Source organism: Lemur catta, chromosome 13, assembly GCF_020740605.2.
Source record: "Lemur catta isolate mLemCat1 chromosome 13, mLemCat1.pri, whole genome shotgun sequence".
NCBI lineage: Eukaryota > Metazoa > Chordata > Mammalia > Primates > Lemuridae > Lemur > Lemur catta.
Window position 1 is genome coordinate 75,350,926 of NC_059140.1, and position 72,089 is coordinate 75,423,014.

Here is a 72,089-nt window from a genome sequence, read left to right on the forward strand (position 1 = left end):
AAGTACATTTTTTTAACCTAATAAATCAGCATGCATAGGCAGGGACAACTCCAAATTTTCTAGTTATGAGGAGTTTCCTATGTAGTTGGAATGTGTGTATGTGTGTATGTGTGTGTGTGGGTGTGTGGGTGAGGGGGGTGATTGTTTTGCTGAAGCTGTGCTTGCAGAACAAACAATCATTTTTACTTAGGTTGTATCTTTACTTGGAGTAGAGAAGAATTAATGATATTGCCGAGAGAGGCTAAGGCCTCCCCCAGTCCCTACTCTGCATGGACAGTGCATCAAGGTTATGTGTATATAGTACACACGAAGACACAGGTCCAGACACATGTAAGGGCTGGGGGCAGCAGTGGGCAAGCTGATGTTCCCCTACACAGGTAACATTCTTAGCAGACAAAACCCTTTTGGAAAGGAATTTGGCTGTGCAGTTCAAGAGCAAAGGGAATGCTCACAGACTTTGACCCAGAGATAGTAGTTTCTGGACTCTCACCTAAACAAGTAATTCAAAATGCACATTAATATGCACAAACAGTGAACAACTGCAAGTAATCTTTATGTCCTTCAAATAGAAAATGATTGCATATGACATGTATATGCAATGGAAGAGTATGTAGCACTACAAAAATGAGTAGAAAGATTACATAGTAATTTGTAAAAATAAACATTTTGGTTTAAAAGAAAAAAGAATTTGTTTTTAATATATAAAAGAAAAATTTATGCATACCACAAATATGTGAAATCATGTATACATACACACGCACAAAAGGAAATATACCAAAACCCAAAAATAAGTTCACTTATTGCCAGAATTTCTATGATATTGATATTACTCTTTATTTTAAAAATAAAAGAGTAGATACATTTTTACTGTGATGATTAAAAGTCTTCATTGTTTTTGTATAATTTGTGGGCAGGAGAGGGCAGTGGAAAAAGCTTTGCATTGGGAGATAGCCCTCATAGCCCATTAAACTGTATGTTTTCTGATCTGTAAAAAATGAAGAGGTGGGGTTTGATGATCTCTAATCCCTCTTAAGAGTTTTAAAATTGCATGAATCCAAGAGGTCATGCAACATGGCAACTGACCCAATAAATACAGGCAAAAGGTACTATTGGAGTTCAGAGGTCTTTTTCTATCCTAGTATGGAAACAAATCTTACCACGACACTCTCCAGCTTAAAACCTTACAATGGTTCCCATTTGCTGTCTGAGTGAACCCAAACTGCTCAGCCCAAATGACAAAGCCTTTGGTGATTTGCCCCCAGTTTCTCTCTCCCGCCCTTTTCTGACCCAGTTCTACCTCAGCTCCCAGCAGCAGCTGTCTGAGGTCAGCCACTTCCCCTCCCTGACCCTCCCTGGCCCACATGTTCTCTTCCTGACCACCCCGCCTATTCACCAGGCCTTCTCCTGGTTAGACTCCACACGCCTCAAGGCTGTTTGCTCTGTTCCCTGTGTGAGTCTGAGACCAGCCTGAGCAAGAGTGAGACAAACTGCTGGTGGTGTGTGCCTATAGTCTCAGCTACTCGGGAGGCTGAGGCAGGAGGATGGCTTAAGCCCAGGAGTTGGAGGGTGCAGTGAGCTGTGATGATGCCACTGCACTCTATCTAGAGTGACAGAGGGAGACTCTGTCTCAACAACAACAACAAAAAAGGAAACAAAGTACCTGGTGTTTATGCCTATGGTGGCATTTATCAAATCAACCCACGGGTATTTCAATTTTCACCTTACTTGTCTGTAGGCCTGAGCAGAGGGGAAACGTCTTGAGACAAAGAGACTTGTGCTGCATCAGGGGAGGTCAATGTCTTAGTAACTAAATAAATACGGTAGTATGGGGGAGGAGAGAGCAGTGTGATATGATTGTTCCTCAAGCCACTTGAGACTGTGGCCATAGGTCACCTTTACAAGTCACAGAACCTTCAGGTGAGCACTCAAAGAAGGGAGTTGGGCTGAAGAAATTTGGCTTGCACGTGATCTCACATGTATGTGGAATCCCAGTGATTCTAATGGGAAGCAGGTTAAGAATTTCTGCTTAGGGAAGCATAGGCTTAAACAGCTGGAGGTATCTGCAATGTGTGTGTGGGGGGGGTCCTCAGGAATAAAAATATGTCGCTCAGCATGTCCTATCTATTCCCTTGCCGTACACAATTCTATTCTTCATATCCCAGACTCCTGCAGAGCACAGTTCTCAAATCTACAAGCATACACATTCATTCTGCTCTGGCAAGAGCAAAGACCAAGGGAGGAAAGTCCATTACAAAACCAGTAAGCAAATTATCTCTCGTTTCAGAGAAAACCTCTTGGCCAACTGTGGTAGGGAATTAACATTTCTTAAGACCCCTTCTATGTTAGGGGGCTGCACATAGGTTTTCTCATGAGAACTATAGCATAATTTTACAAAGTAAGTCTTTGAAGTGACTCTTACTTTGGCTGGAACCAAAGTGAAGATTTAGTTTAAGAACTTTAGGTCTGGCTAGAGTTGTGATCATCGTCAGGATGGGCCACTGACCCTGCGCCATGACTGGGACACGTAGCGTCTCAGCTGCTCTTTGATGGGAAAGTCCAGATTGTGCCTGGGGTCCTGGGTACCTGCAGACCAGGCTATTCTTGGCCAAAGCAGAATAGGGCCATCTTTGCTTCTTGTGGTATCTTCCTATTCCCTGATCTTTTGTAAATGATGGCCCAATGAGCTAAGCAACTAAAGAAATATCTGGTAAAATGTTACTGGTTTCAAAGACAGTAATGCTTTCACCTAGATTACATTTATGAGTTCCCTGGAGAAGACCCTTAAGGAATGATCCTAAGATGGCAATCGTTTTGGAATCCTTACATGGCAGATGGGAGACATTTTTTAACAGCTTTATTGAGATATAATTTACATATTATAAAATCCATTCATTTCTCAATAGCCAAAATTTAGAAACCCAACTGCCTATCCCCTGATGAATGGATGAACAATATGTGGTACATACATACAAGGAAGTATTATTCAGCCTTAGAAAGGAAGAAAATTCTGACACATGCTATGATATGGATGAACCTTGAAGATACTATGCTAAGTGGCACAAGCCAGATACTGTAAGACAAATGCTGTGTGATTCCACTCATATGAGGTACCCAGCGCAGTCAAAAATCATAGAAATAGAAAGTGCAATGCTGGTTGTCAGGGGCTGGGGGAGGAGAAAAGAGTAATTAGTGTTTAGTGGGTACAGAGTTCCAGTTTTGCAAGATGAAAAGAGTTCTGTGAATGGATGGTGGTGATGGTTGCACAACAATGTGAATGTACTTAATGCCATTCAACTGTACACCTAAAAAAGGTTAAGATGGCAAACTTTATGTTATGTGTATTTTACCACAATTTAAAAAACAGGAAAAAAATGCCCCATTTTAAAATGTACAACTCAGTGATTTCTAGTATATTTACAGAGTTATACAACTATTGCCATAATCTAATTTTAGAACATTTTCATCATTCTGCCCTCCCTCCACCCCCAAATCCTTCGTATCCATGAGCAGTGTCCTGGGGGAGGCATTTTTAACAGGCTATGGGTGTCATGCCTTGTTTTTACAGGACTTGACTCACACAGACTCTTAGAAGGGACCTCAAGCTCCTCAGATGAAGAAATTGAGGTTCAGAGAGGCAAAGTGTCTTGGCTAAAGGTCACACAACTAATTCGTGGCAGAGCCAGATCTTTTGAGCTCTTGTGAAGTTATTTTTCCCATTACAAAAATGCTGTGTCATTCACTTCCTTCCATTTGATGCTGACAATAGATTCCTGGTATCAAGAAGACATTACCCTTCCCTGCTGGGGACAGCTGGACTCCTTTCTACAGTCTCCTATCTCCTCCTCCTGAGCCAGGAAGCAGAGAGTAAAGAGAGGAGGGTGGAAAAATCTGCCACTCTGTTCAATAATGCTTCCTCATGCCCTAACTGTGTTAGAGAGGAGTTTTACTGAGAATAATGTCTCAGCCTCTCTTAGAAGAGTAATTGGAAACCTAGCTACTTTTGAAAGACGCGGCCTTTTGTAGAGGTGGCAGTGGTATCTGGTAGCAAACAGCAACATCATGTGGCAGAAATGCCAAGGTCTTGGAGTGGCAGTGGGGGCCGTTACATTCCTGGCCATAGGGCTATTGAAAAGCAGCAGAGGAAGCGTGAGTTGGTGCTTTGGTTCCTACTGCCATCTTATGCTTCTTGCTTTACTACTTGCATAGCACTTAGGCCTGGCAGAGCCATGGGCAGGGGAGTCATTAGATAAAAATTGGGGTAAGGGATAGGGTGGGACGACTAAATTTGTGAGTGAGAACCTTCAAAATATAAATGCTGCGATGTTCCTCCTGAACTCATTGGTTAGTTGCAATATTTCAACTGGCCTTATTTCCTGGAGGGCCGGGTGTGGTGACTCACACCTGTAATCCTAGCATTCTGGGAGACCCAGGCAAGGTGGGAGGATCACTTGAGCTCAAGAAGTTCAAGATCAGCCTGAGCAAGAGTGAGACCACATGTGTACTAAAAATAGAAAAATTAGCTGGGTGTGGTGGCACGTGCCTGTAGTCCCAGCTACTCAGGGGGCAGAGGCTGGAGGATCACTTGAGCCCAGAAGTTTGAGGTTGCAGTAAGCTATGATGACGCCACTGCACTCTACCCAGGGTGACAGAGCAAGACTCTGTCTCAACAACAACAACAGCAAAAAACAAACAAACAAACAAAAAACAAAGAAATTTATTTCCTGGAGGGCTAGTGGAGGGGTAGGGGACTCTGTGGCTGCTAAACATGAAGAATGAGCAACCAGATAACAGAGATCATGGAAAATCACCTAACTACAGACTCAAAAAGACCTAGACAAAGTCCTGAGGCCTATCCTGGTGAGATTTGGGGCCCTCTTCTCCTCTGCCCTTTGGTTTCTTTGGGAATTTGATCTGCCCTCCTCAGGGTGATCTAGGCTCCTAGGAGTGTTTGGAATTTCTCTAGGTAGGCTACTCAAGAGACAGGTGCTTTAAACCCCGACCTGTGAGTCTCTAAAGGATGAGACAATCTGGCCTGGAGAGATTGCTATGGGGAATGACAAGGGCTTCCAGACAATGAGCTCCCTGAGGACAGTGACTGGCTTATTCATTTTTAAACTCCTAGCGCCTAGCAGAGTGCCTGGCACATTTGTTTGCTGAATGAGAGAATGAGTAGTAACAGCATTATTATTTACAAAGTGATTTAGTTCCCTTACATGAACTCATCCTCACAACTGCCCCTACTTTAACCCTGGAAAGTAGGCAAGACTGTTTTACAGATGAGGTCACAAAGCGGTAGGTTGGAGAGGTGGCTTTCAGACTCTAAATCTGTGGGCATTTGTATACAGGTGTCATATTGAGAATGCCCTTCCTAAAGTACTTTGCCAAAAGACTAAGAGAAATGTGAATAGGGATTCAGATGTCTACCCCAGATATAGGAACAAAACACAGAAGCCACAAATGTCCATCTGTATCATCTCTCAATAGTGGCATTATTTTCTGCTATCTGCTAACCACTGCAGGTGTATAGGTTTCCAATTACATTATTTGAGTTAAATAGAATTTAGGAGCTAGAAGGGTAAACTAGCAAATCCCCATGTAGTCTGTAGTAGCTAATTCCTGATATGGATTTGATATGATAACACAATTGTATCTAATACAGTGTTTGGTAATTTCAATTAAGTACATTGTAGCTTTATGGCTCTGGGTCTTCAAGAAACCCATGTTCACACATTTTCACTGCTTAATGAGATCCTTGTTCCTGTTGAACTTCTGTGACCTTATTGGAAATCAATAATTGTTTCTGATCCTCAAAATGTAATGTTGAGGAGACCTAGATCAAATCGCTCTACAACATGCTATGAGATTGCAGGATGTGGACAGTGTGCTGTTATTAAAATGAATGATTCTGCTTGGAGGCATACCATATTTTAGTTCCGTGTGCATATTGTGCATGAGGGAATCTACCTGTGCAGAATTATTTCCCCTGAACAATTCTCATGATAGCAGCTACCACCCCTGGTAGCAGGTATCACCTAACTCCTGGACAGCAGCTTGGCTAAAGCCAAGGAAGGGAGCTTTCCTTTCCTAGCAACCGTTGCTACGGGGAGGGCGTGGCTTCGGAGTCAGAAAAGGACACGTTCGGCGGCCCCCTCCCCCCACGCGCGTAGACTACACTTCCCGTGATGCTCGAGGGTGGTCTCCGTAGTGACGCACTTGGTGTCCGCGGAGGGAGGACGGGGGCGGTGGCTGCCGGGGGGGTGCTCTCCCCGTGTCCCCTACTCTCACTCAGGCAGCCGCCGGCGCCGCCGCCGCCGCCATGTTGGTTTGAGAGGCGATGACAGGAGGCGACCGCGGCATGTGGGACTGAAAAAGTGCAGGAGGAGGAGAAACAAAGCTCTAAGAGGAAACTGTTCCCAGGCTGAGGAGAGGGAGGACCCGGCCTCTTCCGGGGACCAGCCGCAGTCGGCGTCGCCCGGAGCTCGCGAGCCCGGGGAGGGGAGGGGAGGCGGAGACGGGGGAGGCGGAGGCAGAGAGCAGCGCCGCGGCGCTGGAGACGATGCGCCCCGACCCTCGCGGCTGCCCGGAGGCGCCCGCGGCCTGAGGCCCGAGCAGCCGTGGAACGTCCTGGCTGGCCCCGAGCCTCCCCGTGCCCGCCGCCCCCGCTCAGTCTCTCCGTCCGGCGCTGTCGCTTCGGTCCCCAACTAGTTAAATGCCCTTGAGCGCGGGGTGCCGCGGCTCGGCTCTCAGCCCCGGCGGCGCGAGCTGAGCCGTTTCCTGGGCCGTCCGCGCGGGCCCCCGGCGCGCGGCTCTCGGCGGGGGCGTCCGGCCGCTGCTCGGCCGCCACTCACGGCTCACGCGTCGATGTGTAGCTACATAGTTATCTGGGTACATGCACGCTGGGGCATTTTCCTCCAGCTTAATGAGGACTTGACTCGGGAGCGAGTGTGAATCACTGCCGGGGCTGGGAAAGAAGGAAGGCGGATTTAACCCCCTCCCACTCCGCTCCATGTCCGTGTGTCACTCGGCTTGGTCCACCTGGCGCGGCCGGTCCTGGGGTTGCTGCTGACGACGACGACGACGACGACAACGACTACGGGAGCTGCCGCTGCCGTCCCGGGAGTTTCCTCGCTCCGGCCATACAGCTTCTGGGGATTGTTCCTCTTCGCACCAGAACCTCGGCCAGGCCGGCACTTTGGCTCCGAAATAACTTATTTTTGGAGGGGCAAAAGCACATCACGAACGAATCAAAGTCGTGAAGGTTTATTTCTGTAGCTTGAAGACTTCTGCTCTTTTTTGTTTGTTGTGTTTGGTTTTTTTTTTTTGGCGTAAACATCTGGGTATATATCAAGCGGCAAGATGTCCAGTAATGTCCCGGCGGATATGGTAAGCGAAGGCTAAGTTGTGACACGCTTTGATTTAATTGTGGTCTCTAATCTTATTTAATCAGAAGGGACGCAGGCATGGGGCGAAGGTTTGCTGGGGACTGTCGAAAGGCCACTGTGCTAGTAGATTTGGAGAAGTTGAACCTTCTGGTTTTTTCCTTTCAGAACTGCTTTTAATATGCGTTTTCTCATTTAGTTGTGTTTTCTAAACCATTGAAGACAGTGGAGAAGTAGGTAAATGTAGCAAGGTAGCTTAAAGTGGAGAAAATATCCCCCTCTTTGCTAGAAGCCTCTGAACACTTGCTTGTATTTTAACGCTTCTGAAAGCGTCAGTGACAGTGGGCAGAGCTGAGGACGGGTGTCCGTAACGAGAGACATAGGTGGACACGGAAACGGGAATCTTGCTCTGTGACACAGACGAGATCATTAATGCAGTAGGGACAAACTTGACATATTTCAAGAACAGGGATGCACATCTCTTCAAGAAAAAGTATACTAGAATTTGCAGTGAGCGTTTTGAAATGTCTGGGTGAATACGTATGGCAACAGAAACGTTAAGATGCTTTGGAATTTTCACAGATCTAGGCTGGCCGTGTATTTGTACTTTTTATGAATATTCCAGGGCTTTTTAGTACCACATATTTAGTAGATATATCTTAGACTTTTCAAAGGTAATGAAACATATTATTGAGCCCTCAGCACTGAGTGTGGAGAACTTGAAACAAAAAGTACTCTTGTTTATTGACGCTTTTTGTTTATAAAGGTTAAGGTTGTGAGTCAGTTGACTAACAGTAACAGTAACCTTACAGTGCTGGAGGGTGGGTTTGTGTGAGTTCGAAATTACATTTTCCAGTCTTAGGGACAAACATAAGGCAACTAAAAAGAGGGTGAATAATCTTGTTTATGGAAGAATTGTGGTTAATGCAGTTATGCTCACTTATATTACCATTTGAGTGTTTCTATATTCCAGTAGAAAAAAATTGAACTTTGCTGATGATTAAATTTTAAAATGTCAGATATTTCTACAGGAGCAAACCTTATTTACAGATTTTAAAACAAGAAAAATTAAATGACTCTAAGCGGCTTATTTTGACCTTGATTTAGAGATATTTTACTTATGTTTAATTTACCATTTAATGCACTATTTAAATGCAAAAGAAGCACTGTGTTCTGTCTCTTGGGTGGCCACACAGCAACCTTACACTCTCCTTCCTGAGACTTAAAACTCAGTGCTTTGTCCTTTTAGTTTTCCTTCCCTCCTGCTGTGTACACATGAGAATAGTCTCCTGCCTGGTTAAGGATGGCTGGACATGGTTTCCACTACGCCACCGCTCTTGAAGTCTCGGGGAGAGGTCTCTAGACAGAGCTGGGAAATGCTATTTCCCTTGTTCAATGAGTGATCTGTGGGCTCAGAGCCTCCAGCAAAGATTTGCTCTCTCCAAAGCCTCCATTTTATATCATCAAGCACAGTGCGAGATATGTTCATCCTAAGTACCATTTATTCTGTAACAGAAGTTGTAATGAAATAGATTTGTGTCGTGAAAGCAGTGCCACTACTTTCTTTAGGTCCAATGAAGAAGAAAAGCTGGAATGTGCGTAGCATCAGTCACAAATTGAGATGAATTGGGGAATACTGTTTCCAAGTCAGAGAGACAGAGAGAGGGTTTGGAAGCTGATATTAGGATCAGGGGACTGGGAAGTAGGGGCAGGGTTTATTAATAGCTGCAATTATAAAATATATCTGTTTTAGACTCTATGTTAAGGCCTTGATGATTCTGTGGTGCTTTGAGATCGCTTAATTAAAGGTGATATGCAAGGGCAAAGCAGTATTATGTAATAAATATATAATGCCCTGATGATGCTATTTCAGAGTGTGTACTAAGGTATAGCACAGGTTAGATTGTTCTGAATATTATATCTTATTTTTTAGCTGTTTAAACTGGTTTGGAGGTTAAGATGTTTTTCTTTGTTAAAGCCTTTTTAAACCTTCATTTGCTATTACTTACCATTGCATTTTTGCTTAAGAAGTGCCTTCATTTGGTATGTGCCTAGAATTTTTTGAAATATAACGTGATAAATATTAGTTAGAAGTTGTTGATTAAATACTTCATATTTATTAAACTCTTCATGCCAATAATTGACAGTTGATTTTAGTTTACATTCATGACTTAAAAGTGAGAACAATTTACCACTCTTTGAATCTTGAAAAGCCCATCTCACCACTCCCACATCTTTCCACAAACTAACATTTCTCTTGCAGCATGATTCTAAATTGATCAGGATATGTACTGTTCCAATCCTCTAAACTTGCAAGTATGAGTACATGCATTTTGCTAGGTGCAGCAAAATGTTCAGCTTTCTAAGTGTTGACAGTAAGTGCCATTTAGAAACAAATGTTACACTCTTTTACATTTTAATGGTGTTTGTCAGTTGTATAGGAAAACCTATTTGGGAAATGGGGTGTGGGGGGGTGAAGTTATAACTCCTGTAATGATTTCATTAGAGATAATTTATTCTTGAGCTGCAGTAATTGCTAAATCAATTGACGTTTTTGGTAAAGTCTATGGCTATGATTATGACTCACTTTAAAATCGATTTTTTAGCATTGGTTTTTGTTTTGTAAATAGAACTCACATTTAAAATTTATTTTTAAACATTCAATAAATTTTTGTGTTTACCATTAAGGAGTCTCTTTATAATCCAAACTTAGTCAATTTTTTGGAGGGGGGAGAGGCACCCCTAGTGATTAGATTAGCTGTTCTCTTTAGAAGAATAATTTGCAGTTGGTTCTTTTATTACATTTTATAATATATATGTCTTGTAAATATAAATGTGTTTACATGAAATATTGTTTTTTCTTTTGCTAAGAGTGATTGAACTAGATTTACTAACATCTCAGTGTAGTCACTTATTTGTGAAAAAAGTCTGAAAATATCTAAGTAGAATATCATTATAAGACATTGTATTTAAATGATTCATTTCCTTTATTTATTTTTCAGCCAAGATCATAGTTCATGATGGAGCAATATTCATTGTTTAATAGCAGCATGATTTGTATTAACAACTGTAGATATTTACTGTCTATGTCAGTTAAAGACTGCATAGTAGTAGTAATTTTGCTTTCTGGATTGAGAAAGTTATACATTCTTGTATATATAAAAGTATTATATATGACATTTGGGCTACTCTTTAGAGCTTTGGACTGAAATTATACTTTATGATATCTATTAAATTGAAAACTCTACCTAAGAGAGAAATTGATAGCGTGAGAATAATGGTAAAGCAATTTTGGTATTGGAAACATTTTCATTGATGAAACAGAAAGCCCTGTGTCTTTAAAAACTGTTAATGTAGAAAGTATAGCAGATGTAACAGTTTTTAGTCAGGAGTTAAATGAGATAATGACAATTCAAGTTTTTTCAGTACATTTTATATGCTTAATATTGTAATTTTTGTTATGTCACTTCCATTCATGGAAGAATTATTTGGAGCCCTCTTGTGGACAGGAAATTACTAAAATAAATTTCCTTTCAAAGTGAACTTTTATCACTTTTCCAACTTAAAGTAAAATGACAGATGTAGAATATACCAGGGAAAAATGCCATGCTAGAAAAAGGTCCAGAGAATAGAAATTTTTAACATTGAGAAAACTATACCGGGATTTAATGCCAAAGGATTTTCTCTCTTATAGCTCCTTTTTAATTTTCTTTTTCTTGCTAGACTCTTATTTCAGGTCTAAGTTGGGAGATTTTATGAAGCTCCCAACTACTGTTTACATATGTGTGTGTGACTTTATGAATAGCTTAATAAATAATATATCTCTCATAGAATGTTTCTCTAAATTGTTTTATTTGTGTCTTATGTGTGGTTTTTGAATTAGACATTTTTATTAAGAAAACAAATGACAAATTATTTCCCTCAGCTTTGAATGCCTTCTCCTTTCTAGCTCTGAATCCTATCACCACCCTTGACTCTCAAACAGTCTGTAGTTCATTTCAGCCCTCAGTGATCTTTCCTTCTTGTGAACCATTTTCCTTAGTGCTTTTGACATTCTTCTTAGATATCTAATTTATATGGATATATGTATCTTATATTTATTCTATCTCCCATGTTCTTAAAACAGAATAGGCATTTAAAAACTATTGAGTGACTTTCTTGACTCATGAGGCTTTACTTTCTGTTATTTATGGAAAAACTAAATATTACATACTAATAGTGGAGTTAAATATGAAGTCTATGATGTCTGCTTATGCTGTCATTTTGAATATGAAAAGTATAGTTGTAATATTAAAGTTTGAATTTATTTTAAATTAGTGAATAAAGTACTGATGGCTCTATTAGTTTTCATAATATGAAACAGTAAATGTGTTTTAGGAGACTGAAACATATATTTCTTAAATATGCCTTTTTGATTTTCAAACTTCTCTCATGGGGAAAAAAATTGAAAGTGAGTGTAGAATTGATGGTAACTTGGAAAGCCTGGGTAATAAGTCATTCTAAATTAGCCAATTTTCTGAATACAATTTTGGATTACTATTGTATTTGCTTAATTGGAATATACTATGTATAATTTAACTTTTTTTTGGTGACTTAGAGCCACAATTTGAATAATACTGATTCCAGTCAATGTTTATTGGATACCTGTCTAATATAGTATTATTATTATTCTATTAGCCACAACTGTAATACCCTCAGCACCTAATATAGATTATGAGGCCTTATGCCCCTTCATTAGATCAGTAATTTTCAAAGTGAGGTGAGGTGAGGTGAGTCAGTTTTGGGATGTGAGAATTAAAATAGGAGAACGTCTCTTTGGTCTCTTTGTTTATTTTGTGTCCCAAAAGGGGGAGGAATTGATCTTTTGTATTAATGTTAATACTATGTGGATTGGCTCTGAGGTTTTCCTAGGTCCACATTCAGGTCGTCACAGTGAATGTGGTTTGCTGAGGGAAGATGTTGGAATTCTGTAATGTACATGCCAACAGCAGCACCATGAGTTTCTCACTGTTTTTAGTTTTTCTGTTACAGTGTATAGTTACTTTTAAAAATACTTTTTAAAAGAAGAATCTGCGATACTTTGTATTGAGATGGGAAACAAATGTTTACTATCAGCATGTTTAAAAGAGTTGTAAAATTCAAAGATGAATTATATATTTTTATTACAAAAGATGAGAATCTATATCCTGATCTTTTCCCATGATGACAGGTGGCTATTAATATTAACAGTATGCTACCTAGCAGATATTTTTGAGGGAAAAGAAACCCACTAAGTTGTCACATCAAGGCAAAATTGACACTTTAAACAGTAAACGTGAAAGTACCTGTTTTTTGGAAGAAACTTATGGAGAGAACATTTTGAAAGCATGTTTAGATATTTCCAATCTGTTGAAAAGTCTTCCTTATAAAGCATTTCAGTGGACTTTGGATCCATGCATTGGAAACACAAAAAGCAAAACGTTTTATTTAGTTTGTAAAAGTATCTGGCTGACATCAGGAAAAATAAAATTTTAACAACATTGGCATTAGGTAGCTAACTTTTTACAAAAACTTTTGCATATTCGATGATAGAATGGAAAAGTAATATCATATTTAGTAAGTTAGTAAGTGATACATTCTTTATTTATAGATCTATACATCTTTGTGAGCTAGGTTTTTCAGTTATGACTTATGACAGCTCTTTAAACCAAGCGTCAAAATACATTGAACTTCACAAACTGGGAAACCAAGATTTTAAAACATAAAGAGGCATATTCAATAACAGTGCTCTCACTTAACATAATGTTAATAGTATTTTTAGTGATTGCAAGATTAAAACAAATTAGTATTTAAAATAGTTAATATTTAATTTAAAGTAAAAAGGAAAATAATTCTATTTTTTTAACTTGTTTTTAGTATATGTTTTAAAATATACATATGTGTAGTATAGATTTATAAATGAACACACATATACTGGAAGTATGTGCTTAAGTATTTTATTGTTGGGATGTTCAATCAAAAAGATTTAGAAGCCACTGCAGTAGGTGACTTTAGATTTCTGAGCGTTTTAACTGCTTGTGTTTGATAATTACAAGTTTTTTCTCTTCTGTCTTATTGAGCAGCTGTTTCTTCCTGTGGTCAATATGCCTACCTATCTCTCTTTAACTATTTACAGTTGCCAATTCTGATTTGTTATTGATGTAGAAAACAGATTTCTAAAGTTTATTAAAACAATATGTGTTAAAAATGAGCAAATGGTGTCTGAATAGGATTATCATGAATTACCGTACAGTAAAGTGCATTATCTTTATTTCATGGAGTTGATCATATCTGTTTTAATTACTTAGAGTTCTGTTCATTTGGGGGAGCTTATTTTCTGGCTCTTAGCTGTGCTTTGCAGAGATGTAGATTCTTGATAGTGGAGAACTAGGTAGATGATTAAAAATATAAAATTATATGTATAGCTTTACTTGGTACCCACAGAGGAGAGAAAACTAATGTTTGTTGTGTATTTGCTATTTATCAGGCAGATGATCGGCATTTTACATTGTAACATTTCATTTAATCCTCACAATGACCCTGGGTAGATACAGTTGGTGTATAGGTAAAGAAACTTCTAATGCTCACCAAGTGAAGACCACCAGGAATACATCTTGTAGTGAAACAAGTTAGGTTGATTGGCTTGCTGTGAGGAAGAGCACATGCCTGAGGAACCTTGCATGCTCAGTAAGAGGGAATGGGAGGAGTTCTCTGTAGGGTTTGGCCTATGCTGAATGATTCTAATGAGAGACTGGGGGGAAGTGGGGACTCCTGGATTGAATGTTATCCTGTGTCTAGTAGTTGTGGGTTAGTAATTGGGTCTCTCCGCAGTCTTTGTTTTGGAGGCAGGAGATATGAAGGAGACTGGGGAAGTCAGTCAATGATGAGAAAGTGGTAATCACAGAATGAGAGATTGTTGGTCATTTTGAAGCTGTAGTGTGGCCTTGAGAAACTTTGTTACCTGTTGTCGGTCTTCTGTTGGCCTTGTCGGTGTCTTTCAGACATCACAGTCTATCAACAGAGCTCATTTTTACTTTCTCACAACCTAGGGCTAGGAGAGGATAAGGAACTTGTTTGAGGCCATGTAGCTGGGAAGAAGTTGAGCCAGGATAGGAATTTGGGTCTCAAGGTACTTAGTGATAAACATCCTGCACCCTTCCCCCTACCATACCTGAGCAAACACTGCTAAATCCCTCAGGCACATTTTCCTGAACAGGGTGCCTCAAATCCCTTCCCAACATTTTGCTCTAGGCAGCCACTGCTGATTGGCCTGAGTCAGCATGGTAGGTAGAAATGAAACCTGTTTTATACATTTTTGTAATATACTGTGTAACTTCTGGATTTGACTGATTTTAATGAAGGTTGTTTTAGTAATTGCTAAAATTAAAGGGAGTGTTCTTTAAACTTGGAGTTTTGAGTCCTCCTGTGTATATATTTGTTATACAATATAATTTCCCTATAAAATAACAATTTGAGTGCTTTTTATGTGTAACAAATAGATATGTAAAGGATTTAGTGCTTTCAGGGCATTTTGTTTTGGTCTTCATACTTTAACTGCTTATATATGATGCAGATGCAGATTCTCTTTTGATTGTTTCAAATCTAGTAGCATTTTTTATGATCTAAGTGAAATATATATGAGGGCAATTTTCTTACTAGATTTTGAGAAGAAAATGTTCTTTGTACTGAAGAAAATTGTTGAAGTTTGGCATTCTGTTTTTTGTTTATATAGTTAAGATGGCAATTCATTGTGTCTAGACAAAATGTTCTCATGATATATGTTTTCCTTTACTTTGATATAAAATTGGCCTAGAAATATTCCTGCTTTTGTATCTTCCTTTTTCATTTAGTCATATTTCATGAACATTTATCTATACAAATAAATTTAGAACCACAGTATAATTTTGAATTTTGAATGTAATAGATATTCCTAAACCTAACTCTGTGCCTTGTCTGATTATTCCCTTAGGATAAAACTCTTAGGAATGTAGTTGCTGTGGCAAAAGATATGTGTTAATTTTGGGGGGTCAGGGGAGGAGAAGGTACATCTTTCCTAATTTTAATAGTATCCTTGAATTTCTGGGTATGCCTTGCTTTTTCATTATGCATTATTCTTTTAATATGATAGATAATACTTAATTTGGAATGTTTGTAATTTTGTTCATGAAAAAGACTGTCAATTTTAATTTCTTATAAAATCTTTGATAGATTTAAGTATCAGTGTTACACTGCCCTTATAAAATGAGCTGGGAAATGTTTTTTAATTCTGTGGAAGAGTTTGTGAAGGTTGAGTTTATTTCATCCATAAATGTTTCAAAGAATTCACTGGTGAAACCATTTGGAGTTTTCTTGTGGAGATTATTGATTGTATTTCTTTAATACATGTAAGACTATTCACATTTTGTATTTATCAATTTTTACAGGTTTTGCTTTTTAAGGGATTTGTCGATTTCATCTAAATTTTCCAGTTTGGGTTAGGGATTTTTGCATAAAGTTGTATTAGTGTTTTGATATTTTTAGTATCTATAATTATATCTGCTTCTTAAATCTGCTTTTTGGTAACTTGTGCCTCTTTATCTCATTCAGTCTTTTTAAAGATCCAATTTTCAGCTTTAAAATATTTGTTACTTTCTATTGATTTCTGCTTTTACCTTTATTTCTTTCCTTCTACTTAAAAAAATGTAACTTGATGTTGTTTTTTTTTTGTTTTTTTTTTTTTTTGAGACAGACTCTTGTCTCCCAGGCTAGAGAAATTGCAGTGGTGTCATCATAGCTCACTGGGCTCAAAGATCTTCCTGCCCCTGTCTCCCAAAGTGCTAGGATTAGAGGTGTGAACCACTGTGCCTGGCCCAATTTGCTGTTCTTTTTTAAGATTCTTGGGATGGGTACTTAAGTCATTAATTATCAGCCTTTCTTATTTACATATGTATGTACTTAGAAATGGGATTTTGCTGTGTTGCCCAGGCTGATCTCAACTCCTGGGCTCAAGCATTCCTCCCTCCTCAGTTTTGGGAATAGCTGGGGCTACAGGAATACCATGCCCAGCTCCCTTTTTCTTTTCTAATTTTTAATTTTTTAATGTATACATTTATATCTATGAAATTTCTCTCTTAATACAACTTTAGCTGAATCTCACAAGTTTGACTTATATTATTTTTGTTATTAAATTGCAAACATTTTAAAATTTCCATTGTGGTTTCTTCTTTGACCCATGGGTTATTTAGAAGTAGTATATTGCTTAGTATCTGAGCATTTGGGGATTTTCTGGCTATATTTTTACTATTGATATCTAGTTTATTACTGTTGTGGTCTGGGACCATTCTTTCTATGATTTCAATTGTGGGTAACTTGTTGACACTTGCTTTGTGGTCAATTTTAGAAAACTGAGCACAGTGTGCCATATATAACAATGAAGTTTATTAATCATGTTCAATCTACTATAACACTATGGACTTTTTTTATCACTCAGTTGACAAAAAATATGTTAAAATCTCCAAGTGTGTGAGGATTATGTCTATGGTTTTAGCTCTCTCAAATTTCACCTTATATATTTTGAGGCTAAGTTATTAGCTGCAAAGAGATCTGTGATTGTTGTATCTTCCTGTTGGATTGATCATTTTATCATCTTTATCTCTATACATCTATGGCTTTTTGAATCTGTTGGAAATCACTGTCTTTATCATTTCCAGAGAAATGGAAGGGCCATACAACACTTTAATTCCATTTACCTCTCTTCCAGTCTTGGTTTTATTTTAAACCCCAAAGACATCATTATTATTTTTGTTGAAGTAATAGTAGTAATAAGAATAATGCTGTTGTGGTTAAAATAATCATTACTCATTTCAGTTTGTCCTCACGTTTACCCTTCTGGAGCCTATTTCTTTCTATTTGAAGTCTTTATTTCTTTATGTATGTCTTTATTTCTTTCTGTTTGATTGTATTTGCATCTGAATAATTTTCCTTTTGTTCAAGGAACTCCCTTTAGTTATTACTTTTTGTACAAGTCTTCTGGTAATGAATTGTTTTTGTTTGCCTGAAAATTTGTTTATTTTACCTTCATTTTTAAAGGGTCTCTACTTTCAGCCTTGAGCACCTTCAACGTGTTATTTTATCATCTGGCTTCCAGTGTTTATGTTAAGTCAGCCTTTGGTTTTATTGTTGTTCCTTTGAAGTTAATGTGTTTTCCTTTGGATATATTTAATATTTTATCTTGTCTTGGTTTTTCAGCAGTTTTACCATGATGTGCTTATATGTAGCTTTTTTTTTTTTTTTTTTTTTAGTTATTCTGCATGGAGTTTGCAGAGTATCTTCAGTCTATCTTTGGCTTGCTGTCTTACTCACTTTGGAATTTTCTTAGCTAATATTGTATTCTATTCAATTTTCCCCTTTCTTTATGGGACTACAGTTATGTGTATGTTAGGTCATTTCACTCTTTGTATTCTTTTTTCCCTTTCTGTCAGTTTGGAGATTTTTTTACTAATCCATCTTCAAGTTCACTTATATCTTCTCTGTCCAGTATCCAATTATACCCAATTATTAAGTTCTTAATTTTGGTTTTTGTATTTTTAGTACTAAAATTTATGTAGATTCAAGTTCTTGTGGTGTTTTCATATGTTTTCTTGAGTGTGTTAATTATTACAAAATTCCTGTCTGACTCTAATACTTACATGTCCTGTGAGGCTATTTTTGTTGTCTGGTTTTTGATCATTTGATCTTTTCTACTTGGATGTCTGGTAATGTTTTATTAACATTGTGATGAAAAATTCTTGAGGATCTGGGGCCGGGTGTGGTGGCTCATGCCTGTAATCCTAGCACTCTGGGAGAATGAGGCGGGCAGATCGTTTGAGCTCAGGAGATTGAGACCAGCCAGAGCAAGAGCTAGACCCGTCTCTACTAAAAAAATACAAAGAAATTAGCTAGACAACTGAAAATATATAGAAAAAATTAGCCAGGCATGGTGGCACATGCCTGTAGTCCTAGCTATTCGGGAGGCTGAGGCAGAAGGATTGCTTGAGCCCAGGAGTTTGAGGTTGCTGTGAGCTAGGCTGATGCCATAGCGCTCTAGCCCAGGCAATAGAGTGAGACTCTGTCTCAAAAAAAGAAAGAAAAAGAAAAGAAAAATTATTGAGGATCTAAAATGATAGTTATCTTTCTCCACATAGGATTTAATATTCTCTGGGAGGCAGTTAGAAAACATTGGTGACTTTGATTCATCAGTGATTAATTGGCATGAGGTTGAATGAAGGGCAGTCAGGAAATTCTAGTAGCCTCACTCTTGGTGCAAAGCCCTACTAAGGTTTCATTTGAAAGTTTGGAGTATTACTAAGATGTCCCTTCCTTGGAAAATCCTGAATTTCAAGTATTGTGAGGCTGATGAAAACTCTGCTTAGCTGTTTAGCTTCTTTGCAGCATCTTTTTGCTGGAGTTTCCTGAATTTCAGTCTATGCTGTTTATGATTTAGCACATTCTAGGAAAAGTTGAGCAGAATGTTGGGTTAGTTTCTTGGAGTTTCCTTTTTTTTCTGGGATTCTTAATTCCTGGCTACCTTTGTAGTACAGAATTCCAATTTTTGTCTTCCCAGTCCTGTGAGCCTGGGATGCTGCTGCTTTCTCTGCTTGGCCTTTTGCCCTGTGCTGGTTATTGGCAAATACCTCAAGAGGGACTAGCAGGAGATCTTCTCAGTGTGTTACCCTTCTCTAAGGGATCTTAATCTTAGCCCCTTATGTCTTGGCTTTTGGTTGCTCTCCCTATGCCTTCAAATAGCTGGGATTTAGGGATATTCTGTATCACTTTTATAGTTGTTTTCAGTGGGAACTTTGGTCTGATATAGCTGTTCCCTCATAGCTAGACCTAATTGCCTTTTCATTTTGTGTCTTGGTTTCATTTTTTACTGCTTTGTGCTATAGGATCACCAATTATCTCTCTCTTCTAGCCTTCTAATAGCTAAGAATAGCTAAAATTAATTAAATACTTAATTATGTTACTTACCATGGCACCATCAGCCAAGCAGTTGCTTAAGTCAGACATCTCTAGGAGCCATCCTTAATTCCTCTCTTTTCCTCATCCTCCATATCCTATCAATTTCAAAGTGTATCTGAAATCCATCCACTTTTCTTCAGATTCTCCATACTACCATCCTAGTTCAAGCACCATCTCTTTCCTGGACTACTGCATTAATCTTGGAACTAATCCTTCTACTTTTCATTCACATTCACCTATAATACTTTGTCCAAAAATAGCTTGAGTGTTTCCATTGAAGAATAAATTTCCATAAAATAAAATCACAAATCCTTACCATGGCCCTTCAGAGCCCTACATGATCTGGCTTCTGCCTAGCTCGATGATCTCATCTCATTTGATTTACTGTGCTTCAATTATACTGGCTTCCTCTCAGTTCCTCACACCTGCTGCAAGCTCTTACCCCTACCTGGGCTGAGTCTTTGGACACACCAATCCCTTTGCTTAGGATGCTTCTCAGTATACTCCTATATCCTGTAGGCATGGGTTGTGTCTCTTAGCTTTTTTCTTTCCTCAGAGATACCTTTCCTGACCACATGGAAAGTTGATAGTCTTCACTCCCTTGGTTTGTGTCTCAGGACTCTATTGAGCATTTAATCACACTTAGTAATTCATTCCTCCCCAGTAGGTGAGAGATTCCAGAAGGGTAGGCATATATTAATATATGTTTTATTTGCTACTATAACCAGTACTTAGTACGGTGCCTTTTGCATAGTAGGTTTTTCATAAATGTTTGTGGATTAAAGGAGTAAATGACTATTATAGGTACTATGCCAAGCTCATTACTTGAAGCAGATTTAATCCATCAAAAAGGTCTCAGAAGAAGCCCATCAGGTAGGTAGCAGAGAGGTAGGTGCTAGTGTTAACTGCATTTTAATGATGAGGAAAGTGAAACTTAGTGATGTTTGATAGTTTTCCTGAAGCCAGCTAGCTAGGTGGACTTTTTTGTGTTCTTGGATTTTTTACTTCTCTAACCTTTTGACCAATTTTCACCTTCTTTAGGTCATATCCTCTTTACTGTATCTTAAAACTAATGGTTATGGATATACCAATATTCTGATATTTCAATTTTAGTTTCTTGCCCTTGCTTAACATTTAATTAATTTTTAACATTTTAATTTTAAGGTTTAATTTAATAATTTCAGTGTTAATTTTAGCATTTGCTGAACATTAAGCCACAATGTCAGAAAAGAAATTTGAAGTTTGTAACGGAAGTTGAGAAAGAGTTAACTGAGGTTTGATGCCTTTGATAGGACTTAAATGCTTGAAGTGGTGGATCTGCTGTGTGGCTATCAAGAATTGTGAGTGATTTTTCAAACTATAAAATCTCATTACTTTGTGACTGTAAGTAGAAAGACTATGCTGTAATTAATGATATATGTGAATATATTTCGTATGTATTTGAAGAAAGCATTTTTGAGCCTTTTATACTTAAAAGACTTCAGTTATACAGATTTTAAATTTTAGCACTCAAAAAGATGAACAAAATTTCCATATTAGGTATTGTTTTTTTATCCTTATTAGTCTACATGCAATAATTATGTTTTTTTTTATTCAGAAAATCAACTATTAATAATAAACAGGACAGGGTGGCTCATGCCTGTAATTCTAGCACTTTGGGAGGCTGAGGCAGGAGGATTGCCTGAACTCAGGAGTTTGGGAACAGCCTAAACAAGAGCGAGAACCAATCTGTATAAAAAAATAGAAAAATTAGCTGGGTGTGGTGGTACACACCTATGGTCCCAGGTACGTGGGAGGCTGAGGCAGGAAGGGGATCACTTGACCCCATGAGTTTGAGATTGTAGTGAGGTATGATAAGGCACTCACTGCAGCCCGGGCGACAGAGTGAGACCCTGTCTCTGAAAAGAAGAGAAAATCAGCACTTAATCACACTACTATTTGTTGAGCACCTCCTATATGGTAGGCACTCTTTTAGGTTTTAATGTACAGTAGTGAATGAAACAGACAAAATCCCTCTCCTAGTAGAGGTTACATTTAAGTAGTAGGGATGCAGACATTCAACAGAATAAATAAGTAAAATATATAATATAATATATTCAATGGTGATAAGTACTACAGAGAAAAATAAAGCAGGCAAAAGGGGTTGGGAAGTGCTAAGAGTATTCGAGTATGTGCGGGTTGTTCAGTTTTAACTAGTGTGATCAGGGAAGGACTCATGGCGATGTTGATATTTGTGCAAGGGTCTGAAGGAGATGTGGAACAAGCTACATAGCTGTCTTGGAGAATTATCTTCTATGCAGAAGGGAATATTGCCTTATTTGATTTCTTTGTTCCTTTTCAATTTTATTATTTCTTCTGCCAGTCCCTTAAATTTTTTAGTTTCTCATGGTTTTTGTTTCCTGTCCTTTTATGTGATCTAAGTGATCTCATTATCTTTCTCACTAATTTGGACAACAAACATTCTTAGATGCCAGTGTACTAGATGGATCCTGTCAACAGTCAGAGCCAATCATTTTTCTTTAATGTCTCAAATAAATTTCCTCTTCATCTCCACTACCTTCAACCAGGTCTCCATCCAGATGTCTTTTTTGTTTAATTATCCACTACTATCTGCCAGATATTTCCCAGATTTGTCTTTTGAAAGCACAGATTTCATTATCCAGCTAGTCTACTTAATAATGGCTGGCTAATCCAGGCCAAGCCCCTTACCGGGGTAGCATTTAGGTTCTTGATAGCTGGGCTGCAATCCAGCCTCATCTCTTGCTGTTGCCTTCTTGTATGTACCCTGTGTTTGAGTTGCAGTGAACCCTTGCTTGTCTTTGTGCTAACTCTTATGCTTCTCTCTTTCATCCTTGCACAGCCTTCCCTTTCTGCTTAGAATACACCTCTCCTCTCTTTCTTGCTCCATTTGAACCTCAGACTTGTCTTCAACTGCAGTGTTAAATTCCTTTGGTAATGTCTTATGACTTTGTCAGGCAGGTAGTCACTGTAAGTATAGCACATGCTGGGAGCTCTAAACCAGAAGTGACAGTTGAGGCAAAACTGTCTCCGGGAAGGGATCAAGTAAGGGATTAAGGAAGGGATCCAGAGTGGCAGGATAGCTTTTTCCATCAGGAGTTGCCAGCAGTGTAAAGTACCAACCCCAGAGGGATAGACCTGACTTAAGTCCCGTTCAGGTGTCAGCATTTCTAGTTCCAGTGTTCCAGGGATTTGTAGGTAGTGGTCAGTCTCAGCATTATTTGCCATACCATCATAATGCCTGATGAACAAGGCCAAGTCTGTAGAGAAGGTAGATTATAGTACCTAGATAAAAGGATTGGAATCCTAACTGGTCTGGCATTCGGAGCTGGGCCACAGAATCAATTGCTTTCTCTTAAGCATTATTACCTCTACTCTAGCACTTGTAAACATTTTTATCTGTTTCCCCCACTGGACAGACTATGGACTCTTTGAGGGCAAAGAGAGGTCTTACCTTTCTGAACCCCTGTACTAGCACACTGCCTAGTACATAGAGAACACTCAGTGAATATTGAATTAGTACCGCAGCTCTGTCCAGTAGAACTTTGTGCAATGATGGAAATTTGTTGTGTTATTCAACAAGGTATCCACTAGCTACATGTGGCTAGTGACCACCTGCAATATGGTTAGTGTGACTGAGGAATTGAATTTTTAATTTTATTTAATTTTAATCAATTTAAATGAAAATAGCTATATGTGGCTAGTGGCTACTATAATGGACAGTAATTATGTAGTTTATATAAACAATTAATTCTCTCAATAGGCTAAATAGATCTCTGCCTTTTTTAGTCTTTTCTTTTTTGGCTTATATTCCAAGTGGTCCCAGATTGCTAAGCTTTTGGTTTTACTTTTTGTGATTTTTCTGTTTTTTTCTCTTAATGTCAGCGTTTTTTTTTTTTTCCTATCATTGTATAAGCTATCATCAGCCATTCTTTTTAACTTTTCTGATTTTAGTCTACTGTGCTATAGAAAGATATAATCAAGCTTGTAGAATTATCTTTTTAAAAAGAGCAAATAGTATAGGAACCTTGGAGTCATCTTTGACCTCTCCTTAACTCCAATAAGAATAGGAAATTAGCCTTCAGGAAAGAAGAGAGGGTTAAAAAATAGAAATTAGTGTGGACAGTCAATTGAAGGAAAAATAATATCAATAAGGGATTAGATGAGTTCACCAAGGGAGGGAGGATAGCCAAAGGTACAATGCTTCTATCTGGGGGCAGGGGAATAAAATAGTGAGGAAAGGAACAGAGTTATAGGAAAATTAATTGGGGAAAAAAATCTGGGTTGTCATGGAAGTCGTACAAGGAGAAACTCAAGAAGGAAGAGTGGTCTGCAATAGCAAGTATCGCAGGGAGAGCTAAGTCCATTTTGTATCATTTGGTAAAGGTTGTATGGGTCTTAACACATTGTTAATTATTTTGATGTGGTCAAAACAGTGTTTTTAATATAATTCTTGTAGTTTTCTTCCATTTTGATGTACCAGGCATAGAAGGACTCGGTATGTACACTTCTTTTGGAAGTCGTAATTTTTCCATTTATGTCTGTATTTACCTTTTCTTAACCTTTTCTAATTGTCAAAACATTTTGCTACATTACTGTATATAATCTGGACAAGCATTCATAGTACTTGCTTTTTGCTCTGAAATTGATCCTTTTTAAACACAGGTGAATTTCTCTGTTACTTAATAGGATTGCTGGTTCAGTAGCAACCATTCAGTTCATGTTTTGATGCAGGGTTTACTAAGAGATGTTGTTTCTTGTTCTCCATAGCCAGAGAAAAACAGTTTTACTAAAAAAATGGGACATCTTGGCTTTCAGAGGTGCTGTCAGATTCCCAGCTGGCATAGGAAGTAAGCAAATGGCTCTTTCATTCCCCAGAATACTGTCTACCTTATCCCTTTGAGACTTAGGACAGGCAGCCAAGAAAAATAAAAAATTGGGAAAACATTTTCCCTAACTATCTTTATTCTGGGTTCATTCTTGAGCTGTGTATACTGCAGAGTGCAGACTAAGCTTATTATATTTTTGTTTTTCAGATTATGCCAACCATGAGTCATTTCTGGAAGAAAGAAATGCTTATGCATCTCATTTTCCAACTAGAACCACTAGATAGACAGCTAAAGTCTTCCTAGAATAGTTACAAGGGGCTATCCCAGGATGGGCAAATGGGATAGCAGTCTACCCTGCAATTGTAAAGTCCTTTTCTTGTTTCCCAGGTGACTTGAATAACTTACATAAGTTATAATTTTACCTAAGAAATACACCAAAGATAACCACAGGTGCAAAAGGGAGGTGTTCCCAAATAGGTGTTTCAGATATTACAAAGACAGGAACAATTGTACCCACTTCCACTCTTTTGAAAATATAGTAGGTATGTGGTCATATATTATTAGTTTTAGCTAGAAGGGTAACTTTCCTAATTTCAGGAGTCCCCAACCTATGATGAGTTGTATAATTATTTCTTCATTTATTACAATGTAATAATAATAGAAATAAAGTGCACAATAAATGTAATGTGCTTGAATCATCCTGCAAACATGCCCCTCCCTCCCCCCTCACCGTCCATGGATAAATTGTCTTCCATGAAAACAGTCCCTGGTGCCAGAAAGGTTGGAGACCACTGTAAAACATCCTTGCCTTAATCTTTAATATTTAAAAAAATAATATAAGTAATTTCTTATAAATTTTTAATTTATATAAGTAAAATAACTTAATAAACTATTTAAAGTAATATTTTTTAAAATCAACTTTTTAGAAGGAAAAGTAATCATAATTATGCAATATCAAATAGGTTAATGTGATCGCCACTCAGCCATAGATGAAATGAACCTATAGATGAACTTATCCTCCATAGTAAAATGAATGACGTTTATCCTTTCTGTGATCTCTCAGTGTACTTGCCAGTGGTTCCTAAAGAGAAGTGTTTATGTGGCTTGTCCCATTTTGCCCTTTCTTGGCCATGCTCTAGTCATTTTATCTGTATGCATTTAAAAATTTAAACTTAATGTTTTGTTTATTATTTTTTTCTAATTTTGTAACTAGAAAAGCAATAGGATTATTGTAAAATTTGTAAAAATAGAAAATATTTTAAAGAAAATAATACTATTTAAAAAGTTCTATTTCTTGGATATAAATACTCTTAATATTTTTGCTTTCTACTCTCTAGACTTTTTCTGTGTGTGATGTATGTAAGAGAGAGAGTGTGTGTGTGTGTGTGTGTATATGTGTGTATATAGCTGATGATTCATTTTGAAATGTTCTAATTTGGGGAGGTCTTTCTTAAAGATCAAATTTAATTGTGCGTCCATTTGTAGGCAGCTTACATTCATTCGTAAGAAAACTTTTAGGCCTTGATATTTTCTAAAGGATAAAATAGGCTTCTTTTTTAAAACATCATACATATCTATATAGTTTCTTTTTTAAAATGCAGTCTTTCTGGGGATTCTAGAGAGTCTAATATGGTTTTGCCAGTAACTAGAAACTTTTTTTTAGAATTTTAATTCAATAATTCTACCAAAATCAAAGCAAAATCAAAACTCACCTGAACCAGACTTTTTCAGTAGAATCGAAAGGAGGAGGGGTTTGAGTTTATTAATATTTGAGATTTGCAGGAATGCTTATTTTAAAATCTTTTTGATCTCACAAAAGGACTCTTGTTTTTAACCTTGCTCCCCTCCAGTCACCACTTTGCATTATCCTATTTCTAGGTTTGAAAGTACGTATATGGTATCTGTATACATCTCTATAGTACACAAGATTTTTAAAAAGAATCTTATAATTTAAATTTTATTTACTTTTTTACCTGTCAAAAGTAAATAAGGTAAAACCAAATCTTTAAATGTACGATTTATAAAATTTATGCATAAAGTTCATTGACTGAGTTCAGTGTCTGCTAATTTATAAACTACTTTGCCTGACAGATAGCCTGCCAACCAGGGCAGCATATTCCAGTGATAGTATTGTTAATTATGTCAGAATTAAGAACCTCAACACCTTTTCAAAGTCCTTAATGAGAGCATGTTTCTCCTTCTTCTAATTTAAGTAATTTAACAAAACGCTTTAAAAGACCAGTTGCAGTCACCTGACAACGACTTATAATGAAATTGTTCTTAATTACATTTAAGTTCCTTGAGAGCCACTGTTGATTGATGATTCTATTTGGGGGATTTATGTGCAATCAGATAATTCAGCTTATGTATTTCTCTCTCTCTTTTTTTTTTTGAAACAGGATCTTACTCTGTTGACTGGGCTAGACTGCAGAGGCCGGCATCATAGTTCACTGCAGCCTCAAACTCATGGGCTTAAGTGCTCCTCCAGTCTCAGCCTCCTAAGTAGCTGGGACTATAGGCACATGCCACCACACACAGCTAATTTTTCCATTTTTTTATAGAGACAGGGTCTTGCTCTTGCTCAGGCTAATCTCAAACTCCTGGCCTCAAGCAGTCCTCCCACCTTGGCCTCCCAGAGTGCTAGGATTACAGGCGTGAGCCACTGTGCCCAGCCTTTGATTATGTATTTCTTACAAAGTCAGTAGAACACTATATACCTAAAGTTAGTTTAAAGAAAGTCAAAATTTTTATATGGCCTTGTACTAGAGAAATAAAAAGCAAGTAAAAGGGTTTTGTTGGCATACTAAACTTTGCTACCTGTGGAATACATACTCGATGAATAAATGATATTCATGGAAAATGTTAGAAAACTCAAGCAAAGAAGTTAGCATGTTCTTTTGGGAAGGACAGTGTCTTCATGTTCCAGGTGAAATTTAGTATCTGCAAAGCAATAGTAGCCCAGTCTTTTCCTTTAGAGGCTTTAAAGTTAGATCTACCAATAAATTTTTGCAAAATGGCTGCAAACATCTGGATTCTTGAGCAATTTGATCAGTTACCCAAAAACCGAGATTACTATGAAATGACATAGTGCAGCTGTAAACAATAAATACAAGTTTAGTCCTGGTATGTGTACAGCTTTGCTATGTCACAAGGAAGGCATTTTATTTTTCTCTGTGGTGAATTTAGTGTAATAAACAGATATATTTAACCTACAAATAATAGGTTAAAAATTGTGAACATATTGAAACACTACTCAGATTTCATAGTGTTTTATAACAAGGTCCTCTTGGTACTTAGTAAGCTTTCTTGTCCTGTTTGTATTATTTTCAATAATTAGATATAATTTAGCTAGCTAGTGCTGAGGTATAGGTACTATTCTAAGTGTTTCACACATGCTAACTCAAGATTTCCCTTCAATGCTATGAGCTAGGTATTATTATTATGCCCATTTTACAGATAAAGAAGCTGAAACATGGAGATTTTTAAGCACTTTGCTGGTTACTAGCAGAGCCAGGATTCAAAGATAGGCATTCTGTGTTCAGACCCTATTATATGACAGTGTAACATCTCTAGAATTCTGGGAAGGTGTATTGTGCTATTAAATACTGTGTGCACTACGTATATTAGAAATGAGGCAATTCATTTTATATATGCACATGGTAAAATTATAGAGCAAAAAGGCAGCATTCATTTAACAAATAATAGCAAGTAAGTGAAAGGGTCAACCAAGGGCATCATGGTCATAACCCCATATGTTGATTTGAGCAATGTGCATAGTTAGTTCTTTAGAATTAAAGAACAAAAGTATACTGGAAGATAACTCAAGGGGAAAAAAAAAGCTTAATATAATATTTTAAAATGTTTAATACCATTTCAAATATAGGAACTATGAGTGAAAAATAAACTCTAGCATCATAAGGAATCTGGGGAGTATCCTAAACCCAGAGTTCATTCTGTGTATGTTACTATAAAATGTCTGAGGACTTCTCAGTGAGATTCTGTTAATCTCTGGTACATCTCTTTCTCAGGGTCACTAACATAGTACTATCACTAGGAACTTCATTAGACAAGCTTTTTTCCAGAAAAGAAATAAAATACCTTGTGCCGCAAGTACTGCAGTAAGTTAAGAGACATTGTTAGGCTTATACAAACACCATAAATTATCTTATAAAGATTTTATATTTCTAAAGTTCTTTACATTTTATCCTTGCAGTTGTCTCTAGAAAGTTTTGAGAGTAGGGAGTGCAGAAAAGGGATTATTGTTCTTGAGTTATCCCCTGTGGTGGAGGTCTCAGGTCTTTTAATCAGCCCTTTGACATTAATGACTGTTGCTCATTAATTCTTGGGGGTGGGGTGGTTCTTGTTTCTCTCCAACTTATTAATATGGTTCTCTTCTAACTTTTCCTATTTTTTAAAAAATTACGTCCTTTCTGGTAGAAAAAAAACACAATTTAATTTTTCAAAAATGTTCATCAAAAGGAAATCTACATAATTTGCAGTGTCTTAGTATTTTAATTCGTTTTTATAAGTAAGCAATAATTATCCAGGATTGATTACAGAAAATATAACTGCTTTATTATATCATGTCTTCTAATCTCATAAATTGGTAGGTTAATTTTTTCCACATTTGTAGAGGTACAACCTCCTTAGTTTATGGACTTGGCCAAATCTTGTATTCACAAGTGGCTATTCTTGTGAACTCTGACCATGTTTCTTTTTTCCAGGACTCCATTATGAATACATGGTGCAACAAAATAACCTTACTTGGCCTTTCCCTTCCATCTTACACTACATACTTCTCATTTTCTGTCCCAAAGCTAAATGATAGTCTTTACATGGGGTTTAACTCAACTTTTTTCAGACTATAACCTTCAGAAAGTTGCTTCAGTGGGATTTTGTAAATATTTTTATTTTAACTTTTATGAAAAATTTCAAACATATACAGAAGTAGAATATTATAATAAAACCCCCATGTATCCATACATATCTCAGTTTCAACAGTTATCAACTCATGGTCAATAATGTTTCATCTGTATTCGTACCTGCATGATTTGCTCTTCCTGGATTATTTTGAAACAAATCCCACATATATCACTCATAAATATTTCCAGATGTGTGTGTATGTATATAACCATAATACTCTTACGACATTTTAAAAATTAATAGCATTTCACTAATATTATTTAACATACAGATATAAAGCATATAAAGGCAAATTATTATTTTATCTTTTAGTAATTTCAAATGAAAGCATTGAAAAGTAAACACTTCAAAAAATGTGTTTAGCATTAAAGTGGTTTTTGTCCTATAAACACTGAGAAGGGGAAAAAGCATGGGAAACTTCTTTTTTAATCCTGTATGAGAGTCTTAAAATTTCTTGGTTTTTCAGTCTTATACTAAAAGGAGTAAAAGAAGTGTCACTTTTCTTTCAGAATATACAAACTATTATACATTGGCCACTCATGCTGAGCACAAGCACACTTGTGAAATGTATATTATGTGAAGTAAGCACTTAAAATAAGGTAACAGTATTTTTTGAAAGCCTAGAAAAACTGCCTTAATGTTTAAAAATAGTTCTTAGAGAAATTTCCTGCAGGTGATTGATTGGCTTTAATTTGAGAAATCGTTAGGTTTCTGTCTTTTTTATTGGAAGGAAAAGGAAGAAAATAGGTATTTGTATATCTCTGGTCAAGTGACCTGAACAGTTTTCTTTTTCCTTTGCTCTGTAAAAGATTAGTAGTTATTTAAATAATTGATGTTAAGTGTCTCTGAGTTCCTGTGGTTTGAAGGCTTTGCAGATATTAACTTTCTCTTCCTGACTGAAAAGGATGTGTGTGATAGTACCTTTTTTTCCTTAGTCAGTCTAAATTTAGACTTCTTGATCATGAATTAGAAAGCCTGTGAGAATATGTGAAGGAGAGGTAGAGTATGACTGTTTTCTTCTTTTTCACTGCTTTTGTTGCTGAACTTCCTTTTTTCACTCCTTGGTGCGGTTAGGGGTAAACGCAGAGCTAAATGCTGGTGTAATGCAGCTTCTAAGCCAGAGCATTTGCACATAGTATGTTCTATACCAGGGACTTGAAACAAGGACTAAAATAAAATTTCTGAATGAACCACCTTAATTTGCTAAACTAGCAGCTGCATCAGATGTTTGCTATCAGTTTAGGCTAGAACAAGTTATTTTCTACAGCTCAACTAAATAAAAGCGAAAGTTTAAAACATTCTCTGGATCAAATTTTGAATCCTTGCTTTTTTTGTTTTGTTGTTTATTTGTTTTGTTTTCTCTTTTCCTTTGTACTGAGTAATGAATCCTTGCTTTCTGTACAGAGAAAGCATTTGTCTGTGTCTGGTTGCCATTTATCCAGCTCCCTGCCCTCCCATATATCAGAATCCTGACCCAGTTTGGGATTGGAGTAGGGATTGGCCACATGCACAAGTTTTTACAAGCAAGCATGCATGTACATGTGAATTTGTTCTTAAATATCTTATTTAACAAACTTGATTTCAACGTTGATCTCCTGCTAATTGGAATTTGTTTTATTATCTATGGATTACTTTTTGCTTCTGAAGTTGGATTACAAATTGCATTTTAAAAAATCAAAAACCTTTGGAAATCTTGTCCTTTCTAATACATTTAAGCTGTTTTACTTATGGTCCCTTTCCTGTTCCTCCCCTGACCCAATTCTCTCATTCTCATCACCTCAACTAGCTTTATCATCATACCCCTACACCCCTTCCCCTGCCAAATGGGGAGGGGACTAAGTGATTAAAACATTAGAGCAAGCCTGGATAGCTTAAATCATATTTTAAAAAATTCAAGGTTTCTGTTGCCTATATATCTGTCAAGCAAGAGGCAAAGAGAGGAACTAAGGTTTAGTTATTACAGTTTGTTTTCATCTTAAACCTGTAGCATACTGAGCTATAATATATTAACTAGTAGCCCTTCTCCATAATGACATTCAAATTCTAAACTAGAAAATGTTTTTGCTCATTCATTCCAGAATAAATAAAATGTAGCAGACAAGAAATTAATATATTTACCTACTACACATGACTTTATTTATTTATTTATTTATTTATTTATTTATTTATTTATTTATTTATTTATAGACAGAGTCTCTTGTTCTATCACCCCAGCTGTGGTGCAGTGGTGTCATCATCATAGCTCACTGCAACCTCAAGCTCCTGGACTCAAGCAATCCTCCCACCTTGGCCTCCCAGAGTGTTAGGATTATAGGTGTGAGCCATCATGTGACTTTAAAGATTGAGATGGTTTAGTATTTAGCACTGGAACTTGGAATTGAACAGTCCTCAGCACAAAATGTCCAGTGATAAAGAGGAAACAGCATAGGAGCACTGACATGGTTTTTGTCTTTGGGGAATTGTTGCATACAAAGAAGATAGCTGGTGTTGCACATCTTGAATCAAGATATGGTAGGTAACCCATAATTTACCCAGCAGTTACCAGTACAGTAGTCTCTGCCCCTTGGTGTTTATCCAAGACCAAGGAAATAACAAAGGTCCCCAAACAGCAAAAATATTACACCAATTCCTGTAACCAAATTTATAAACTTTAATCCTAGAAGATTTCCCAGTTTCATCGAGGGTATATTTATTTTTATTTTAGACACATTTGCTCTAATTTTAGATGGTTTAAAACTGATTATCTCAGCTCATAGTAAGAGAATTTTTTTTAGATAGTCCTAACAGCTTCTATGATAAAAACTCCTTAATATTATTAGGTCATAAAATATGAAATGTCCAATTTCGAATCAAAAGTTTAGTTTATTATATCTCAAACAAGAAGCAGTACAATTAATCAAAGTATGCACCTAAACTGTCGACACAGTTTTGCCATCTTAACATTAGCTCATTTATGCTAGCAGCGAAGAAGCTTGGAGAGCAAGTCTCGATGAAATCACGAAAGATGTTTTCCACAGCTTGTTAAGAATTGAGTATTTTTCCTTGCAAGAAGTGGTCCAAAGTCTGGAAGAACTGGTAGCCAGTTGGTGCAAGATCTGGTGAATACAGTGCATGACAGAGAGTTTCCAAGTTCAGCCTCTATAGTTTGAGCAACGTTGTTTGTGTAGACAACAGTGTTGTCTTGTAAGAGGATCGGCCTGTCTCAGTTGACCAATCTTGGCTGCTCAATTGCAACCATCCTCGTCATCTCATCCAATTGGCTAAAAAGTACAGTGAATTATGAACACTCATATCTTATCATATAGGTTGTAGTAGACATCTTCTGTAATTGATTGACCAGGTTTCATGAAGCTGCAGTGGGTAATACCAATGCTGGACCACTAAACAGACACCATTAGCTTTTTTGGATGAAGATTCGGTTTTGGACTGTGTTTTCGGCACTTCATCTTTATCCAAGCTGAATGCTTGCAATTGCCAAAAAGAATCCATTTTTCATCACATGTAACAGTATGGTGTAGAAATGGTTCGCCTTTATGTTGTGACAGCAAAGAAAGGCAAGCTTCAATGCTATTGTTCTTCTGACGCTCATTTAATTCATGTGGTACCTACCTATCCAGCCTCTTCACCTTGCTGATTTGTTTCAAATGGTCCAATATTATTGGAATAGTAACATCAAACCTTGTTCCTACTTCACACATAGGTTGAGATGGATTTGCTTCCACTACAGCTTTTATTTTAGCTCATCCTTATCCACCTTGGCCTCAGGTCACCCAGGTGACTCATTTTCAAGATTAAAATCACCAGAAGGGAACTTCTCAAACCCTCGATGTTCATTAGCCACATCCTTCCCAAACACTTCATTGATGTTCCAAGCTGTCTTTGCTGCATTGGTTTCATGATGGGACTCATATTTGAAAATAACACACATTTTTGATTTATTCATCATTTCACAAAACTTGCTTTAAAAAAAAAAATTGAAAGATAACCACAAGCCAAAACGTGTGTTTGAAAGGCTGAGGATGTACCTTTACAATAAAAATAAAACAAGAACTGTCAGAGTGAAATATCAGAGATATCAGCTGTCAAACTTAGTACTTAAGGAAGTCATCAGACATTTCATACTTAATAACCTAAATAGTTGGTTCTAAAAGTAAACTCCCTAAACTCCATGATTATATTCCCTAATTTAGTGAATTTCTTCAGTACCACATTGCTTTAATTAAGGAGAAGAAAGAACTGTATACAAGATTACATGATAATATTATTAAATAATACAATTGTAATATATATACGGAGTGTTTTCCAATTAAAATGCTTTCATTCATATTCTTATTAAAACATGGATTATTTCTTCTAAGTTAGAGTCTGCTGACAGTGAAAAAAAAAAATCCTTAAAATCTGGCAGAATTCCTAGCATAGCATCCTGAAAGTTTAGGGAAAAATCCCTGAGCAGCTACCTAATGTGTCCTAAGGGTGCCATTGTGTGATAAATGATATTTATGATGACTCCTTGCAGAAACTGATTATTTGCTAGATATTGAAAGGTGCTAAACTTACCTACATTAGAGAAATGTATATATTATTCAACTGTTCATTCACAAGCTGAGGTAGAACTCCGCCCCCCAAAGCTAATATAGTACTGTATAAATTCAGTTCCTTCATTGCAGTACGGGAGTTCTCCAGACATCTTCTATTGAGTGCTTTTCCATTTGGATTGGAATCTGTTTAATCTCTGTCATTGACATAGCCAGTTGTTTCCCTAGGTATGGAAACTCATCTAGTAACACGGACAGATTTCTAGGCAATTTGGGAAGCACACTGAGAATTTCCATAAAATGTCAGTAGTATTGCCTGAAGTTGGGTTTTGTGTTTTAGTCTGGGATAATACATATCTGAGAATAAAGTGGCATTCAGAAGAGCAAGAATAAAATAAGGGGTTCTTTGTTTGTTGGTTTTTTAGTTTAGTTGTGGGTTATATATTTCGTGGCTTCTAGCCCTCACAAATTTATTTTTTCAGGAAGTTAATTAGTTAGGTGGCTATTTTGATATTTATCTTTTTTTCAAGTCCTGATGCCTGAAATATAGGATTATATGTTACCAAGATGTATAATATATATGTGTGCATGTATATTTGAGGCCAATGCACATGTGTTGTGTATGATCATATTATTATAATGTGGGGTAATTGAAAGCATTATAAGCTCTGTGTTATAATATGTGTTGGTTATAGATATGAAAGTAAATCATGCTCATTGTAGACATTTGGGGAAATGAAGAAAAAGATAAAGTAGAAATTTGAAATCACTCATTATGCTATCACCCAGAAATAACAACTATTAATATTTTACATGTTCCCTTATTTTTCTGTCATGCTATAAATACAGTTTTATATTTTGCTTTTTAAAATTAGTATTGTGAAATGACCATTTTCTCAGGGTATTATTCTTTAAAAACACAATTATTTAGCCTTATTATCATAAGAAAATGTATATAAAATGTCTGGCATAGTGCCTGACACATTAATAAGCATTCAACAAATAAAAATTCCCTTAGAGTTGGAAAGGTTGCTCAGGCTGGTCTCAAACGCCTGAGCTCAAGCGATCTTCCCACCTCGGCCTCCCAGAGTGCTAGGATTATGGGTATGAGCCACCAAGCCCAGCCTGCCACTTACCTTTGAAAAGATATTTAACCTCAGTTAAGCCACAGTTTCCTGATCTGGAAAATAAAGATAATAATGTCTACCTTGTATAACTGTAGTTAGCACAGTTTCTAACTCATGTTAAGCAGTCTATAAATGTTCTTATTGTTATCACCATCGATAATATGAAGGATGTAAAAAATCTCTAGAAAGATAAAGTTTGATGAGTGAGTCCTTATAAGCATTATAGTTTTGGGGTTTCTTTGCTGATTTTTCTCACTCGAGAAAGAATTCACATATCCTTTGTGTAATAGCTGTGCTGTTGCAAGTACAACCACTTAGACATTGTTTTCCTTATAGTTTCTAATTATACATTCTTCAGGCTACCCTATTCATAACTTATTATCATCAAAATAATAGTGGTTTAAATAATGTGAAAAAATTATAGAATGATTGCAGACATTTAGAGGACCTTGAGTCTTTGGAATAAGGACTGTTAGTAAGCACACGGATTGTTGTCTTTTCTTTTTAGGGCTACATCTTCAGTAGTAGCTGTGGCTTGTTAGAGATCTTGTCCGTGCTCATTGTAATTGTGGTATTTTTCTCTTTCTCTCTAATGGCCCCCTGATGATTTTATTGACGCACTTTAGGGAGGATGATCAGCTGGTTTTGTACTTGTACCATGCCTTCCTTAAGGATATTTAGTATGCTATCACAAATACTCACTTTGTGTCAAACTGGCTAAAGGTGGAGAAACATAATAGAAGGAAGCAAAGACACAGAAGGAATAGAAGACATCATGATTCCTGCCTTTGAGGAGTTTACCGTCTAGTTGAGGGGATATAACTTACATACATGTTTAATTAATGCTCAGAGGATTTACAGACCTAAATATATGTTAGATCTCATGTATAAGGTAGGAAGTAATTGAGCAAGGTTAGGAAAAGGACAGATCAAGGAAAGGCAGGCATTTCTCTGATGGAATCTAAGTAGTCTTTCCATATAGATACAAGACTAACAACAGTAACGGTCTACACTGAATGATCATATTTATTTTATTTGATCTTTGCAATGGTCATAAAAGGTAAATTAACAGTTATGTAACATGGGTCCCAAATGCATGTAGGTAATGTATGTAATGTCAATTAAATTATAGATTTGAAAATATTGGGATTGTAAAAATATATTGGGGAATGTCAGGTGGCCCAGCTTTCTAGGATTGATGTCCTCAATTGTCTGTAAATTATGGGATCCACAAATAGTCCACATTTCACCACTATCCTTGAGTTAGAGATACTTCCTTTCCCTCTCGCTTGGAGAACTGTCTCTTCATTTCTTTCTCTCTAGTTTGAGTCACCACTGAGCTTTCTCTCCATCTTCCTGCTCTTCACCCCTGCTCCATTTTTGTCTGCACAGAAAGACTGGTCCCATAAGCACACCAATGGGTCTTTCTGATTTGAACCTAAGTTAATAGTTTCATTGAATCTTTGTTTCTTGGGGCTTAGAAGATGGTACTACCAAGATTGGTATTACCAAGAACAATGGTGGAGGAAAATTTACAGAAAATAAATAAATTAAAATATCAAGCTATAACTCTGCCCCAGTAAATGTAACATACAAGACCATACTAAGAACTGGAGTCAGAGATTAATTCAATATATTTCTGGAGTGATTAGTACAAGTTATAGCATTATTTGCCATTACAGTCACCTTCCAGACAGAGATATTTGTTTTGTTTTCTAAAGCCAGAACAATTCAGGTTTTTTGGGAAGCATAAATTTTGGAGACAAATGGGGCAGTCCGAGTGCTTCAGCTTACCCAGGGGCCCTGAGGTCAATTCTGTATATACATATATGAGTGGTTAATTAAATAATATTTGATTGAGTGTAGTGAAATGATTTTGACTTTAGAAGAACTTTAAAGCATTAGATGAGTCATTTGAAGTAAACCCATGATGTAGTTTTAAAAATGTGGGTGCTCTGTGAGCTAAACAACCTTTTGATGATTATAGGCAATTTAACATAGTAGCTAAAAGCACAGATTCTGGGGCCAGGTTAGAGTCAAAACCCAGCTCTGTGAGCTGCTACTTCTTAGTTATTGGACTTTGGGCAAATTTTTTAGTCTCTGTTTTAGTTTCCTTATCTGTAAACATGGGCATAAATAATAATAACTTCCTCATAGGAATACCATGAAGATCAAAATAGTTAATATACGTAAAATACCTAAAAGAGGATCTGGCACATAGTAAGCCATATGTGTTAGCAATTAATAATGTTACTAACTTGCACTGTGTATTAGGTATATTTTACTCATGTTATTAGATTAGATAGATTCTTAGGAGTTTCCTGGGACACTAACTGCCATATATAACCTTTTTTTCTATAGAAAATATAATTCAGGTTACAAATAATGTATTTACAAATGAAGCTTTTGGGACATAAAAGTTTATACATTAGAATTGGTTAGGCTCCAAATTATTTAGTATAGACTAAAGTCACTGGTAGTAGACTTGTTTCATGAAGGCATTAGGTCCTGTGCACATAAAAGCTTATGTGTGAGTATATGTGATCAAAATCATTAGCTCCATTCAGGAGCAAATAGCCTGAAAGCTTGAATTTGAAATGGACGTTTGCTGTCTTATCATTTGAGTGTCAAGTCAAGAGTAGGCTATTTTGTTGATTAAAAATGAAACACTGATGAGCCTATAGTTCAAGTCAGAGGATTGTCATACTTAGCAGATCTGCACTGATGTATTTGGAATTCTAACTATCTTCTGGTTTCTTTATAACCTTAGACAATGTTTCTTTAACTCCAAACCTGAGTTGTTAAATTTGCAAAAAGTATAATGTGATGTTTTGTAACTTAGTACCAGGGATCCTTTAGTTCTTGAATTGTTTCTCTGGCAACGATGCATTCTGCTCTTTTTATGTCTGTGTCTTTGGATAATTGTCTAATCTTCACATATAACAATGTTTCCTATTTATGTATATTCCTTTTGCTGTCTCTTAGTCATTGACTTTTCCCCAGGAGTTCATTTGTCCTTTTCCTTAGCTATTTCTTTTTAAAATTTTTCCTTTCAGTTTTAATTTGCACTTTTATTTCCTCTCTTTGAAGCCATGTGCTGCCATTTGCTTTGCTTTCTGTATCGTAATACTGTTTTGATGCTGCTGGATTTATATTCTGTAACAATAGTTTGTGAGCCTTAAGGTTTTTAAAAGAACCTGAATAGTATGATGTATTCACCTCTAATAATTAGCACTTAATGATTATGTTAATTAGCATTCTTAGCTTAGAAAGTATGCATAGATGCAGAATTTTGTGCTATATTTTATTAATAATTGTATTTAGTATTACATAGTGACGTTGATACATTTGTCACTTTTGCCTGTCTTTTCCCTACTTGTTATGCAGCACTTTCCTGCTGAATAATTTTTCATACTAATTCTAAGTAAATTGTTAAATTATTTATTAGGATTTTAAAATTTAATAAATAATAATAAAACACCATTGTATTCAAGTAAAAATTAGTGAATATTCCAGAGACATTAATTTATAAATGAGAACCTCAATATTAAGAGCACATGAGGTCATGGCTCTCTGGGGCACCACTAAGTGACAGTATCACTAGTCACAGGTTGATACAAATTGTCTGTGCAAGCTGAATAGGACTGCAAAGCACACACAGTGTAAAACAATCATTTTCTTCATAAACAGAGAGAGTGTATTCTTCTTAAACAGGAGAGCTTGCTATCACTTTTGAATAATGAGTTGACTGACAAACATATTGCAGAGAATAGGATGGTTTTTTAAAACGTTTTTTTTCTTTTTTTCCCCCTCTTCAGAACAACTTTTTTATTATCACTGTGAAATAGATTTCAGAGCTTGTATTCCAAGATAGCTGTGTATGAGAAATAGCAAATCTATTATCACCTAATTATGCATAACAGTAAAAAATATTGGACAACATTTTTTCTTGGTAATTGTTGGTAGAACCACTTTCTGGTTATACCTAAAGGGTACTGAAATATTTTAGGAATGTTGGCTGTAGTCTGGCATACTCTGGTACGTTATTCATTCATCCCTTCAATATACTAAATGCTTTTCTCAGGCACTGTGATTGGGGTTAACTATATTAATTAATTCAAAATGCATTCTTTTTTGATCTAAAAGCAGTTTTTCATTGAGAAACAAAACACAGTCAAAAACACCTCAGGTCCAAAATTGTTCTGTAGCGACACATACATAATAAATTGTGCTTGATGTTGAGAGAAATAAGTTTTAAGATTTATTTTCCACCTTCAAGGACCATGATTTAATTGGAAAGCAACTGTGTCTTGCTACAATAATTGATGTGATATGTGTAGGATGGCCTTATTGTCTAAATTGAGATACTTTTGAGAGTAAAAGGGGGCACTCTTTATAGTAATAGATAATAAACACAAATCAGAATTCTCCTAGGCGAACATGGACCTAGGGTTACCACTGATTGGATACACTAATGATTGGACGGGAACTCTGAGGAAGGAGTGAGTAGTGTAGGCTTGACTGGTCACATAGGCTTCAAAGCTGGCCTTAGAATTGAACAAGAACAGTCAGGAAGTCATTCTGGTGATTCTTGCCCAGATGGGGTTTATAATGAATGTATCGATTTGGCTGAAATAGAAATTTGGGTAGGGAAATAGTAGTAGTTGTACTAAGTAGTACTTTGTATTGTAAACTATGTGTCTTTAAGAGTTACTTAACCTCAGTATCCCAGTTTACCATCTGAAAAATGGAGATAATAGTATCTGTCTCATAGGGTTGTGTGATGCTTAACTGCGTACCTCATGCAAAGTACTGTGCAGCACTTACAAGTGATCATTAAGTGTCAGCTATCCAGAACACACTGACAGAATTTTAAACTGCTGAGAGTATTTGGCCATGTGCAGAATGGATTGGGCTGAGAGATTGGCAGCAGAGAGAATTTGAAAGAATTAGTAATTGGATAAGGGAAGGTGAGAAAAAAGGGTAGGAGTAAATGATTACTGAGCTTTCAAGCCTAAATGACTGGAAGACCAGGAGAATTCAGCAAAAATAAATAGTTTCAGTTATAAACATTACCAATTTTGAAGGGGCGTAGGCTATCCCATTAGAAATGGTCAACTGGCAGCTCCGTGGAGAATTAGTCTGGAATATTCCAAATAGGTGGCAGTTGAAGCCTTGTGAGTGAATGAGAGCTCTCTAGATGGAGTTGGTGGGCTGGTGGGGTGAAGAATTGATGAGGGAACTTTGGAAAAGCCCATTTTGGGATTATAAAAGGAAGAAAAACCAACTAAAAGAGAGGATCAGAGGATCAAATCAACAAGAATAGTCTTCCCCAAAAGTATGTTTTACAAACACTAAACCTGTGGGGTGGTAACAGGTAACATGGGAAAGAAAATCTGTGGTTAAATACTTGTTCACTACAAGAATTCTCTGGGCTTTTCGTATGTTAGCATCCCTGGCATATCTCCAAGAGAGGAATGTATGAAACAGTGTTTCACAGATTTATCTGATCACAGAATTCCAGAACAGACACTTTAGGAATTACAGAAACCTAATGAGGAAATATGTTTAAGAAAGAAGGAGTTAAAGATTGTGTGGAATGTTACAGAGAGACTAAGGGAGATGAGAAACAGGAAGCAGCTTTTTCATGTTCTTATTAGATGGTTATAAGTGACCTTTAAGAGCACAGTTCAGTAGCATGACTTCAGTAGGCATAGATTTATAGGGAATTAAAGATGAAGAGTTAGTGATGGGGAAATGAAGGCATAATTCCATCTGTATTAATTCAGGTATAAAGTATGACTGATAGGAATGACCTGCTCATTACTGAATGTTTATGTGTCCTATGTGTGTTATTTTTATTATACATAATAAAATTGTTGTATTTCTAAATAACATGCCCTTTTTGTGTAATGTTAATCATTTGATATTAGTGCTGGAAGGGACTTTAACAGTCATCTAGAACAATCCCTCTGAGAGCCATTAGTTTCCTTTTTATAAGGTAATGGCACAAATTAAAATTATTTTCTTAGCCACAGCATCAAGCATTAAGCCATTTCCCCCTGTTTTCTTAAAAGTATATCCGAAAGATAAGCCTTATTCAATTGTGTGGTTTTACAATGTCCATCTTACGTGAATTTTAGTCTAATATTAAAGGCTATCTCTGGGTATATTCTGCTCTTTTATACAACAGTGATACAAAGATTTAATTCACACTTGTACTATAAAAGGGGGAAAGTCACTTTAACACCCTCTAACAATAGACATAAATAGGTTAGTTTAATTACAGCTATTTCAATATTTTTAAAGATACAATACTATGCCATGGGACTGATGGCTGACTTACCAGAGCAAGTGAAATTTGTTTCTACATCAATACATTATACCCAACAAATCTAACCATCACCAAACAAACTTGCATTTCCGTGACCTGTTTGTGTTAACCCCATTGTCTCCTGAGGTGATTGAATGACTTGTAACAAACCAAAAGTACCGTAGAGTTAGCGACTGTGTTTTGGTCAACTTTATTATAACCTAGTGCCTTGTTCAGCACACATTCACGTGTTCAGTCTTTCGAAGTATCAGCTGACAGAACAATCTTGAACACTCTGGCATAGGCCTCCTTCCCGCTCAGAGAGTTTGTCATATGAAAGATTCTGAAATTTGTAGTGAAGAAATTTGTTTGAATTAAAATTTTTTTTATTTTTAAATTGTGGTAAAATACACATAAACTTTACCATCCTAACCATTTTGAGACGTAGTTCAGTGGTATTAAGTACATGTATAATGTTTTGCAACCAGTACCACCATCCATCTGCAGAACTCTTCATCTTGTGAAACTGAAACTTTATACCCACTAAATGATAATTCCCCATTATACCCCACCCCTATCTGCTGGCAACTACATTGTTTGAATTTTTTAACCCATTTCCAAACTTACTTCACAGTAAATAAGAACGCTTTTCCTTTAGCATCTACTTCTATTCCCTAGAAGTTCCATGGGTCTGAGAATGCAGGATTCGTTTTCAGTTAGTATATAGCAGATTAATTAAGGAGCATTTTGTCTCAAAAGTTGTGTGAATCCTGAGAGAAAAGCAACCTCTTCTAGAGTGGCCATTTGATTAAGACAGGAATTGAATATTTAGAAAGATCTAGAGGGAGTATTAAGAGGGTGTTTTGGGGTGGCATTGAAGTATGCTGGAACAAGCCTTGACCTAGGAGAGACAGAACTGGGTTCTTTCTTTTGCGTTGCCATTAACTGGCTGGCCTCTCAGGGCCTCTGTTCCCTGTCTATGAACAGGATGAATTCTGAAACTGCTGCTTTAAAGGTTATTCTATGTTGAATGGCTGAGCAATATTGTGAAGGGTATAGAATTGAAAGTAGTACTGAGAATTTGGTGAGAACATCGAATAAGTAGGAGGGAGAGAATATCTATGTAGATACCAAGTAGGCAAATTTACTATTATTGTTCATTCATCTTTATAGCCCAACAGCTTCTTGTTCATGTTAAGTGTTAAAAAATAATTATTTTACTTAATAAGTAATTGAACGGTTTATATAATTCCAGAAGTATTAAATGTTGCTTTGGAATATAGTTCTCTACCTACATTTTAAAGTGAGCTAAAATGTTCTGGAAATTCACATTCCAAGTAAATGAGACAATGTTATAAAAGTTTTACTTGGGAACTTTTAAGCTAGAGAACTCTTTGAACTCTCTTTTATCTGCCTCATAGGGTAGGTAAATGTTTCCACAATTAAAAATAAGGAATCCCACTGAGTTTTCCACCTATAAAGATTTAGTATTTAATATATATTGGAATCTATATCATGCTAAGTACTAAAAAGAATATAGAAAAAGATCTCATAGCTTCAATCCATTTAGCAAATCTCTACCTTAGTTTATAACTCTGTGCCCTAGTCCATTGAATATGAGTAAATTCATAGAGAGGAATTCAGATATACTTTCCTATAGGTTAAAATCTATTTTCATGGATGCTTTATATAACTTCTTCACAAATAGGATTGCTCCCCCATTCCATCGGGGAATAGGAATGCCTTCTTGGCTTCTCTAATTCTAATTTGAAATTCTTTTCCTACTCTTTTTTTAAAAAAGTTTAGTTTTATTATTTCATCCAGGGCTGTTAGATTTGGGAGGGGGAGGCATTATTTTTGCCATTCCCTCTCAAACATAATATAAGCCAGAGTATGAGAACTGAGGTGGAGAGTGTGGGGTGCAGAGCACTCTAGGCAGAAGAAACAACCTGTGTAAAGGCCTGGAGGCAAGTAAGAGCTTGGCAGTTTTGAGGAACTAAGAGAAGATCCCTGTGGTTGGAGCCTGGTGAGGGCAAGAATGGTGGAGATGATGTTAGAAACTAAGCAGGGCCATGGAGACTACAATAGTAAGGAATGGGCTGGGTCGCCCTTTTGCCAAGTGGTGAAGTAGGTCAGTACTGTGTTGCCAATGCACTGGGGTCAAATGTCAATTTTCCCGCTTGCTGAAGTCTCTAACCTCATTCCCACGACTCTAAAATGGGGGTAGTAATACCTTTTTCAGAGATGGGCTGGGTGGAGTAACTAAGTGCAGTACCTTCCACTACTCAATAAATGGCAAGCTTAACTCACTCACCGTTCCATACCTTACTCTAGAATCTTTCCTTCCTCTCATTTTTTCCATCCTGACCAATTCAAAACAAATTATTGTGTAAATTAAGTTCTAGAAGAGATTTCTCCAAATCGATATAATTTAACAAGTAGAAATGGCAGTTTGACTGAAAATTTATTTAAACTTGAAATTATATACATTGAAGAATTCCTGTTGTTTCCATTGGCCTTACAGGAAGTGATCATGGTAGTTCTACCTCACTAATAGTCTTGTTTTGATTTGTTTTTCCTCAAAGGTAATTATAAAATATACATAATTCATTTGGACCATCTAAATGCCACCCCCTGGGAATTTTTTTACATAATAGGAGCTCCATCTCATACCAAGTCATTCAGAGCCATTTTTAACAGTTTTCTTTTAGATAAATATGTACACAAAGTATATCCATTTTAAGCTGTAAATAAGAGTCTTGTTTTTAACCCATTGTTGATGTGTTGAGGATCCTACTGCCCCATAAACAGAGATTTTAAAAGATATTTTATGTTTTATAGGTTGACTTAGCTTGGCTTCAAATATGTAAAAAGTTGTTTTGTTAATAAATATTTAAATAAGTATATAATATTTTAAAGAAATTGTCAAACATTTAGGAAGAGGAGCTGTAATTGACGTTATTTATCTGAATAAGCCCAAGAAGATTCTTACTATAATACAGGAGCAGTTAACTGCTGACCAGCCTGTGTATACAGATGTATCTGGGGGACTGCTAAAGGAAATTATGGGAATTCAGTGTTTTCCTCCACTAGTGTTACAGTCCTAAGATATCCTTGACTGCATGCCTCTAGTCTAGGAGCAAGGTTATCTCATAGATAAAAGCATGGGACCAAGTTAGGACCAATCTGTTAATCTTTCGTATCAGTAACCCCAAACTAGGCCCAATATATGTTAATATGGTAGCTCAGAATTAATTTTACTTTTCAAAATACCTTACTAAATGGTAGCATTTACATTAACTGTGGCATGTTGCTGACAGTTAAGATCCAGAGCCTGACAAATTAAAGATCGAGTTGTTCATGCACTTGAAGTTTCCCCATGTCCACAGCCTTGCCAAGCACTGGTCACTATCCATTCCCATTCTCTGTGCTGCACTGGCCGTTCCATACAGTGCCCAGAATGCTGCAGCCTAGACTGGAATCTTAGCTCTAACCTTTTCCAATCTACACTTTCACTTGCATCTTGAAACTGAAGAATCTAAAATAATAGTCAAAAAATATTGGCTGAGCACCTACTATGTGCCAGGCACTGTTCCAGGAACTGGAAGTGTTTCAGGCAAGTGGTTACTTAATGTTGTGTGTTTATTGATGCTATTTTTAATTTTGGATATAACTTATTTCTTGAAGTAGTCTTTGTTAGTTTTAGATAGTAAAACTTGATAAATTCTTAGATTTATATATTTACAGACTTACTCTTGAAGTTGTTATAGTCTCCCCTGAGGGTAATTAGGTTCCCTGTGAATAGATTATAAAATCTTACCCTGCTTTTTGTTCTCATTTTGTATCCCCAAACCCCATTCAGACTCTACCGTGAGTTACAAACTCAGATGCTTTCTGGAGCTAGGCAGATTTCCTAAGTGTATGAAGCAGGCCAGAGTGATTGGGTCTGAGTCGAACTGAGACTATGCCCGCCTAGAAACATTAAAAAAATTTTTAAACCTGTGTCAAACACATCTGGAGGCCAGAAGGTTCCAATACTCTGAACATGTAGCTAAAGTCTTTAGACCATTAATTTTTGAAATATGAAAGTTATAATATCAGTTTATTGGTGACAGTGATGTATGTCAGTTTTAAAACAAGAAATGCTGAGAACTTTGCAGCACGAACCTAGACAGTTGTATTTATAGAGTGGAGTATGTGTGTGTGTTGTTTTGTTTTGTTTTTGTTTTGTAGCTTGTGAGAGGGAAAAAAAGAGAGAAACAGAGAATGTCCATAGACGATTCCTTCAGCCAAACTTAGAACAGAAGGTCTTAACTTAGATTCAATGAATAATCTTCAGGGGTTCACAGCAAAACTGAGAGAAAGGTACAGAGATTTGCCGTATACCCCTTGTCTCCGTATGTGTACAGCCCTCCCCCCACCATCATCCCCCACCAGAATGGTACATTTGTTACAATTGACACATTTAGCTTTTTATTTTTTATGATCTCAAGGGGAATGTATACTTAAGAAAATTGTTTAAGTTGCTTTGAAAGCCCCTCCTGATATAGTACTTGATAGATTTAAGAATTTTTTAGTATTAATAGTTTATTAGGAATATTGTGAAATGATTAAGGAGTATACTTTGAATAGTCATATGTTATTCTATTAGGTTGGTGCAAAAGTAATTGCAGTTTGAGACCATGAATTTTAAATCATTATAACTAGGCTCAAACACATCTTTATTAATCAAAATAGGAACCATTCCAATCAACACATTTTTGCCAATGAGAAATAAGTTTGTTCCTGTAGCGTAAAAGTCTGTGCTTTGGGGATTCATCAAACTCTTGGAAAGCATTTTCTACATCCTGCTGGTTGTGGAAGCATTTTCCTTGCAAAAAGTTGTCTAGATGTTTGAAGAAGTGGTAGAAGTGGTAGTCAGTTGGCGAGAGGTCAGGTGAATATAGCAGATGAGGCAAAAAATATATGATCATGCAATTGGGACTAAAGTAGCCACTCATATTGATTCCCCCATTGTAAAGTTCTTTAAAATCATAGTTTCTGGTTAATTTATTTACATTTGAATAATTTTTATAGGATAAAAAGTTGTATATAATTTATTTTCTCTTGGTTATGTTTTTTAAGAAATATTTTTTTTCCCTGTTTGGTGATGAGATCTTCAACATTTTTATTAGTTTTTGAATAGAAAATGTATATTCTGTGGTAATAATGATAACTAGCAAAAGTCCACGTCTGAACATTATTGGACTAATTAAATTTAATAGCATAATTGTTTTTTCTTTATTTATTATGGCAAATATATCTGTATATCTGCAACACATACACACACACAAACACATACACATATCTTAACTAACAGAAAATAAAATCATATACCAAATTCCCATTCTTTTTTTTTAAAAAAAGCTTTATAGAGTTTAAGTAAATAGAAACCATGAAGTGGAATTGTTAATAATTTAGAATGTGATTGAAATGAAAAGCCTATGAGTCTTTTTTTTTTTTAGTTTAAAAAATTTAAGGTTTACATTAAAAGAATCTTTGTCTTGTTTCAGATAAATTTGCGCCTCATCTTGGTAAGTGGAAAAACAAAAGAGTTCCTGTTTTCTCCTAACGACTCCGCTTCTGACATTGCGAAGCATGTGTATGACAACTGGCCAATGGGTGAGTGGGGTTTTTCTGTTGATTCTCAGTGCCCTGCCTTGTTTCCCAAACATTTTGAAAAAGTTATAAATACATAAAATTTAAAAGAACAACCCAAAATTGAGGTGTACTTTAAGTTTTTTTAAGTTTTAAGATTTTGAGATTTTGCTCTTCAGCTGTCCCATTCCAAAATGGTAAAGGAGTAGTATGCAAAGTCCCTACTTTTGCGTTAGAACTGTTTTAATGTATGTGAGAAATATATTTTAAAAACAAAAACACAAAATAGTGTGAACCTATTTAAAACACAAAGTAAAAGAAAAGAAATGCTATTTTTAACAGATTATATATAATACATTCTCTCTGGTCTACTCTGTACATAGCCTATTTTAAATTAAGTTTGAAACAAAAGTTATGTGTTCCCTGAACTACTATAAGGTCAAGAAGACATAAAATTCATTTATGCTTTGCATTTTTAAGCCAGTATCCATCTCAATTTTGGAGTGTGTTTGTGGTATTCTTTCTTTCCTTTGGTTTTTTTCTATGTAATAAGACTCGTCTTGCCTCCCTTAAGTGAATCTTTATATTCTTCCTTTGAACTTCCCCAGGGATCATCTTGGCTCTTTTTATGTCATATACCATAGTCATATGACTGTTTTAGCTGATTTTACTAAGTTTTTATTAGCAGAAGCAATTTGAACTTTCAAGGATGAGATTTGTTCCAATAGAGAACACAGTGTATACAAAATAAATCAATTAGATCAATGCTTCTTAAACTTAATTAATATATGGAACCTTTTTAGAGGAAGAAAATTCTTGTAGATCCCTAGTACTGACTTAAATTATTTTTATTATAATGTATATTTTTAACATAGAAACATAAAACCCAATTAAACCTCTTTATTCTTATTAACTTATATACAACCATAAAACTAAAACAGATCTATGAAGAAAATGCGTATATAACTCTAAAACCAATAATGTTCAAATTAACGATATTAATGTGCTTACAATGTACTTTTGCCAAAGCCAACTCACTGCTTGTACCATGGATACTGTTGAGTTTGACATGCCTGTGTTCCTACATGGTGTTTGATAACCAAGTTACCTGCAGATTCACCACAAAACCTTTATTTGTACAGTGTAACAAGTTTTCATTCAGTCTTCTCTTAGAATGCATCACTTACCTGTTAAGTCAACGTCTGTTCTTATCTCATTAGCCTCTTGACAATTAAGGAAGTACTGACTGCTTGGCGCCAGAACAATCATAAACCTAATGCATACGTGGCTATGAAAATCCCAAGGCTGCCTTTGATTATAAAGTGATTATAAAAATCGTCTAGATAATCCCGTCCAGATTATCATTAAAATGAAAATACAGCTTAAAATTTCTTGAAATGTTCTTTCAGACCCTAAGAACATGTCTTTGTGGGTGCATAGGCCTGAGTTTCAGAAACACTGATTTAGACAAATACTTTGAACTACTGAATCTTCTCATTGGTAACCAAGGGGCTAGTTCTTGAATCAGGAAGAGACTGAAGCTAAAGGTTATAGCTAAGAAGGAATTCCGGAAAAGCTAAAGTAGACTAGACCTGGGGCTCTAAGAATATTAAATATTCTTTATAGCCAGGCAGGATAGGTAACTATCAGTATGAAAAGCATTTTTAAATACCTTAAGAGTGATGTTAAGTATGATACAAAAGATTAATGAGTTTTTTTTTGGGAGGGAGGAAGGTTGTAAAGATAGCTTTTATATATGGATATTATAGAAAAGATTAAAAAGAATAATCCCTCTCAAAAATTTATTTTATTTGGGCAATATTATAACTTGAGGTAGAAGAAATACTTTTACTTTCATTATTATTTAACCTAGATATTAAATTAGTTTTAATTTATTAAAATGCCCTTCTTAATGCTAAACAATGGTAAGAATCAAGTGCAGATCTTTGCTATAAATATTTTCCCAAATGAACGAACCATCTATCAGTATTGAAAATTGATCATGTCGATCACCTATTAGTTATGTTCATGAAAAAAGATTGTGATTTCCATCTTTCCTCAGTTTGCCAGATATACTCAGCAATTTTAGATACTGCAGGGAATAAAAAGAAATAATTTTATTTTATATAAAATATTTAAATTAAAATCTAGGTCTGTATTGTATCACGTAATGTTCTAAAGCTCAGCAAATGTAAATGTTTGTTGGTTGTCATGTTATTAGGTATAGTAAATATGAAATCAATAGAATAAAGTACTTTGTGCAATGTACTTTTGTAAAAAATTAGTTTTCCTTAGCGTACAATTTCCTTTGTGCAATTTAGTGGAAATATTGCTAATATGTGGAATAGTCAGACACATAGCTGTTACTGGGTCAGAGGTCCAAAACAAAATCTACTTTATTATGTTTTAATAATACCTGAAATTCCTCCTGTAAGCTATGTACTAAGGTCTCTCTGAATTTCAGATCCTCAGAGAGGGAAAGGGGGATAGCATATTAAACCAGTGAAGTACATTGAAATCATGATGCTCTATATGAGATAGTGAAACATATGGCTTCCAGTTTCTGCATCTCAAAAAAATACTTCAAAGATTTTTTACAATATTAGCCTTTGTTTTCTATGAATTAAACAATTATTGTCTTTTGCCTTTGTATCTATTGAACACTTCCATTGTGACCAGAAATATTCTATTAAACAATAATTTTGAAAGTAATGAATTCAAAGTAATTCATACAGAAATGTTACAGGCTTATTTGATCTTTCTTCTAGAAGAAGAGGGATGTGGGTGCAGGGGAGTCACAAAGGCAAGAGAGGATTGCCAGGGAGAGACAGGGCAGGGGCGGGAAATGGCCGAGATTCAGTTCTCCTCCGCTGATTTCTGCTGTGCCTGAGTCACTGAGAGGCAGTGGTTTTAGTAAACTCATATTCCTCATTTTGAACACTCAAAAAAAAGTCAAAAGGAAAAGTCTCTACTTACCCCCTTTCTCTTCTATCACTCTTTTCAGAATATTTTAACCTATTTTTTGCATTGACAGTTATCTCCTGACAATAGGAGTTTCTATAGGAAACAAATACATCATATTAGAATTGTTAACAAAAATGACAAAGGCATTCTCAAATCCTTACCAAAACGAAAGCTTAAATTGTTACATCTACAAGCTAATGAAAATTGCCAACCTTGTACCCTATAGTAACACCAGTGTCCTTAAACTATTATTTTAAGAGTAGTGTTCCATAGTTTACTATGTAACACGTTATATGCTAAAATTAAATACTCTGCTACCCATTCTACCTACCAGTTTGTCTTTTGATTTTCCTTGTGCACTTTCCCAGCTTTCGTATTTGCATGGTGTCTTCTAATATATATTATTTTTTTAGTTTCTTCTGAGTATTCATTTTGGGTAAAGTGAACTAAAGTTGCATCTTCTATAATATTTACCAATTTGCTTCAAAAAGACAGCAAAATAATAAATCAACATTATCCAAAAGTAAACACTGTTAATTTTTTTTGTTATTCTCAATATCAATATAATAATTCTCTTTAAAATCTTAGTTAAGCCTGTTTCTAGCCTTGAATACACATTTTAACAGGTACAGATATTGGAACATTATAATACTCGCTGTTAATTACTGGTAATTGAAATTAAATTTCAAATGATGTTTCTCTTGACTAGATAGATTTTTCCCAACTCATTTGCTTTAATTTTTTAAACGTCAGGACTACAATTTGGCACATCTTAGTATTCTTTAGAAGCAAAAACCAGTCGTTTTGCAGCTCTGGCTGTTTATCAAAAATAAACAAGAACTGAGGCTGCTGTGAATGCATGAGTAGTGACTGTCTCATTTAGTAGGAAGCTCAAGGGTCTTTTTTTTGATGTACACTCAGCAGTTTGGATCTGAATTTTTAAAACAGTGCAGTAGTACCTTAATTATGTGTTGAAATGCACCTAACCAGTTTGCTGAATTCTTTTCAGACTGGGAAGAAGAGCAAGTCAGCAGTCCAAATATTCTAAGACTTATTTATCAAGGACGATTTCTACATGGAAATGTCACACTAGGAGGTAATAGTCACCTTTGTAATGGGATTTAATGTCTTTCTCATGGTAGCATTATTTGTTTTAAATGGTAATGTCTTTGAATTTACTAAGAAGGGAAATTCAAACTCTGATTTTTTCCTGTTTTTGGTATGCCTAATCCTTTACATTTTGTATTCTGTTAAAGTTAGCATTATAGTTGTTTACTACCTTGTGAAATAAACTCTATCCAAATAGAGGTAGGAATCCATACCTACTATTTTATAAATGTAATGTCATTGTACTTCTGGGTGAAATAATTTAGATGTAATTTTTAACTTAAAACTGTCCACACAAACTAGGAGAAGTTTATGATAATTGGTTTTCAAATGTTATATGAAGAGATCTTTTTAATCTGACTCTACCTGATATAATTGCCAATCATGTGAGAACAAAAGTAAATGACTGATACTAGTAGAACAGCTATATAGTGCAGTGGTTAGAATAGCAGATTTTGGGATCAGACCATTCGAGTTGTATACTAGCTCCACTGTTTACTGGCCGTGTGACCTTGGGCAAGTGACTTACCCAATCTGTATTTCAGTTTCCTCATCAGCAAAATGGGATGTCAATATTGCCTACCTCATAGGTTAGGGAGGGATGAGTTAGCTTATATATTCAGACTATTTGAATATATAAACAGTGCTTGGCACATGGCAAACACTTTAATTGTTAGCTATTATTTTTCTTTTTATGTGATTGGAGAAATGTAGCTCAATAGTGCCCCCTTACGGGCACATTTTCTACCATCAACAGGGTTTGTTTTGTTTTTAGAATATGTATTTCAAATGTATTCAAATAATTGGAAATTTACAGGGAAATGAATATATTTGAATATATCTTTGTTTCAATATAGCCTGACTTTTTCCCTCTAAACTTATGAAATGTTTAATATGTTTTTCCTTAAAGGTAGACTTATTTTATTCATTCATTTAGTTTATATTTATTTAATTCTTCTTATATGCCAATACTGTTCAGGAAGTTATCCCAAAAAGGCTCTCTTTTTTTATCATGTGTGTATTTGTGGACCATCATGCTTAATTTGAACATCAGAAGTTAAGAGTTTAGACCAAATAATGGCTAGCCAACTTTTAGTATGATGGAAACCCACCTTGATTATATGAAATAGTACTAATATTAAAGATAATTAGGACTCTTTAATCTACATGTTAACTATCATCTTATAGAGCAGAATTCAAAAAGCAGGTAGCCAGAGGATTATACTTGCTAAGTAATGATTTTAAGCCTCATTTAAGTTTGTAGTTAGTGAAGAGAAAGTAGTTTAAAGTGTCAGAACTAAAACATCGCAGCTATGAAAACAACTCTAGAAGTTAGCTGTACTAGCTGCTTCTAATTTTATATACAGAGTAACAAAGATTTATCATGAAATTTGATGTTTATATTTGGTGTAGTGGTTCATTGATACGTGGGTGTGGTTTCAAATCTGGTTATTTAGTTGATGTATATGTAACAAATTGTCTTCTACTTTTCACATAGCATTAAAACTTCCTTTTGGCAAAACAACAGTGATGCATTTGGTGGCCAGAGAGACATTGCCAGAGCCAAACTCTCAAGGTAAGCTGCGCACCCGAGAGTGTCTCGGTCAAGACACAAGGCAGACATTCAGAAATGGCTGGGTTTTTCTTGGACATTCTGAGGGAAAGGAAGTTTACATAGTTTATGAATAGAAGTTGTCAAGCAAATAAGCAGACATTTTTAAAACATGCTGATATTAAAAGAACATTTATTATAGCAAATAGAAATACTTTTAAGAATGATTTAGTTAACAAATACAAACATTAAGAAAACCCAAAACCATTTCTTAGTATAGCCCTTTCTCCCCCCCAGTTCTAGCACTTTCATAAACAAGGCCTTTCTTCATTTTCCTAGGTCAGAGGAATCGTGAAAAGACTGGCGAGAGTAATTGTTGTGTAATCCTGTAAACACTGTCTGCTAAGAGTGATGTGATACATAGTCGTTGTCTTTCATGCTGCTGGGACGGAAGAGACCCAACATTGCTTCAGAAACCTTTAAGAACAGTCTGCCTGTAAATCCATGGAACTGAATTCCCACACGAACACTGTCATCTTTTCTCATGAAAGTAAAAAGAACCAAGAACATTTTTCACTATAATTTTTTATTTCTTGTGTTTTTGCTTATGTTGAGCAGTTTTAAAACATACTGGTTTTTGAATGCAGTCAGTCTCCAGGGGAAAAGTTAACAAGTTATCTTTCATAGCAGAAACCATTTTGCTGCCACGAAAATTTTCATCACCAGAACTAACAAATCAAGCGTTCCAAATACAATTTGCACTAAAAAAGATTGGCATTATTTTTCCTCATCAGCAGAATTTATAACAGTTTATGATACCTAGAAATACTCATATATACAATTCCATACTGGAAGACACTCAGCAATTAATGAAATTAATTACTGGGCCAACTTGAGAGGAAAAAAATGGGAAAGAAATTAAAATGTTGGGTGATTTCTACCAAAGTCAGCCATGGCGGCTGCACTGGCACAGAATACTAAACCAAGTGTGACTATTTTCACTGCAACAAATGAAAAAACAAAAAACAAAATGTGCCTGTTGTTTAAAGCACTCAGTAGAGGGCTGATGAAACTATTTTTCCTTTAAGACATGCACTCTTGAGTCCTACAGTAACTGAGTGCTTGTTCAAACAGCACAAGAGGGGTGAGAGTGCGTCTCCTAGCCTTAATGTGGGAGGGGAATAACAGTTGCTCATAGGCTTTCATTATTGTGCAGAAATGTTAGAAAACCTCATTGACTGATCGATTTTGTGTATTTGAATATCAGCAAAGTGAAATTTTCTGTAATTGTTGCTCATCTGTAACCATGTCCAGTGTCATGCTTACTCTAACTTAGAGAGTTCAGATGAATTCTTAAAATTAACAAAAAAAATCTCCATAGTACTAATTTTGTTTCTTTATGTAGCTTGCATTTGGTATTAGTGCTTGCAATTGTATTAAAATCAAAAGCTGATTTTTACAGCATATGTGATTAAGGATGCCATTCTTTTATTTCGTACCAATTTAAAGATTGATATGCTAAAAACAATTTGCACAGCACTAAAGCATGAGCTAGTTTCATCTAAACCTGTAAAAATATGAAAGATTTTATATTTTTTCACTGGGAAGAAATTCTTCCTGGATGAAATTACAAATATGTGTAGAATATATTTAATAAAAGACATATAAAATACCTAACTATAGATCTTAAATATAGATTGGCGAGTAGTATATAGAACAATATTCCATATAAATAACTTTAGCCTTTATAAAAATAAAAAAGTTGCAGGCTGACATTATGTTCTCTACTTACTAAATGTCTATGACCCTTACAAACATTAAGTGTAAATGGTTTCAAATGGTCAGCGTTGTTTAAATGTAATCAGGTTACTTTATTCATTGTTAATGCTTTGATGAAAAGGCTTTATATGCAGTAGATCTACAAAAATATTGTTCATACTGATCACAATTAAATTTGTATAGAGCAGAGTTTTAAAACGAATGTAAATAGCACTAAACATTTTCTTTCTGCAACCTGTACTTATAGATTTCTTTCTGTAAACTAAATAAAAAAAATCATAGTGCATTTTGGTGGTAATTTTAAAGGTCCTGATTAGGTCAATACTTGTTTAAGCACTGTCTCATCCATGTTAAAATTGTTGTCTACTTTTATTTCTGAAGCTTTTAAAATTCGTTAAATTAATATTCTACTGTCGGTTTGGGGAGTATTCCCAGTGTATCTTTGATATTTAACCTGGTTAATTTGTGCACAGTCACAACAATGAATAGAATTATGTAGTCTCTGTTATCACTAAAATGTTATATTTGAGAGATGTTAAATATTTATGTTTTGTTGACCAGCTCAAATGTGAATTCTGTTAGTGTTGACTAAAGAAGAATCTGGTAGTTACTTAATTGGGCAATTAAACAATTTATGGCTCTATTCTTTTGGAAAACAAACTGCTGGTAATTATTTTTAATACCTATTTTAATTCTAATTAGTCTTGATTTTCCAAAGCTAAAGACTATCAGTTAATTCAGACTGAGTTTTTATGATGGTTAAAAATAATTTTCTATTGGTTTTCAATATATTTTTCTGTGTATTCTCACATTATATATTTCCCTTTCACAAGAAACGTAAATCAAGCAATTGCTAAGTGAGATTAACTGGTTCATTAACAGAGAAAGAATTATGACACTTAATACTTAATATCATAGTTGTACAAAATGAAAAAAAAGAATAAAAACCAGTAAAATTATATACTGAAAACACCAAAAATTTAGATGCCTTAATGTAGTGTATTCGTGAAAATACTCAACCATCCCTTTAAAAATAATCCCTTGGACTGCCTGATGGTTAAACCATTCATCATATCCAAGGCTACTTTTGAAGATCCCGCTGCCAAAAATAGTGGCTCATTTACCTAAAGGTGAGAGCTGCATAGATCCAATAATGTAAATAAAGCCTGAATGGTGAGCCTGTGCCCCCGCCGAGCGCTTGGTATCTAACTCAGTCTCTTTTACCTAAAGTCCTAGATAAAGTGTTTCTGGACAAGGCAAAGCTCATCTTCTTTATTAAAGCCTCAGCATGTCCCCCTGGTCTGAACTATTTGCTTTCTCTTCAAGATAAGTGGTATCTTAACCATGAAAAATATAGTATCTAACATTATCATTCACATTAAATGAGGTTTTCTCATAACAGATATTTATCCTTAGTTTTATGAAGTCATCTTGGCGAATATTACAATAATTTCTGTTAGCTGATTGTGGTAAACAATGTTCAATGTGAAAAGAAATTAAAACTTTCTTCATCTGGCATATAATATTTTTCTTCTTGTAAATGACTTCCTTTCATAATTTTGATGTCTTTTCCTATTTTTGATCTATTTTTCTTTTTTCCTTTCTTTGATTATTTTATTATATTCTTCAGTAAGATTCAACATTGTGCCAGCCTTTATTCTGCAAGTATATTTTACCAAAATCAAAAAGAAGTGACTGATGAAATTTTAGTATGCCTTCACACCATCTTTATTGGTAACTGTTGCAGGCATTCCAATTTTTTTTCCTTTTTTTTTTTTTTTTTTTGTAATATAGTCACTTCTGAGCCTAACAGAGTGATGGGGGTAGAAGGGCTTGAGAGAACCTATCGTTACAGTTGAAACAAGGGTGCAGACTGCAGGGCAGGTGTCTAGGCAGCTTCTGTGGCCAAAGCAGGGTGGTCTTGAACATGAGCAGCAGGTAATTGGCTGTGACGCCTGGCCCACCCTGCCCAGCTCCTTGGTGTGCTTTCTTCAGAAGGCTGTCACTTATGTGAAGCTCTTTTACACACCAGGCAAGGGAGGAGGTTGACTTCTGAAAGAGTTTATGAACAGAATTAAGTGAGAAACATCTAATTCTTCCAAGTTTAAACCAGTACTAGAATTTGAAAACCAATTTCATTTATTATTTTGTGGTCTTTGACAATGATGTCAAATGTATATTATTTTTTATATTATGCCTATTTTTTGAAATCACAACTTTCAAGAAATACAGAGTAGACAAGTAAACTAACATTTGGGAAAAGGGAATGTCAATCTCTTTCATATGATTCAACCATTAAAAAAGGAGTTGGATAAATACACACATTTTCTAAAATGGCTCTGGAGGGGATTTGTTTTTAAAAGTCTTAAGCAGAGGGTCTAAATGATTTTAGAATGTAGTTATTACCCATTCAGGCATTATTTAGTATCTGACTTTTACCTACTACAAATACTCCTTGAAGCTTACTTGTTGTAAGGGCAGTCTGCAATATAGTGGGAGAAACTTTGATGTGGGTAAATAATACGAGGAAGCCACAGAATCCAGAGGGCATCTATGGGCCATGAGCAGAGCTGGACGCAAGGTTCATTTTAGACATCACACAGAGGAGTACAATGTGGGGACTTGTTCAGTCCTCAGTTGTTTGCCAAAGAAGACAGTTTTTCCCTGCATTCTGGAGACTGGCCTCCCTCACCGTCTCCTTCCTTAGCACATGGTTTTCCCTGGAGCCGTCCCTAAAACTGAATCCTGCTCATGAGTGTGCCATCTCCCCCAGAATCTGATATTTTTAACACATCTCTATGTTGACTGACAGTTTTCAGTCTTTAGATTTCAGAATGCCACAAGAACAGCTGGGCTTCGGAGTCAAGCCTGACTTTGCCCTGGGTGACTCAAGTTACTTAATATTTGAGCTTCAGTCTTTTCATGTATAAAATAAAAATAATACCAATTTTGGAGGGTTGTTGTTAGGATTATTTTTAAATAAATGCTTAGAGCACTACTTTGCCCAGGAACTCATATGATCAACTGGCAAACCTGCCAAAAGGTTTTATATTGGAAGTAAAGCAATAGGCATCAACGTGTGCTCGCAACTTTATGAAAGTAGCTTACGAAAAGGCCAGAGAAAATATGTGGATGATTCTACGTTCAAAGACATTTAAAAGGAAGCTAACAGTAATTAGGGTGATCTCAAAAATAAGTTGTGGAATAGAAAAAAAAATAAGAGAACCCAGTAATTTACCAATGAGATGTGGCCTCAGATGTCTGTATACAGTGTGCCAGGTTATAGGGCTTGGACAAAAACAGAACGAGAAGCGTTAACATGGGAAGATAAGTCTGTCAAAATTTGAGGTGAGATTTGTTACTAGGGTACAATAGATACATTGTTCAAAGAAATAGGTCTAATACAGGCCAGAAGCAGCACTGTGTCAAGAAGACACATAAGGAACTTCATAGACCTAAGCGGGGAAGTAATCTGAGTAATGATGAAAAAGAACAAAAATAAGATTGTGGGATTATAGTGCACATTTCTTCAGATTCAGGCTATCGGTTTCTGTTCTGAATCTGCAGCAGGACGACATTGAGGCCAGATACTGCAGTGATGCAGTATCTGATTCTACAGGCCCTTGCTGGGGCCTTATTTGCTAAGAAAGTCTGATTAACTCTTGGCTTGCTGCTAATGCCATCCCATTAGGTCGACAGAAGTGACAAAACTGCTGCTCTGGGATTCATTTCCGCCCGAAAGAATGATTCCAGTGGAAATGTTGGGAGCCAGCAGAGAAAACGGGTGTGGCCTCAGATTTTTGTAATAATAAAGCAAATTAAGGCAGACACTGGTGGTTATTTCTCCAGCCTGCGCACGTCTTTCTTGCCGGCTGTCTGACTTTTGGTGGGGAGGAGACTGTTTGCCCTTCCCCCTGTGGCTCTGGGAAGTATGACCTTGTCCCAGCCCCAGGGGTGAAGCCCATTCCCTTTGGTGTGATGGGGGTACAGTGGCCCTGGGACCCCATGCTGGCAATTAGACTGGAGGGAACTCTGCCAGGGTATTTCTGGGGAAAGTTCCTTCACTCCCAAGGGGCCTATGCAAGAGACTCTTTTTGCCTCTGCACGTTATTTTGTGTGGATGTGACACTGAAACTGCTAGAGCCACCTGGAGCCCCAGAGGGGAGTTAGCCAAGGGCAAAGCCAGCACGCTAAAGCTGCAGAGTAGAGGGATAGGAATGAACCCGCCCCTGAGCAGCTGCTGATTCTGCCCAGTGTGAAGCCCCGATGCTTTGGACTTGACAGGTAATCTATGTATTGAGGTTTTTTCCTTCTTCCAGTCATGCTCTTGAGCATGATATACATAGGAGGGAGTGCTAGGCATCAACATCTCTAAACTTTATGAAATTAGCTCACAAAAAGATCAGAGAAAATATGAAGATGATTCTGTGTGTTCAGATCTCAAAAATCAATCTCTGGCTGTGTAGTCACAAATTATCTTGATGATGGAGAGAAAAGAGACATCTAAAGAGACCATTGTGGCTACAAGCAAGTGCTGCAGTCTCATCATTTTAAAAGACATGAGCAGAAAATGAGAGTTTGGATGTATAAATCCAGGATGAATGTAGTAAGTGCTAAACACCTCTGAAAATAATGTTGGAAAGGCCTGGGATGAACTGGAGTTCATAGAAAATAATAAAAAGTCCATGTTTGCCGTGGTCAGAAAGGAGGCAGGGATACACCATTGGTTCTCAACCCTGGCCAGACATTAGAGTTACCTAGGGAGTTTCACTTTTTAAATTTTTTACTTTCTAATACTGATGCCTGGGCCTCACACCAGCCAAATTAAATCTGAGCACTTGTGGCTTGGAGCCTTAGTTTTTGCAGATGACCAAAAGCAGCACCACTTAAGTACCAAGAATACAAAGGAATACAGCGGAAAGATGGGAATAGGAACAGTTAAAATGGAGCTGGAAACCAAGCGAGATGACGACAGGAAGCCAGTGCCCAGCTACTTGGGAATCAGGGTGCCAGACCCAGTTGTATTTCAGAATTCTAAAGGAACTTGTGCACTGAGTAACACTGTCCCTGTGCCCACCTCCCAGGGTCATTGTCAGAGCAGGGAGACCCCTAGACCCCCTCACGCAACCTCACCACCTTCATTCGCTCTAGACCACTAGAAATCCCAGACCACCAGGTCCCCTCTCATTGTCCTCCCTGGAACCCTCACATGGCCCCGGCGTGTCCATTTTTCTGCTCGCATTGTCTATCGCACACCCTCCCCGTTCCAGAAACCCTTCGCTGTGCCTCTGAGCTCTGGCTCCTCCAGAAGCCGCCCATATTGTCTACTTCTCTGAAATTTCCTTTCACTTTCTTTCCCTGATCCCTAACTCTCCCCTGAGGGTACTACCTCCCCTGCAGTCCTGGGAGTATTATATTTTTTTAAACTATCATGTAATGAGTGCTTACTTGGTGACAAGCATTGTCCTATGGTCATGACACAGGCTCATTTTACAGATGATAAAACAGGCCCAGAGAGGCACTGTTTATTTTTTGAACATAGAAGTTTCATTTTTTCTTTTTATTTCGCTAAAACCATTTCATGCCGAAGAAAGTTCATTTTCCCAGGCAAAAACTGTTCTTAAAAATATACCTTATTGTTTTTTTCTGCTTTTAAAATCGATATTTTTCCACTGTGGACATCTCATAATTACAGAAAATTATGGGGGAAAACATTGAATCCCACTATCCAGAACTATTCTAACTCTTAATTCTAGATTCTCTTATCTTGGTAAATTACTGCTAGTCCTCTCTATTGATATGTTTATTAATATGATTACATATCACAAAGATGCCACCAGAATATTGTCTTCTTTGAAAACACATCTGTTTATAGCTATATAATATTCCATTTTATAGGCATATCATTTTCATTTATTCATTTAATGTTAAAACCACATGGAATAGCACTACATCCCCACCAGAATGGCTAAAATTAAAAGGATTGACAACACCAAGTATTAGCGAGGTCGAGCAACTGAAATGCTCATACATAAATGCTCATCATAAATTGAACAATCATTTTCAAAACTTTTGCTGCATCTACCAAAGCTAAAAATATATATACCTTCTAATTCAGCAATTATACTCCTGCATAAATATCCAACAGAAAACAACATGTGTGTCCACAAGAGAAATGCACAAGAATCTTCATAGCCACTTTATTCATAAACCAGAAGCAACCCAATGTCTGTCAATAATAGAATGGACTTTAAATTGTAGTATGTTCATATAATGAAATATCATAAAGCAATGCCATCTTCCCTCTAGCGTGTTCTTCCTTGCCAACTGAAGATGATTTTGGGACTTCTTAATTACAAAGACTTCCTTACATCATCAGTTTCTCCGAAGAACCACTTTCATATTTTAACTAAAGTGTGACCATCCCTTAGTGTATTTATCTAAGCCAAGTCCCGAATAGAACAGAGGCCTCAGCAAAGCTTACAGCTGAAGGATCTACTGGGAATCATCCCAGAGCAATAGGAGAGAGATGAAAAAAGGAAGTTAGGCAGGAAAAGAGGGAAAGCAAATACAAGGTAGTGTGTTAGAAACTGGTCACAGTTTCAAAACAAAGTACCTCCAGCCTCACCTCTCCCCCTCCCCACTTAGCACGCTAATATTTATTTATTTATTTATTTATTTATTTATTTATTTATTTATTTATTTATTTATTTATTTATTTGAGAAGAGGTCTTGTTTATGTTACCCAGGCTGGTCTCAAACTCCTGGGCTCAAGTGATCCTCCCCACTCAGCCTCCTGCGTAGCTGGGACTACAGTCACGCACCACTGCATCCATCGGCCCTTTTCCACTTTCAAAGACCCGGCTGAAGTACACTGAGGCCACCTGGATAATCCGGGCTAAACTTCCTATTTTAAGGTCAGCAACCTTAAACCCTTAAGATTAGCAACCTTAATCCCATCTGCAATCTCAATCCCTCTTTGCCGTATACTGTAACATAGTCACAGACTCCAGGGATTGGAATGTGGACATCTTGGTAGGGCCATTATTCCACCTACCACAAGTCCAAACCTTGCATTCTTGACGTTTACAAAAATAAAATAGATTCCAAACCCTCTTATTACTTTTCAGAAGACAGCAGGATATTGTAGAAAGAACTTGAATTAGATGCATATCTACCTTGAATCCCGGCTTCACAACCAACCAGCCAGGCACACTCAGGTAAGGTACATAAACTCCCCCGCTTATAAAATGAGAAAGATGCTATTTCTGTTACCAGGTTGCTGGAGATGAGGTGGCATGATGTGCCCAGAGAGCTTAGCGCTGACTTGTTTGCAATGACTGTCTGTCCTCACCAGAAGCTTCCTGAGTCCCAGGGATCTTTGTATAAAAAATTGCCTCCCGGTAGACTAGAACTTTTTTGATTTTCCCTGCATTCCTCAAACTCTATTTTATTCACATACTTTTCCCTTATTACAGCCCACAAATATTTCTTGTACTTTATGTGCAACTTCCCTCCTTTTATTTTCTAACTCATTGGTTTGAATCATATTTTACCTTATTCTTTTCCATATTTTTCTTCTTTGCCTTTTTCAAAGAGAACACTTATTGACCCTTCAAACTCCTAGAAGAAAAGATGGAGCTTTAAACTTCTCCTGTCCACTCTTCCCCCTTTTCTTTAATTATAAAACAGAAATATAAGCACCTCTCCCCAATAGAAAGCTCAAGTTTTGTATTTTCCAGTCCTCTTTCTCTGAGGGACAAATAAACTAATTGTTCCACTTAATGTAGCGGTTCTTCATCCAGTTGTCAGGAGCCAGCCACAGAGAAATGTTCTGGAAGGAAAACATATGGACCAGGCCCCCCCAAAAGGCTGGGTCCTTATATTCCATGGCTTTGATTTATTCTTACTTTTCCCCAGTTTTGCTTAACTCAACTTTATAGTTTTCTCAAAAAATTTTAAGGCAGCAATTTTGTGGTTTCAGACACTTTGATTCCTGTTTTTAGATGTGTTTTCCCAGTCAGCTGTGTTCATTCATCCTCAGCCCCTAGGTCTGACACAGCCCGGGCACACAACAGTGAATGCGGACAGAGATCCGTGTTTCCAAAAGCAGCTCCCTCCACCTCCCAAGCACATAAGCTAGTTTTCCTCTTAACGCTATTTCACTGTCTCCTCCTCATGTTGGATCAGACAACTGGGCATGAGCATGACTTAGGAAGCTATGCATGATGGTTAATTTAATGTGTCAACTTGACTAGGCCACAGGGTGCCCAGATATTTGATCAAACAATATTACTGGTGTTTCTGTTGAGGTGTTTTGAATGAGATTAGTATTTGAATTGGTGAACTAAGTAGAGTGTCCCCCCCTAAGGTGGGTGGGCCTCATCCAATCTGTTGAAAGCCTGAGTAGCACAAAAAGGCAGACTCTCCCTGAAGTAGAAGAGAATTCTTTTTGCCTGACTTCAGTTTTTTCCTGCTTTTGGATTCAAACTAAAACATCGGCTCTTCCCGGGTCTCAAGCCTCCTGCATTTGGACTGGAACTGCGCCATTGGCTCTCCAGGGGCTGCAGCTTGCCAACTCACCCTGCAGGCCTTGGACTTGCCAGCCTCCATAGTCATATGAGCCAATTCCTTGTAATAAATCTCTCTCTCTCTCTCTCTCTCTCTATATATATATATATGTGTGTGTGTGTGTCCTAATTGTTCTGCATTTCTGGAGAACCCTGCCTAACACATTATGCATCTGAGAATTCTCGAGAAGTGTCAAATACTCAGCAACATGGAGACAGGAGAAGTCTCCTGCCATAATAGCTCCCAGGGATATGACATCTTCAGAGACCTTATCTCACTCCTCTTGCCTGTTTGGCTTTCTGGCTTTGCCTTCCCCTTTCCTTAACAGCTCTGGGCTTTGATAGGTCTGCGTACTATTGTAGAATGTCTATGGGATTCTTATGTTCCCTGACAGCAGTGGTTCAGCTATGTTACTAGAATGTGCAGTCACCCTGCCCAATAAATCCCCTAGCAAAGCATGATTGCCTACTACCTGTTCTGGGCATTAGGTGAACCGACAGGGATTCTGAGTCAAGTGAAGTAATCCCTGCCCTCAGAAAGCCTGTGGTCCAGTGGGTGAAGATGGCAGCAGAGCGAATAAACCAGCAGTCGTGATGTAACCTGACAAACAGGATGGTGTGTGCACAAGATACCACAAAAACACCATGGGTGGGTACCCAACCCCAAATAAGGAAATCAGGAATGGCTTTCAGACGATGATATGCAAGTGAAATCCTTAAAAACGTGTAGGACTTGTACATCAGTGTTCATAGCAGCATTATTCAAAAGGTGGTAATGACCCAAATGTCCAGCCATGGGTGAATTGGTGAACAAGATGTGGTATAGACGTGCATTGAAATATCATTCAGCTTAAAAGGAAGGAAATTCTGACACATGCCATAAAACGGAAGAACCTGAAAAGCGTTATGCTATGTTAAATAAGCCAGATGCGGAAGCACAAACACCATACGACTGCACTCACACGAGGTACCTGGAATGGGTGGGTTCGTAGAGACAGAAGGCAGAATGACAGGGGCCAGGGCTCAGGAGAGGAGGTGTGGGGAGCCGTTGTTCAAAGGGCAGAGAGTTGCAGTTAGGAATAATACAAAGTTCTGGAAATTCAAAGTGGTGATGCTTGTACAACACTGCGAATGTGCTTAGTGCCCCTGCATTCATTGCACACTTAAAAATGGTTAAAATGGTAAAGTTTGTGTTACATGTATTTTACTACACTAAAAATAGTAAATTTTTAAAACAACAAGGAGTAGGCATTCACCAGGAGAAGGAGCAGAGTGGAGGGGCCGGGGGTGGTGCAAACAGAACCGCGGAGGCCAGGGTGGGAGTGCGTGTGCTGGCCGGGAGATGGCGAGAGCGTGGACTACTCGACGTTGATGGGCGGGAATGAAGAGCGTTGAGGCTGAAAAAGTGAGCAGGGAGAATGACATGAGGGCCCTTGGAAGTCCTGCCTTCGAGTCTGGACTGTTTGCAAAGGCAATTGCACAGGTGAGTCTCATCCACGTCCCCGTCACCAGGAATGAACTCTGGTTACCCCCTTGGCAGATTTCCCTCCGGTCTTTATATTGTAATAAATGATGCATCACTTTCTTGTGTTTGTAAAATAATGCTTATTATAAGAAAGTTACATAGTCCTAAACATGAAGAGATGTGTTTCATGTTACTACTCCAAGTCCATCACTCTTAAATAAGAACATTAACTGAATATTTTCTTTTCATATAGTTGAATTAGTTGAAATAGTTAATGAGCAAAATCACTTTTATACACCCTTAATTTTTAACTTTTTAGGCATTCAATTTTAGTTGAAGTCAAGTAAAGAAACTGAAGGATTCACCACTGTTACATAAAAGTTTCTTCATCACAGAAGGATTGTTTTTTAACTATTCCTTTAGGATGAAGGAAAGAGTAATTATGGGGAAAAAAAGAAAAGAGGCTGGGGTTATCATTTCTATAGTATTTATAACTTGATGAATCAATTTCAGACAATATGGATCAACTCCTTGTTATGAAAGATGAAAATGTTAATACTTCATCCATCTGACCCCCCCTCCAAATTTTGTAGATTACACGATTATTTTAATATTTCCTAGGTTTCTAACACACCGTGCTCTATAATTTTCAAATATTTTAGTGGATTCCACATTCCCTTGCTAGTCTTTTATCAGGGCTTCCCTACTCTTGATGGTTTTTGTTTTTTTTGTTTTTTTTTTTGAGACAGAGTCTCACTTTGTTGCCCGGGCTAGAGTGCCATGGCGTCAGCCTAGCTCACAGCAACCTCAAACTCGTGGGCTCAAGGGATCCACCTGCCTTAGTCTCCTGAGTAGCCGGGACTACAGGCATGCACCACCATGCCCCGCTAAGTTTTTCTATATATATTTTTAGTTGTCCAGATAATTTATTTCTATTTTTTTTTTAGTAGAGACGGGGTCTCGCTCAGGCTGGTCTCGAACTCCTGACCTCGAGCGACCCACCCGCCTCGGCCTCCGAGGGCTAGGATTACAGGCGTAAGCCACCGCGCCCGGCTGGTTTTTGTTTTTAAGTCATGATTCATCTACAGTTGGTAAAGTTTTATTGTAGAATATTTTTTCAAGAAGACTCTTGGTGTTGTCTAGGGATGTCTGCCTGTTGCCCTTGGGTCTGAGCGGCATCTTGGCAGGATATAATTGTCTTAGGTCACACTTGCCTTCAGAACTTTGCAGACATTACTCCATTGTCTCATGGCTTTGATTGTGGTTGTGAGAATTCTAAGCCAGTCTAATTTGTTTCTGCTGTTGATTTGTGTGTTTCTGGATGCTTGGAGATTTCTTAGTTTTTCTTGGCACAGAAATTTCAGTATCGAAATCTCCAAGAACATGGGGTATGTTTTTAATCTGCAGATTCAACTCTGCCCAGGAGACCTGGTATGTTTATCTTTCCGTGTACCTCCTCCTCCACTTGTCAGTCATCTACTTTGGGGAGATGATTCTTGAGTTGGTTTATCTTCTCTGTGATATGTCTAGCGTCCTCTCGTTTTGTTTTAACACTTCTGTCTTCCTTATTTGCATGCACTGAGAGTACTGCAAGTCTTCTATGTCAGCACGTGGATTCTCAGTTATGTCTAGTCCTTTGATTTTTAAAAAGTGTGCACTCTGGTTGTCTAATTACAATGGAGTCTGAGGAAACGGGCTGGGAGGATAGAAGAAGGAAGGAAGCTCAGCTGCAGCCACGTGCAGACCCTGGGAGAAGCTGTGCGAGCTCTCTGCTGTGGTGCTGCTGCCCGGAGCTGGACCCTCTGCCTGGCTGCAGGGGCTGGGGGCAGAGAAGGGGTTAACACGCCCACCTGGGGCTTCAGGTTGTTCCCCCAATTCAGGCATAGTCCTAGAATTCTCACTTCTGCTGGAAAAGCAGCTCTATTTCTTGCTTTCTCCCATTTCTCTCATTCCTCTACCCCTCAATAGCTTCAGTCTTTCCCTTGACTCTTTGACTATTTGTAAAGTGCTCTATGTATCATACTTCTCATGCTACTAGTCACAAAGAGGGAAGAACAGCAAAGCCTATTGACTCTCATTGTTTTAAATAGCTATTTAATCACTGGCCTTTGATGATCACTTACCATCTTGCACTTGTTCTTCTCATGCACTGGGCACCTACCATGTGCCGCGTGCTGGGAGAGGTGCCCGGGCCATTTCCTTTCCCGTTTCCTCAGTCATCAAATCCCCGCAATGTGTGGTTAGGGATGATTCTCTTTCTCTGTGCTCTTGTCAGCCTGCTCCAAGCCTTCATTGTCCCTCGCACACATGACAGCAACAGTCTCCTACTCATTCCTTCTTACCCAAGACTTCCTGGTGACAATCTACACTGCAGAGTGTTTTTAAGGAAATCTTTTAGAAATCACTTTCTTCATGACTGTTCTCTGGCCAAGAAATGATCGGTGACTCTCTACTTCTGACCACACAAACCCAGGGTCCTTTGGCTCCAGGCTCTCCGCGTGCAGTGAATGCTGTGGGTTGGCTTGTTCAACATCCACTCCAAACCCCTGCGAGCACTCCTTTTGTAAGCCGCACAAGTGAGAGTGAAAGTCACATTTTCCTGACTGCAGCTACAGTCCCAGTTGTAGTTAAATTCCTCCTGTCGGATGCACTCAGGTGAGATTCTGGTTCAGAGCTCAGGTGTGTGGATTGAAGCTGGGCGTGAAGCATCCATTTTGCTGGTGTGGCCTGTGGCCAGGACAGCAGGTTCTGGTTTGGAAGCAGTGACTTCCTGATTTGTAGGCAGTTTCTGAATGTGGCGGCTGCCTGGGCATGACCAAAGCCTCAGCTTTCTTTGCGACCTACTTCGTCAGTGTAGTTAAGGGAGTCATTCTTGGAAGCTCAGCTTAGAGACTATCTGTTTATCCTGCCCATTGTCCAAGTATTATATACTGCTAAGTCCTTTCTGCTTTAGCTAGCACGGAGCCTGGTTCCTGCAATAATTACTTTGGCCAATATACTGTCCAACCTTAAGTCTCACTTTTCCCCAAACCTGTCAATCAGGCTGGCCCCGCTCTGGCCCCAGGAGTCTGCATTGTTCACCTCTGCCCCTGCCTTCACTTCCACTCTCACTTTCCCCTGACCTACAGTGATCTCTACCCAGTCCTCTAAATCTGGATCTGGAGGTAGATCTGCCTCCTGGAGCCTTCTGTGCCCACTGAGGTTCCCACTGGTCATCTCCAGGGGACAGGGAGGCACAGCACTGGGAGTCAGGAGCAGGTTTGTCATCTCAGCTCTCCCACCGACCAGCGGTGATACTGGGAAAACCAATCCTCGGTTTCCTTCTCCGTGAAGCATGGAGGTGGGGCCACATAAACACTACATTCTCTTCCAATTCTGAAGTTGTAAAGACTCTAAAGCTCTAAGAAAAGCCACTCTCCAAATCAAGAGAGCCATGCTGCTCTTAAACACATTTTATTTTGAATTCTGTGACATCTTTATTTCCCGACACCTTTTTCTGCAAGGTTGACTGTGCACATGTGGAATTGTTTATTTTAATTGCTGGAAAGCAAGTCCCTGCAGCTGGCACAGCCAGGCATTGAGTGATGAGGAACAGAATCATTTTTTTTAACAAGGCAATTTCCCCTCAGAGTGTGGTCACTGCTTTATGGACAAAGTCAACAACCTGCATATGTTCAATTACCCGGCTTGCCTACCGAGGCCTCCCGGCCACAGCGCGGCCTGATTGGTGAGGGCCCAACACAAGCAAGCTCTCGGGACCGGTTCCAGAGGAGGCAGACGACCAGGCCCACAGGACAGGACACGGGGCCACGCTGGGCTCATTAGAGGCTCTGCGAGGGTCAGCACCAAGGAGCAAATGCTGTGGGGCCGCGGGGCTGATGGACTTGGCGTGTGTGTGACATCATACCGGGTGGGATGCACTGATTTCCGCACCGCTGTGGTCACCGGGGCGGGGGACGGAGCTGCGCAGGGGAGGAAACAGGGGCCTCTCTAGGCAGGTCCAGCAGGCCACCCGCGGGGCCTGGGAGCCGCTCAGGACTCTACACGTCGGGGTGGGTCCCAGTCCAGCACGATCGGTGTCCTTATGAGAAGAGGAGACTAGAAAACACAGAGGAGAAAGGCTGCATGAGGCCGAGGGGGGGGATGGCCGTCTGCACGCCAAGGACAGAGGGCTCAGGGGACACCAGTCCTGCCCACACCTGTCGTGGACTTCCAGCCTCCAGAACCGAGAGGAAATAAAACCCTGTTGTACTGTGCTCTGGCAGCCCCGGCGGACTAATACATGCTGTTATTAGTTTAGCATCCTCAGGGTTTTATTAGTTTCCTATTTCTTTTTGGCTTGGCTTGGCTTTGCCTCATAATGTTTAACTTCAAAATAATGCATAAATATGCACCCTTTCTACCCAAACCTCCTCTCCTCTCTCCTCGTAGCCATTGTTTCAGTGTGGAGTGTGCCAGTGTATGTCTCTACAGCGGCGGTCCCCAGCCGTTTTGACACTTGGGACCAGTTTCACAGAAGACAATTTTTCCACGGACTGGGGTGGGGTGAGGGGGGCTGGTTTTGGGATGATGCAAGCACGTTACATTTACTGTGCACTTTATTTCTATTGTTATTGCATTGTAACAGATAATGAAATAATTATATAACTCCCCACAAGGCAGCATCAGTGGGAGCCCTGGGCAGCTGTAAATACAAATCAAGGCTCCCTTGTCCACGGCTCGCCTCCCGCTGTGCAGCTCGGCTCCTAACAGGCCACGGGCCAGTACCTGTCCTCAGCCCGGGGGCTGGGGACCACAGATCTATAGGATGCTTTTTTATAAATACATACTATTGAGTACTGTATTCTGTAACTTATTTTTTTTAACTTGGCAAATACAGCTCTGAAATCTTTCTATTATATATTTTAACGTTTTCCTTGTTGAAGTACTTTTAAATTGTTTATAGTGTTTGCTATTAGAGTTTTTATTTCGCAAAAAAATAGCTCCTTAGAAGTGGTTGGCAGTTTAAATAGTCTAGTTTCTTTAAACTTGCATAGGGAATAGAATGGTTATCTTGAATAAACTGTCCCTGGCTCAAACAGTTACAAAAATAACCAAAGTCCTCATTTTCTTAAGAATTCACCAAGGCCATATTCCTTAATTTTATGGTTTTAATTTAAGAAACAAAAATTTCAATAGAGCAGTGTTACTTTTTCCAACACATAGAACTTACACCCAAACCTAAATGGATTTCTGACAGTGCTTAATTCCTCAAAATGTGGACTGAATGTTGCCAATAAGGCTTGGTGGAGCTTTGCTTTTTTAGTCTTTAGCTGTAATACTTGGAATGTACAAGGACTGGTGACCATTTGCATTTTATTGTAACTCAGTATGGGTCCAGATTGTTTTGAATTAAAATCAACCCCCTGGCTAAGAAAGACTGATAAAATTTATTTTAGGCTTTGAGTGACATACCAGATGTGACAACCTTCCAATTTGCCATTACCTTTGAGGGATCTGGCTCTACATATTTCACAATACTTTTGGTGCATACAATTGTTTTAATCTATTTCCAAAGGATTTTTACTTTCACTATAGTCATGATTGTTTAGTCAATTATTACTCGTACATTTTACAGATTCAATTTTGCAGCAAATAACATTTACTTGAAGTCTAAAGCAAAAGCAAACACAATAATTTGATAGGATATGTGCTGAATTTTTAAAAATCCAGGAATTTTATTTAAAAATCAATTTAAGACAAACAGCATACAAAATGTCCTAATGCAGGTTGATATTAAGTATCAGTTAGGTTGCAATTAGAACACACAACTTTAAGTAAAAATGGTAATAATTTAATGATAACTATTTCAAATATTTACTGTATCAATTAAAATGTGAACCTTGAACACAAAAAGCAATAAAAGCTTTTATTTTAAATCATCATCAGTGTTCCCATTCCTCCCTCCAAAGCTCTTTAGGAAGGTGGCTTTGCTCTATTTGAAAGTTGATACAGAGCATGGAATTCTGTGACTGCATCTTAAGACATAACATGATCCCAGTTCCAGATCCAACAAAAACATTTGTAGTTCAGTGCTCAAAATCAGAGCCATGACTGGTGCACTATTAGCTATCACTGATGCTATTTTTAATGCATTCGTTCAAAAACCATTCCTTGAGCACCATCATCTGCCAGGTCTTCTGCTAGTCATTAAGGATAAATGGAGAACATGCCAGATGCTATTATTCCTGTCCTTGGGGTGCTTAAGTCTCATGTGAGATGCAATAAACATTTAAACAAATAAATGATTGCAAGTGGTGATTTGTACTTCGAGAGAAATAACTGAGCGCCAGAAAGCAAATGTCTTTCTGAGGAGGTGATCTCTAGGCTGAGTCATAAATGATAAGAAAAAAAATGTAAGGACAAGCAAGCAGACAGAGGAAAGCACTCTAGGCAGGGGGGAGCGAGCGCAAAGGCCCCAGGACAGGAAGAGCTTTGTGTGTTGTGAGAACATCCGTGTGACTGAGCGAGGGAGCGGGAGCCGGTCATGGGACAAGGTTGTGAGGCTGAGAGGAGCCGGAACGGGCAGGACCTTGGGGGCCTTTATCTTTGGGGCAAGGGGACGACACTGGAGGGTTTTACGCAGGGAAGTGACATAATCTTTCTCTCAAAGAATACTTTGTGGACAACCGTGGGAGAAGGGAGGAGAGGAAGCAGTGAGGCGGTGAGGAGGCCGCTGCCATGGCCGCGTGAGACCTGACCGTGGCTTTGACCCGGATGGTTGCGGCGGAGACAAAGAGATCGGCGCATACCGGATGTGTTTTGAAACAGCCCGATAGAACTTGCTAGTGGGTTAGACAGAGGTGAACAGAAATGTGAGGAGTCCAGGCTGGTACCCAGTGATTAGGGGCTTTAGAGACCAGGAGGTTGATAGTGGCTCTTACTGAGACAAAAAGGAGGATCAGATCTGGACCGAGGAGGGCTGCAAAGGTTGTGTGTTCACATCTGAATTGGGGCTACTCTAAGACATCTCAGGGGAACTGCTGATAAATGAAACTACTCAGAGAATGCAGGCAGAGACTAGAAGAGGGCCAAGGACCAGGACTTGAGGACGTCCAACACCTAGGGAGTAAGGGCAGGAGAAGGAAGGAGAGAGGTCAGGGCCTAGGAGCAAAGCCAGGACCCCGCAGCGTCTCAGACGCTAAGAGAGATGCTCAAGAGAGAATAGTGTTTCAAGAAGAGCAGACAAGTATGTCCAACAGAGCAACTTAAGGACCCAAACCTCCCTTGGAGTTGACAGCATGAGGTGGTTGGTGATCTGGTGCACAGCTTCAGTGCAGAGGTAGGTAAATGGGGTGCACAGACGCTATGCAAGGTGAGCTGGTGAGGCAGCACGTGCAACCTCTGCGCACAGCTCTTTCAAAAGCTGTTACTCTTTGCCAAGCAGGGGGTGCAAGACAGAGCCCCACACTGCTGGTAAAGGAGACTAACCTTCTTTCCCGGACAGCAAAGCCTCCCCCTCCAGCTTCACCCACGCCTTTCTCCTAATGGTGGGGGCAGGGTGGGAGGGAGAAGGAGCCGCTTGCTTTTGACCCCTGTGCTGGACACTGGCCAGGCCCCCCCTCCTCTCCTGCTGCTGACACCTCTGTCCCACCCCTGCCCCATCCCTTTCTTGACTGTGGCTCAGCTCGCTCAATCGGAGTTCCTGTCACTAACAGTCAACTCGCCCTTTTCTCCCAGATGCTTCGAGGAGAGCTTGTTCTGGCTTTCTCACTGAGCCGACAAGGAGGTAGGACATGGGCAAGTCCAGGAAACATCGAAGAGTAGAAAATTAAGGAGAACGTGTAAGAATGCAATTGTTCTTGCAAACAGTTTGGTTTTCCAAATTTTGTTTTGTTCAACTCACCACATTATG

The 72,089-nt window shown here is 37.6% G+C and overlaps 1 protein-coding gene across 1 annotated transcript; it reads left to right on the plus strand.

Annotated features, from left to right (window-relative positions):
* The first annotated feature begins 6,199 nt into the window (after positions 1-6,199).
* Positions 6,200-55,453, plus strand: UBL3 (ubiquitin like 3). Its single transcript, XM_045566636.1, has 5 exons — positions 6,200-7,383; positions 46,674-46,782; positions 50,732-50,818; positions 52,328-52,405; positions 52,721-55,453. Exons 1-5 carry the CDS (start codon positions 7,357-7,359, stop codon positions 52,771-52,773), a joined length of 354 nt encoding a protein of 117 aa, XP_045422592.1. The 5' UTR covers positions 6,200-7,356; the 3' UTR covers positions 52,774-55,453.
* The last annotated feature ends 16,636 nt before the right edge of the window (positions 55,454-72,089 follow it).

Bases quoted from the DNA above. Each gene is read 5' to 3' on its own strand.
- UBL3 (XM_045566636.1), top strand. From the start codon at position 7,357: ATGTCCAGTAATGTCCCGGCGGATATG. The intron at 46,783-50,731 runs GTGAGTGGGGTT...AATTCTTTTCAG, and splicing joins GTATGACAACTGGCCAATGG to ACTGGGAAGAAGAGCAAGTC. The intron at 50,819-52,327 runs GTAATAGTCACC...CTTTTCACATAG, and splicing joins TGGAAATGTCACACTAGGAG to CATTAAAACTTCCTTTTGGC.